Source organism: Falco punctatus, assembly GCF_963210335.1.
Source record: "Falco punctatus genome assembly, contig: scaffold_193, whole genome shotgun sequence".
In the NCBI taxonomy this organism is placed as follows: Eukaryota; Metazoa; Chordata; class Aves; order Falconiformes; family Falconidae; genus Falco; species Falco punctatus.
The window spans coordinates 27,434-88,876 of NW_027660332.1; the positions used below are offsets into that span (position 1 = coordinate 27,434).

A 61,443-nucleotide genomic window follows, 5' to 3' on the forward strand; every position below is an offset into this window, starting at 1 on the left:
CCAAACATGGCTTGGGTGGGGGCTTTGCCTCTTGGTTTCTCCTCTATGTGTCACAGTGGGGGTGGGAATTTTGTCTCCTCTCAATCATTGCGTGGGACCAGGGTGCAACATGTGGCCTTTAGGGCTGGAAAAATCTAATTTTTAGTTGATTCACCTTTTTTGGGGGGGTGAATTTTACAGGTTTTGATACATTTCTCCACCCTGGTTGAACTCACCCCATAACATGATGGTCCAGACCCACAGCAGAGCAGCAGTTTTTCCCCAGCCTGGGCCAACGCCCATGGTGCTTTAGCTGCAGAAGGTAAGAAAAAAAATTATTTCTCTGATTTTTTAAAAAAAATTCCACTCGGTTTTGCCTGGGGCCCAAAATTCCGAGGCTTATCGCACTTGCACTTGCACTTGGCCCAAAATTTGACATGTGGTTGCACTGAGACTCATACGCATCCTCCAAAATCCGTAAAAAAAAGGTAAAACCCCCTGCACTCATCCACAAAACACGTTTTTATTGCATTTGCCCCCAAAACACTCACACTTCCAAAAAACCCGGTTTGTAGGGTCTTTTTTCACTCATACTCATCCCCAAAGCCACTATTTTATTGCACTCACGCCTGTCCCCAAAAATCTACATTTTCTTGCACTTGCACCTGACCCCAAAATCTGCTTTTTTATTATTTTGGGGGGCATTTACACGTGCCCTCCGCCACATCCAAGCCCCCACCCCACCCCCCAGCACTTCATATCCTCATGGAAACAGACCCAGATTTGAGTCCCTCCAAAATTTTACAAAATTCAAACTCTCCTCTGAGCATATTTGCTTTATTCCATTTCCCCTCCTCTTTTTTTCCCCCTTTTTTCACTTTTTTCCTTCCCCACCCCTTTTTTTCCCTTTTCCTTTTTTCATTTTTTCTTCTTTTTTCTTTCTTTCCCCCCATTTCCCTTGTTTATTTTGCCCCAATTTCCCCTTTTTCCCTCCCCCCCCCAATCCCCTTTTTTTTCTCCTTTTTCCTTTCCCTCATTTTTTTCCTTTTCCCATTGTTTTTTCCTTTTCCACCACTTTGGTCCCTTTTCCCCCCTCCCCAAAATCCCCTCAGAAACAGAAAAATTATTCCACTACCAAGAACAAACCCAGCGCTGGGGGGGATGGATGAGAAATTTCCAGATGTGCTTTCCCATTCTGGGCTCTTTGCTAAAAAAAAAATAATAAAAATAATAATAAAAAATGTATCTGTATGAATTTAACCTTACCTGCCTCTGTTTTTTATCCAATCCCAAAAAGCTCCGTTTTGTCCTCAGATCCTTGATGCAAACAGCGAGAGCAACCCCAGGGCAGCCAGCTCCCGCTCCTCCCTTTATTATATTTTTCATGGGGAAAAAAAAAAAAAAAGTGGGAGAAAAAATGACAAATACAGACGATCCCAGGGGACCGACCCACCCAGTGCTTTGACATCATTTTTGGCGAGAAAAAAGGGTGAAAACAGGGAGAAAAACATTGTTTTGATGAAAGCCACGCCAGGAGTTGATGCAAATGGCAAAAAAAAAAAAAAAAAAAATCTGAATGACTAAATTGGGATTTTAGGGGTTTTTTTTTGCTGGTGGGGAGGAAATTGCCCCAAAATGACAGGCAGGGGCGAGGGGTGCGAGATGGGGGGGGGGTGGTTATGCAGAAATAGGGTGTGTTAATGGGTCAAAATAAGGGAAAAAAAGAAAAAAAAAGGAAAAAGGTAGGGGGAGGAGGAGGGAGGGGGTTTTCCAAAAAAATCCTTTTGGGGGGATGATGAATAGGGCTAAACTTGGGGGGGGGGGGAAGGGACGTTGCATGGCGTCATGTGTGTTGTGTGTTTGTACGCGGTAGTGTGTGTTGCGTGCACAGCTTGGGGGGGGCGGGGGTGTTGCTGGGGCGGTGGGTGCACGCCTGCATTGCACACGTGTGCACAGTGGTGTTGAGCATTGCCTTGCATGCCTGCATTGCACACGTGTACACAGCAGTGTTGAGCATTGCCTTGCACACCTGCATTGCACGCGTGTGCACACCAGCACATCGCACACCACGGTGCATTCCGCGTGTCGCATGCACACAGGTTGGGCAGCACACACATGCCGAGCGTGTCATGGGCAGCGTGTGCGACACTCCCATGCGTCTCAGGTGTTGTGCACACCTTGTGTGTCCATGCTGGTTCCCATGTGCAGAACCACTTTGTCTTCAGGGAGGAAAATTCCCACTTCATGGGGGTTTTGAGGTGATTCCTTTTCCCCTAAAATTTAATTTTTTCCCCAAAAAATTGGTCACGTGGAATTTTGGCATGATCCTGACCTCATATTCCTGTTGGAAAATGCCCATCAATGGGAAAAATCCAGGATTATAAGACATAAAATGAGCCCTGAACATTTGGAAATAATTTTGGGGGGCATTTTCTAAAAAAAAAAAGGGCGAAAAAATTATAAATTCATGATTACAAGAAATCGTTAATACATGTGCTGAGCGCAAAAAAAATCCTGCACACTGACAAAAAAAATAATAATCATTCCTGCACGTAGAGTGCAAAAAATCATAAATCTGTGCTTGTAGAGGGCAAAAAAAAAGATGATTTTTTAAACACAGAGGGCAAAATTTATAAATTGATGTGTGAGGTGCAAACAAATCAGGAATTTGTCCCCACAGAGGGTGAAAACTCATAAATTCATGCAAATGGAAAAAATATTTCAAATATTTGCATATAGAATGTGACAAATTCAAATTCATGCCTACAGACAAACAAAAAAAATAATGAATTTGTGCAGAGAGAGGGCGATAAATCACCGATTTGTGTATATGGACACAAAAACCCCCAGAAAATTGTGTATGCAGAGGGCAAAAATTTGTGAATTCATGCACCTAGAGTGAAAAAAAAATACACCCAAAAAACCCCAAACTCTAAATTAATGCACCAAGAGGCAAAAAAATTGCTGAATTTTTTGAATTTTTTCACATCGAGTCCAAAACCTGCTGAACATCCGCGGACACCTGCGAGAAATGAAGAAGACACGGGAGTTGCAGTGTCTCGGCTGCCATTTTATTGCTCTGGTAGAGGTTGACGCGTCCCGCCATGCGGCCTTGCCCTCCGCGTGCAACGCAGGAGATAACAATGGGGACAATGGGGATGATGGGGACAATGGGGATGGTCCCTCTGCCCCAGGCACCTTGATTTATCTGTGAGAAGAACCTAAGAGGAGGAAACAGTTTCCCAAGCAATTCTCAAATTTCCCTTTTTTCTTGGTTCTCTCCCCAAAAATAACCTTCAACTTACAACCAGCAGCTGTTGCTGCTGGCAGCCTTGGGTGCCTCTGTGGGGACTCCCGTCACCTTAAAGTCATCCACCTGGAAGACCCAACGCCCTGGCACGTTGACATTGGAGGTCATGGTGATGTTGATGATGGCTTCGGTCTGGGAGCCAGGGATGTTGTAGTAGTTGGTTTCATCTCCACTGTTGAAGCCAGCCTGGAGAAAGGTCCAAAATGGAGGGCTCAGACCCCACCCAAGGGGTTGACAGCATGGGACAGCCTCCTGCTGGTGGTGGTGATGTCCTCAAAAAACACGATGGGCCAACCTTCAGTCTTCGGGGAAGCTCGTGGTGTCTCCCCCCAAATGTTATGGGCTAACCTCTGACCTTTGTCATCTTTGTCCCCAGAAGACGACGTGGGACCGCCTTCTACCATGAGCAAGTGCAGTGCTTTCCCCCTCCAAAATGTTGTGGGCCGACCTCCAACCCTCATCATCATTGGCCCCAGAAGGTGGCCTCCTACCGTGAGTGAACCTTTTGTTTTCCCCTCAAAATGTTGTGAGCCACCATCCTACTGATGGCATTGCTCTCCCCCCCAAAATGGCATGGGCCACCTTCCAGCCTTGGATGAACCTGGTGTTGTCCCCCCAAAATGTTATGGGCCAACCTGTCTTTGGCATTGTCTTCTACCAAAAAAAATGTTGTGCCAAAGTCCCACCTTCACTGTTGTTTTCCCCAAAAAACATTGTGGGCCAAAGTCCTACCTTCACCTAACCTGCTTTTGTCACCAAAAACCATGACTGGTCAAAACCCTCCCACGTTCCTCCCCCCTCCCCATCCCATTTCCCTCTGCTTTTCCTTCAGCCTCACGTACGTGGGCTGGAGTGCCTCCAAGACCTGTTTCAGGGTCACCGTCGCTTGCCGACCCTGTAGTCCATTGGATATCCCAGTAGTTGAGGATGATGAAGGACACCTTGGTGTTGGTGGTCAAGACAGCTTGGAAGGTGTTTCCCTGCAAAGAGGAAGGAGGAGTTGAAACCACCAGTGGTGGGCTGAGCAGGGATGGATGGGATTGAGCCCTGAAGCTACAGGCAGGTGTAGACTGCTCGCCCAGAGCTGGGCAAGGAAGCTGTCACGGTGAGGTGTGGTCCATCTGGGTTGGTTTTTGGGTGTCTACCTTCAGATGAGTACTTTTGGTGTTCTGCCACAGCCTTTTTCTCTGCTCAGGGTGGGCAGAGGAGCAGCCTAGTAGAAAAGCTGGCTTTCAAACACAGAGAAAACCCTTTCTTTTAATTAATTTACTTAAATGTATAGATTTATTTCATTATTTAAAATAAACCCCAATTTCAATTGACTGGGGAGTTGCCAGATCCACGTGGTGGCACCTAGCGATAGTCAAGGAGGTCCACGGGGTTTTGCGTGTCCATCCATGGCTGGCAGGTAGGATCGAGGGGCTGGAGGACACGTGCTCACCTCAAATGTCATGAAGGTAATGGAATGGGTGCCAAAGACCAATGGATGGGTCATGAAGGCTGACGAATGGGTTGTGAAGGCCGACGAATGGGTTGTGAAGGCCAGGAATGGAAGGCGATGGCCAAGGAAGAGGTCGCAAAGGCCATCAAAGAGATTGTAAGGCCAAGAAATGGGTTGTGAGACCAACGCATCAGTTGCCAAGGTCAGTGAGTGGGTTTTGAAGACCAATGAATGGAATTCAAGGCCAACACAAGGGTTGCAGGTCCCAGAAATGGGTCATAAGGACAAGTGGGTCACGAGAGCCGATGAGTGGGTTGGAAGGCCAGCGCATGGGTTGGAAGGCCCGCACACGGGTCGCGCAAACGAATGAAGGGGTTGCGAAGGCTCGCAAATGGCGCAACCGCAGTGGGGCTCTGGTTTTGGTGGGCCTCAATCCTCAGTCATCTGCTCAATGACAGATTTGAGGCCATGATTTCGCTCCGCTCTCCAGAACGCGTCTGCCTGTGGCTCACCTCCATGCCAAGTCAGGGTGGTATAAAGGAATCTGGAGGCGTGTGGCCTTCAATCCATGAGTGTGGACCTTACCTTACTGCTGGTAGAGCCGTAGTAGGCCACGTGGTCCCAGGTGGCCACAAAAACCCACGTGGCAGTGTAGGGGATCTCGGGGAAGTATTGGTTGATGTCCTTGGTGGCACGTGCCAGCAGTGCCGGGTCGGTGCTCTCCCTGTAGTAGATATCTCCTCCCCTCACGTTGTCAACATCCGCCCAGTATGGGGTCACGAAGGGACGCCCGTCGGCCAGGGGGAAGGGGTCGGGAGTGTATTGCTTGACTTTGGAGTCAAAGGAGATGACGCCATTGTTGTTCACCTGCAGAAGACACCAAGTCAACCGCAACACGGCAGCAACCTCTGCCACGGGGTCAACGCCTTGACTTAGTTGTGGGTAACCTGGAGATGGACGCAGGATCCAGATGTGGTCTCACCACTGCCTTCTATGACCATCTTGGAGCTGTTTAGGTCACTACTGCATCTACAGCTCTATCAAAATGAGGGTGGTGACCTCAACTTGGCAGTGGACCTCTCCTCCACTGATCCAGGAGGGTGTAGGGCTCCTCCCCAGACCCACCAACCCTATGAGGATGCACCTTTGGTGCTTTGATGCACCAGAAAGTGGAATTTTGGCTCACATACGTAAAGTCTTTGGTACTCTTTGCCATAGAAGGTGAAGGGCACGGTGAGGAAGACCTTCTCCGATGTCCCATCGTCAAGTTTGGGGTTCTTCTGGTCATTCTCACCCGGACCATAGGGGTATAGCAGGAATGCTGCAGGAAGGCAGAAGCTGAGGTATCAGGACCCCCCACCGCCCCCCCCCCCGGGGACGCACCACCACCACCAAACCCTCCCAGCCTCATTGCATTTTGGGGTGAAACCCACCAGCTTTGGGATTCCTGACTCGAAATGGAGCCTGTGCTCCACGTGACCTAAAAATGGGGTGTCTGACGGGTGGGGGGATGGACCTGGGGCCGAAGGGAATTGCCCGGTGGGAATTGCAGGGGGTACAGGTGGATTTGGGGACAAACAGCATGAAAATCAAGCATCTGGTTTCAGCGTAGCTGGGAGGAAGCTTTGCTCCCTTCCTGCCTCCCAAAGCAGAGCAGAAACAACCCCATTTTGGGTGGAAATCTCATATTTTAGGGCAAGAACCTGCAAGGTGAATATCCACCTTTGTCTTCCTTCGGTTGGACGATCATCACGGCTCCTGGAAAAGAGATGGGGGAGGGGGGAATTAACCCAGGAGCACCCACCACCCATGACTTCTTCATCTAGCAGCAACCTCAGGAGGAAAATCCATCTTTTTTTTTTTTACCTACCTGACAGCAGGAGCAGGAAAGTGAAGGAAGGCTTCATCCCAGCTCCTGCAAAATCGCAAAAAATGTGGAAAAAATTTCAAAAATAACCAATGAGAAACTGATGAAGCAGCCCAAAAGTGCTCTGGAAGGGGAAGGTTTCTCATTAAAATCCAAACCGTCCTATTTTCACGGCGTTTTTTGCCCCACGGCGTGGTGGGGATGGATTACTTTGACCATTTTTGAAATGAATTTGAAATCCATTTGGACCGATTTTTAAATGAATTTGAAATGAATTTGGATCAATTTTGAAATGAATTTCAAATTCATTTTGATCGATTTTGAAATTAAATGGAAATTCATGTTGACCAATTTTGAAATGAAATTGAAATTCGTGTTGACCAGTTTTGAAATGAATTTGAAATCCATTTGGACCGTTTTTGAAATGAATTTGAAATTCACTTGGACCAAGTTTGAAATTAATTTGAAATTTATTTTTGACAAATTTTTAAACTGCATGGCTGGGAAAGTATCTTTTTTTATGGGAGCTGAGGACAGCCCGATTCCCCGAGGGTATTTTAACCCTTTACTCGCCCCACATTGCCCCCACCGGGGGTCTTGCCCCCGGGAATTGCCCCCTGCAGCCTAGTTGGGCATAATCAGTGGGGGAGGGGGTGAAAAACTAAACCCCCCCAGGTGTTTTCCTGGCTGGAAAAAGAGAAACTGGGGCAAGACAGAGGATGTGTGACATGGATGTGAGGAGCCCCCACTCACCAGACTTGGCATTTTGGCAGAATGGTGCAAAATTTTGTGGGTTTTGCACAATCAACTTCTGAGCCGGAGCAGCACCGAGTCGGGGGGGGGGGGGGGGGGGGCGCTTTGGTTTGGTGTGATTCATAAGCCAGACGCAGTGAGAGCAATGTCTCAAAGCCACGCGATGCAAGCAATATCTACACACAGTGAGAGCAATCTCTCAAAGCCGCGCAGTGCAAGCAATATCCACGCGCAGTGAGAGCAACAGCTCAAAGCCACGCAATGCAAGCAATATCCACGCACAGGGCGAGCAACGGCTCAAAGCCGCGCGGTGCAAGCAATATCCACGTGCAGTGAGAGCAATGGCTCAAAGCCACGCAGTGCAAGCAATATCCACACGCAGTGAGAGTGATGGCTCAAAGCCACGCAGTCCAAGTGATATCCACGTGCAGTGAGAGCAATGTCTCAAAGCCATGCAGTGCAAGCAATATCCCTAAGGGGGCGAGGGACACTGGCAATGGAAATAAAATCTCTTACCTTGGTACCTCCCTGCGTCCCGATTTCCCCAGGAAAAGGTGAGGCGAGGAGGCACCGCCACGAGCTCAGGCATGAAGAAAATGAGTTTATGTCACATCCTCCCCCTTCTTTTAACATGTAGCCCTCTTGGCCCCCCTCCACCGTGTAAAAAAAACCCAACGTGGATCCGCGCTCAGGCAGCCGCGGTCTCCGGAGGGTCAGATTTTGGGGCCATGGAGACCTTTGGCTCTGCCCGATGTTTTTTGACCCCTAGATAAGGATTTGGCCAGGAGACACGGGGGGGTGAGGGGGTGGGGGGTGCGCTTGCAGTTCCCAGGAATTCCCAGAAGGCATTTCTGCAACTCATGTCAGAAAAAAACACTGTTGTCCCCACACCCCCACACCCCCTCCAGCAGCAAACGAGGCTGGGCAAAATGTGCTGAGTGCATAGTTTCCAGAAGTTTCCTGGGGTCCTGGGGGGGTCACAGCAGTGGGGGGAAGAGTGGAAACCTGGAAGGAGGCTGGGAGGCAGCTGGGGGATCGATTCATGCAACAGTATTTGCAATAGCGAAGAAACAGTAAATGATATTAGCAGGGATGGCTGCTGGTCCTGCACCCATTGCAATGTCTTCTGTGGGTTCTGCACCTGCTGCAACGACCCCTGTGGGTCCTGCACCCATTGCAACATCCCCTGAGGGTCCTGCACCTATTGTGATGTCCCCTGAGGGTCCTGCACCCATTGTGATGTCCCCTGAGGGTTCTGCACCCATTGCAACTTCCCCTGTGGGTCCTGCACCCATTGCAATGTCTCCTGTGGGTCCTGCACCCATCAAAACGTCCTCTGTGGATTCTACGCCCATCACATTGTCCCCTGTGGGTCCTGCACCCATTGCAACATCCTCTGTGGGTTCTGCACCCATTTCAACATCCCCTGTGGGTCCTGCACCCATCACAATATCCCTTGCATGTCCTGCACCCATTGCAATGTCCGCTGTAGGTCCTGCACCTGTTGCAACATCCTATGCGGGTCCTGCACCCATTGCAACATCCCCTGTGGGTCCTGCACCCATTGCAATGTCCGCTGTAGGTCCTGCACCTGTTGCAACATCCTCTGAGGGTCCTGCACCCATTGCAATGCCCCCTGTGGGTTCTGCACCCATCACAATGTCCTCTGCATGTCCTGCACCCATTGCACACATCTCCGGTGTGTGCTGCACCCATTGCAACATTCTCTGCAGGTCCTGCACCCATCACAATATCTCCTGTAGCTCCTGCACCCATTGCAATATTCCCCACGGGTCCTGCACCCATTGCAACATCCTCTGTGGGTCCTGCACCCATCAAAACATCCTCTGTGGGTTCTACACCCATTTCAACATTCCCTGTGGGTCCTGCACCCATCACAATATCCCCTGTGGGTTCTGCACCCATTGCAATGTCCCCTGCATGTCCTGCACCCATTGCAATGTCTCCTGCAGCTCCTGCACCCATCACAACATCCCCTGCGGGTCCCTCACCAGTCACCACGTCCTCAGTGGCCCCGTCGCAGGTGATGGCTGTGCAGTGACACGTCCAGGCTGCCCCAAGGTGCCCCAGCAGCTCCAGTTCCCGGGAAGCCGGGGGCAGGTTCATGACCTGACCTCCCCAGGCCGTGCCAGGACCTGCAGCACCGTGTCCATTCCTCCCCTTTCGCAAGATCCCTCTGACCCCGCACCCCCCCGCCCTTTTTGGAGCCGATTCCTGCTGGGATGGACTGGGGGGAGCGAGAGCACCAGGAGCGGGGGCAGGGACGTGGTGATAAGCTCGATCCAGTTATAAAAAGGAAGGTTTTGGGATTGACCCACCACGATTTTTCCACCCACCCCTGGATGTCCATGGGCGTCGGAGGGAACGAGGAGGGAAACTGAGGCAGAGAGGAGCCTGCTGGTAGGTGGGGGTGGGGGGTGGGGTGGGGGGTGGGATCTGGTTTTACTCATTTTCCTTCATTTTTCTTCATCCTCATGAGCCCAGGTGTATCCCACCTGAGCAGAACAAGGTGTGGGTGACACCTTCACACACACCCCCCCAAGCAGGAGGCCCAGGTGGGGCAAATTGACCCTAAAACTATATAAAAACGGGGTTTTTTCTCCCTCTTAAACTCTTGGAGATGGTTTTGGTGACACCCAGTGCCGTAAATCCCAGTTGGGTGCGTTGGTTAACCCCGAGAAATGTTGAGTGGTGGGACCACCGATAGCACACGGTGGGCAACCAGAAGCTCTGAGAACCTTCCAGAAGGTGGAAGTGAGGCTTGTCCTCGCCCCCTTTTTGACCCAAATTTTGGTGATTTGGGGTGGGGGGAGAAGGTTCCTGGGGGGGGTTGATGGCACGAGGGGGAGGGGTGAGTCTCAGGTGGCATCAAGGAAGGGTTAGGGGGATGGTTGGGTTGGACGCAACTGGGAAAACTGGGGGGGGGGGGTCGTTGGGTAGAGGGGGTTGAGCAGAATTAAGCCTCCAAGTTAAGTTTCCATGGGGGTGGGGGAAGGGAAAAAGTGTTTGGGGACAATGTCAGGCCAAGAGGGGGGGAAGGGACACCTGGGTCCCTTCTGGGCTCCTGCTTGTCCCTGGACGGCTTTTTCCAACCCTCCAAAAAAATAAAATATTCATATTTTTGATCTTTTTTTCCCCCCAGTGATGGGCAGGATGGTGCTGCTCCCCACCTGGCTGGCTCTTTTCTGTGGTAAGCAATGACCCCACCCCCTTCCCCTCAAAAATATTGAATTTCCCAGGCTTTGAGAGGGATTTTCACTTCAGGTTTTGGCACCGAAAATTCCTCATTCCCCATCTCTTCATGTGGCAGAAATTCCCCTTATCCCCTCAGTTCTCTCCAGCGAAAAAAAAATATTTTGTTTTTAACTCTTCACCAAAAATCTCCATCCCCCAAATTATTTTTGCACCGAAAAAGCCTCTTATTGGTTTAAGGAAGAAAAGAAAAAAAAAAAAAAAAGCCTTGATTTCCTCGTTTCTCGTTTTTTAAAAGAGAAAACAAGTTTCCTGCTTTGTAATGTCCCCTGTGTTTATTTCAGGTAAAAAAAAAAAAATTAAAAATTACCTATTTGGTGTTTTTTTCCCAGAAAAATAAGATCTTATATACTGGGACTTTCTTTTAGGAAGGGGAGAGGAAGCTCTTATTGCATTATCATTATTATCATTATTAACATTATTATCATTACTATCATCATCATCATCATTATTACTTTTTTATTATTATTGTCTTAAAAATTTTATTTAAAAAATTAAAATTTAATTTTTATAGTATTTTTAATCTTATTAATATTTTTTAATTTTATTTTTTGTTTAGGGAAAAGCCCTTGTATTTCTTTTTATTTTAAGAAAAAAGTAATTATTATTTACCTATTTATTTTTTTCCCCTTAGGAAAAAAGCCCTTTCTGGTTTGGCTACCCACCCCACCCCACCAAAAAAAAAAGGCTTTATTCCATGTATTTTCCCAGAAAAAAAGCCTTTATCACATTTTCTTTACCAGAAAAAAAGCCTTATGGCAGTATTTTTAAGTCAATAAATTCCTGGGTTTTTTTCACAAAAATCCACCATCACCTGTTTGATTTTCAGCCAAAACCAGTTATTAGCTTTTTTTCTTTCAGAAAATAAACATTTTATTCTTTTTTTTTAAAAAAGCCCTTATTACCTGTTTTGACTGTAGCCAGACATTGTTATTCCCTATTTTTCACCAAAACACCCTTATTTTTTGTTTTCTTTGGGAAGAAATGTGCAAATTAACTTTTTTACCAAAAAAAACCCCTTACTACCTGTTTGGGTTTTTTTGGGGGGGGCAGGGAAATATAGTATCAGCTGCTTTTAATTTTTTTTTTTTTTTTAATCAAAGAGCCTTTATCACCTTTTTGGTTTTGTTTCTAGCAAAAGCCCCAATTTCCTGGTTTTTTCTACCCAAAACTCCATGTTACCTGTTCAACTTTGAGCACAAAATTCTTACTCCCAGGTTTGTTGTTTTGTTTTTTTTTAAGAAAAAAAACCACAAAGCAATTTTCCCTGTAGGTTTTTTTTTAACTTTTTTTTTTTTTTGAACAATACTTTTCACCTATTCATTAGTCTCAGTTTTGGTGGCGGTTTTAATAATAAAATATATAAATTTATAAAAAAATCCAAACATTTTGCTTGTGGGTTTTTTGTTTATTTTTTCCTTAAGATGATAAACAGATATTTTTAACCCGGTTTGGTTTTTTTTTGGTTTTTTTTTAGGAAAAAGCTCTTCATTTCTCGTGTTTTAATAGCATTAAAAAATTTGAGGGTTTCTTTTTTTTTTTTTTTTCCCAGAAAAAACAAACAAACAAACAAACCACCACTTTATTATGAGTTTATCAGAGGGGAAAAAGAAAAATCTCCATCTCCTGTTCTTTTTTTCATTTAAAAAAAAAATCCTATCACTTCTCTTACCAAAACCATCTTACCTGGGGTTTCTCCTTTTTTTCTTTCAGAAAAAAACCCTATTATATGTATTTTTAATGAAAAAAATACTTAAATTTGGGGTTTTTTTAGGAAACGGTCACTGACCTAGGTGTGTTTTTTCTTTAAAAATATTTTTTTAAGTGTTGCTTCATTTTTTTATTGGATTTCTTTGCTTTTTTAAAGAAAAAAACCCTTCTGCCTCCTAGTTTTTCATCAAAAAGCCCTTAAAACCTGTTTTGTTTTAATCAAAAATCCTTTACGGCTCATTTTCTTTTAAGAAAAAGCCCACATTTCCCTTTTTATTTTCTTTTCCCCCAGCAAAAGACACTTACTTTTATAACCCTCAGCAAAAAAACCCTTCGTTTTATAAGACTTTTTACCAGGAGTTTCTGCAGCAAAAATAATATTTCTTTCTGAAATATTTCTGAAAAGTGGAGCTTTTTCAGGACTTTCTGCTGCAATTTCTGCATCTAAAAAAAAAAACCCAAACAATTTTCATTTTTTCCCTTTGGAGCTTTCTGCTGGTTTTCTCTGCAAAATGCCCTTAGTCCTGACTTTTTTTTTTTTTAGATTTTTTTTTTTTGGCCTTTCTATTACAATTTCTGTAATAAAACCCCTTTGTGCATTTTAGCAACAGCAAAAAAACCCAAAATAACCAAAACCAACCCAGAACGCAGCCACACACACAAAAAACCCAAACCAAAAGAAACCGCCAAACCCACACTCACTTTCCATGGCCATTTCTGCTGCAAAAAGCTTTTATTCCCCATTTTTATTTTTCAAGACATCTCAACTGTCCGTATCTGCCAGGGCAAAAGCCACCCTCATTCCTTAATTCCTTGTTCTCAGAAACTCTCATCGCCAATTTCTGCCGCAAAATCCATTTCCACCCTTCTGAAACCTCCACAGAAAAAAAAAAAATCCTTATTTTTATTTCTTTCAGAAGATCCTACAGCAATGTTTTTTTTCAGCCAAAACCCTCTCGTTCCTTGGGGTTTTTTTTGCACGACCTCCTGTTGCCAGTTTCTGTGGCAAAAAAAAGCGGCAGCCTTATCTCTTGATTTGGGTTATTTGGTTTTATTTTATTTTTTGTGCAAGAAATTTCTCCTATCATCTCTGCGTCCCAACCCCCTCAAAAAACAACCACCCCCCCAAACAAACCTAAAACCCCAAACCAAATCAAAAGCTAATAAAACAAACCCCCAACCCCCAAAACAAAAAAACAACCAACCCAAAAACAAAACAACCCCCCACCCCCAAAAGAAAGCAAAAAAACCCCAAAAAACCAACCAAAACAAAACCACACAAAAAAAACAAAACCAAAAAAAAGCCAACCCCCCCAAACCAACACCAAAAAATCAAGCCCCAAAAAACAACCCCAAAACAAAACAACCCCCTCAAAAAAAACCCCAAAACACCCCAAAACAAAAAAAAACTAAAAAAAAAACCCAAAAAAACAAACCAAACCAAAATCCAAACAAACAACCCCCCCAAAAAACAAAACCCAAAACAAAATCCTAAAAAAGCCCCCCAAAAACAAAAAAAATCCCCCAAACCCCAAACCAAACAAAAAACATGAAAAAACAAACCCCCAAAACAAAAAAAAAACAAAAAACCAAACCCCCAAACCCAAACCTAACCCAACCTAAACCAAAAAAATCCCCAAAATACCCCAAACCCCCCAAAATCCAAAAAAACCCCCCAAAAAACCCAAACCCCAAACCAAAGCAAAACCCCAAGAAAAACACCCAACCCCACAAAAAAACAAAAAAGACAATCCCAAAAAACCAAACCAAAGCAAAACGCAAAAAAAGAACCCAACCCCCCCCCAAAAAACCCGAAAAACCAAACCCCCAAAACCGAAACCAAACCAAAATCCCCAAAACAAACCCAAAAAACCAAACCCCAAAACCCCAAAATGAACCCCCAAAAACCAAACCCAAAATCCAAACAAAATCAAAACCCCAAACCCCCAAAAACAAACAAAAAAACCTAAAAAAAACCAAACCCAAAACCCAAACCAAAGCCCCCCCAAATAAAAAATACCTAAAAAAACAAACCCCCAAACCCAAACCAAACCAAAACCAGAAAAAACAAACCCAAAAACCCAAACCTCCAAAAAACCAAAATAAACCCCAAAAAACGAAATGCAAATAAAACCAAAAAAGAACCCTGTAAAACCAAAGCCCAAAACCAAAAGAAAATCAAAACCCAAAACCCCAAACCCCCAAAACCTCAAAAAAACAAAAAAACCACCCACCCCCCCAAAAAAAACCAAACCAAACCAAAACCCCAAAACCCAAACCCTCAACCCCCCAAAAAATACCTAAAAAACCCAAACCCCCAAAACCAAACAAAACCAAAACTCAAAAAAACAAACCCAAAAAAACAAAGCCCCAAAGAATCAAAATGAACCCTGAAACACCAAACCCCAAAACCCAAACAAAAACAAAATCCAAAACCCCCCAACCCCCAAAAAAACTAAAAAAGCAAACCCCAAACCAAACCAAAACCCAAAAAAACAAACCCCCAAAAAAGTCATGCAAAAAACCAAAAATGACCCCCAAGTAACCAAACCCCAAAACCCAAACAAAATCAAACCCCAAAAACCCCAAACCCCCAAAACCCCCCAAACCCAAAACCCCCCAAAAAAAACCCAAACCCCAAAATCCAAACCAAACCAAAACCCCCCAAAACAAACCCCCAAAACCCAACCAAATCAAAACCCAAAACCCAAACCCCAAAAAACCAAAATGAACCTCAAAACACCAAAACCCAAACAAAAAAAACACCCCAAAAACAAACCCCCAAAACCCCCCAAAATCAAAAAACCCTAAAAAACCCAAACCAAACCAAAACCCAAAAAACCCCAAAAAACCCAAAATGAACCCCAAAACACCAAACCTCAAAACCCAAACAAAAACAAAACCCAAAAAACCAAACCCCCAAACCCCCCAAAACCTCCCCCCAAAAAAACTCAAGAAAAAAACCCAAAACTTGCCCAAAAAAACCCAAAACTTGCCCCAAAAACCCAAAATTTGCCCCCCAAACCCCAAAACTTGCCCCAAAAAACCCAAAACTTGCCCCCAAAACCCAAAACTTTCCCAAAAAACCCCAAAACTTTCCCCAAAACCCCCAAAACTTTCCAAAAAAACCCCAAAATTTGCTCAAAAAAACCCAAAACTTGCCAAAAAAACCTCAGAACTTGCCCCCCAAACCCCAAAACATGTTCAAAAACCCCAAAACTTGCCCCCAAAACCCCAAAACTTGCCGCCAAACCCCAAAACTTACCCCAAAACTTGCCCCCAAAACCCCAAAACTTGCCCAAAAAACCCCAAAACTTGCTCAAAAAAAACCCCAAAATTGCCCCCAAACCTCAAAACATGCCCCAAAAAACCAAAACTTTCCCGAAAACCCCAAAACTTGCCCCAAAACCTATTTTCCCTGCTTCTCCCAGGCCTGTCCACTGCCACTTTCCGCGGCAGGGAGTTCCTGGCCGTCATCCCGCAGAATGACGATGAAGGCTCCAGCGCCTCCATCCAGCTCCTCCTCACCGCTTACGCCGACTCCACCACGGTGACGGTGACGACGCCACGTGGCACCTTCGCTGGCACCGTCACCCTCAGCCGAGACAAGACCTTCTCCCTCCGTGTCCCAAGCACCATGGAGCTTGTCGGCAGCCGCCTCTCCGATAAAGCCATCCTCATCCAGTCCACCAAGGACATCTCCGTCGTCACCCTCAACGCCAAGGCCCAGACTGCCGGCGCCACCGCCATCTTGCCGGTGGATAAACTGGGCAACAGGTATTACGTGGTGACACCGGTGGGAACCCGCAGCAGTGGCTTGAAGGAATTTGCTGTGGTGGCCGGGAAGACTCCAACCTCCATTTCCATGAAGGTCACAGGCACCTTCTACTACAGAGGGAGGAATTACTCCCCCGGCACCGTCCTCCACATACCCTTGAGCCCCTACCAAAGCCTCCAACTGCAAAGCACCCAAGATTTATCCGGCTCCGAGATCACGTCTGACCAGGCCATTGCGGCCTTCAGTGGACACTGCTGCGTCCAGACGTCCAGGAACTGCGATTATGTGGTTGAGCAACTTCTGCCCGTCCAGGCCTGGGGGACGGCCTACGTTGTCCCCCCCAACCCCTTGCAGAAGAAAGTAGACTTCGCCTATGTTGTGGCGGCCAAGAGAACCTCCATCACCTACAACAGGGGGAACGTGGCTTCCACTGAGAACATGGAGGCGGGGGGCATCCGCGTCTTCGAGGTCAACGAAAACTCACCGCTCTATGTCAGTGCCTCGGCCCCAATCCAGGTGCTTTTCTTCTTCACTGGCAACAAGAAAGGCTCCTATGTGCAAGACTCCTTCCTGGTCACCATCCCACCCATCTCCGCTCACTGCACGTCCTACCGCCTCAGCAGCCTGGATGAGTACAGTAACCACGCGGTCCTCGTTGCCCCTAACGCAGATGCCAGGACCATCACCCTCAACCAGAAGGTGAACAGGGCCATGTCCTGGACGGCCATTCCTGGCACAGACTTCTCCTGGGCCACCATCGCCATGAGCACCAGGATGAAAATCCAGAGTGCTGAGCACCAGCAGACACCCTTTGGGCTCCTGGTCTTCGGCTTCCGGCCCTACACCGGTTACGGTTTCACCGGTCTTTGCGCCACACGTAAGTCGGGCCAACGCATGGTTCCATCTTGCCAACGGCCAGGTCTTCTCAGTGGTCACCATTTCCCCCCCCCCCCCCCTCTTTTTTTCTGCAGCTTCTGCCATGTCTTCCTGTCAAGACTGGGGCTCCAGGGACGAGTGCACGTTGGTGGATGGGCAACACACTTGCCACCAAGAAACCTTCTCGACCTGCTGGGTCACTGGTGATCCCCACTACCAAACCTTTGATGGGAAAAGCTTTGATATCACGGGCACGTGCACCTACACCTTGACCAAGACCTGCGATTCGGATCCCACCCTGCCTGTCTTCAACATCGAGGCAAAAAACGAACACAGAGGCGTCCCGAAAGTCTCCTGTATCAGCTCCATGACCATCCGTGTCTATGACGTGACCATCACCGCGGTCAGGTCCGAGAATGGGATTGTGAGGGTATGTATGGAAATCTTCGAATCCAAGGCAATATTATGGTGTTTCACTGGAATAACGCGTTTCAGGATGATCTGAAGGGTCTTGTCCAACCAAAATGATTCTGTGATTTGCCGTGGGTCGGTGGGTGACGCTACTGCATGGTCGCCTCTTGCAGGAAGACACCTCAAAGCTTAAAGACCTCCATTTCTTGCCCCATGTTTGATGTTATCTGTGGTTGGTTGGGGTTTTTTTTGCCTCCTCCAGGTGAACAACCATCAGTCCCACCTTCCCATCTCCCTGGCCGAAGGGAGACTCCACCTGCAGCAGAAGGGCAAGTCCCTGCTGATCCAAACTGACTTTGGCCTGAAGATCCTCTACAACTGGGATGACCGCATGGTGATGAAGCTGCCCAGCAGGCTCGCTGGCAAAGTGTGCGGCATGTGCGGCAACAGCAACGGTGACCCCAGTGATGACTCCCTCATGCCCGATGGCAACTTGGCACAGGATGCCACGGAGCTGGCCCGCAGCTGGAGGGTGGCCAAGGAGAGCCACCACTGCTGGGACAGCTGCAGCGGGCAGTGCAGGCATTGCCCATGGGACAAGAAGGTGAAGTACCAGGGCGAGACATTATGCGGGTTGCTCACCCAGAGCGTGGGGCCCTTCAGGAACTGCCATACCACCGTCAGCCCCACCATCTACCTGAAAAACTGCATCTCGGACCTCTGCATGACTGATGGGCTCCACGTCACGTTGTGCCGAGCCCTCGAAGCCTACGCAGCCGACTGCCAGGAGGAGGGGATCACCATCCCTGACTGGAGGATGCTGGCGCGTTGTCGTGAGTAGCTCCCGGTTGGCAGGAAATCCTCCCCCCGGGTGGGCAGGGTGCTACAACCATAATTAAGGTGGGTGTCATCAAGGAGGGATGGGAATGAGCAGAAGACACAGGCATAAAAGGGAGATGGCATCAATAGGGATGTTTGTGTCTCCGCAAAGCTCTTGATCTCCCAAGCAAGGTGGGACCACCAGGGTCTTTTGAATTAGGCTGCACAAAGCTGGACCTGAAAAGGGCTGTGGGTCCCAAGCTTGCAGACTCATGGGCTGGAAAAGGTTGTTGCAACAAGTCCAAGCAGGAATCCCAGAAAGTCCAGGCAGACTCCAGAAAACCTATGTAGAAAGTCCAGAAGGTCCATATAGAAAGTCTGTGTAGAAACTCCAGAAGGTCCAAATCCCAAAGGTCTCAGTAGGAAGTCCATGAAGTCAGTGCAGACTCCCAAAAGTCTTTGCTGTAAGTCCAGAAAGTCCATGCAGAAGGTCCAGAAAGTTCTTTGAGACTTGGAAAATTCTCTGCTGAATGTCCAGCAAGTCCATTCAGAAGGCCCAGAAGCATGCCCATGCAGAAGGCCCAGGGAGTCTCTAGTGACTCCCAAAAATCTGCATAGATAGCCCAGGGAGTCCATGCAGACTTCAGGAACTGTGTCCAGGAGGTCCATGTGGAGGGTCCTGAAAGTCCACGCAGGCTCCACAAAGTACACATAAAATTCCAGGAGCTCCAAGCTCTTGGTGGTCTGCCACACCTTACGGCCAAGGAGTATTACCCCCACCCTGACCACAATGTCTCATCCCACCATGACCATGCAGTCCCATCCCACCATGACCACGCAGTCCCATCCCACCATGACCACGCTGTCCCATCCCACCATGACCGTGGTGTCCTGTCCCTTTGACAGCTCTCTCCTGCCCAAAGAACAGCAATTACACCACGTGTGGCCCTGCCTGCCCCACCACCTGCAATGCCGCCGCAGTGCCCACCGAGTGCAACACCTTGGCTTGCGTGGAGACCTGTGAGTGTCACGAGGGCTTCGTGTTGGATGGCAACGAGTGCGTCCCCCAGAGCGAATGCGGCTGTGTCTTTGAGGGTCTCCTCCACAGCCTCCACGAGGAGTTTTGGGCAGACAACACCTGCACCAAACGTTGCATCTGCGACGAGCAACACCAGAAGGCCATATGCCACCAGGCCAGCTGCCACGCTGAGGAAGAGTGCCGGGTGGAGGATGGCATCCGGGGTTGCTACCCCAAGAGATATGGGACCTGTGCCGCAGTCGGTGCCACCCACTACAAAAGCTTTGACGGTGCCGAGTTCATCTTCCAGGGCACATGCATGTACCAGCTGACAGGGTTGTGCAAGAAGACCCAAGGTCTGGTGGACTTCCAGGTGCTGGTGCAGAATGGCCGCCATGATGCCCAACTTCTGGGCTCCATCACTCTCGTCTTGGTCAAAGTCTATGGCAAAAACATTGAGATCAGCCAGGAACACCCCGGCAAAATCATGGTGCGTTTAGCAAATATTTATCTAAATTTCCATGTTCTTCCCTTTGCTCCTCACCTCAAACCTCCTCATCCAATTTCTCCTCTTCCACCCCCTGTTTTGTAATCTAATTTCCATGTTCTTCCCTTTCTGCTCCTCATCCCAAACCTCCTCATCCCATTTCTCCTCTTCCTCCCTTTTTTTATCTAATTTCCATGTTCTTCCCTTTCTGCTCCTCATCCCAAACCTCCTCATCCCATTTCTCCTCTTCCACCCCGTTTTTTATCTAATTTCCATCTTCTTCACTTTCTGCTCCTCACCCCAACCTCCTCGTCCCATTTCTCCTGTTCCACCCTCACTCCTCTTTTTTTTAAATCTAATTTCTACATTCTTCCCTTTCTGCTCCTCACCCCAAACCTCCTCATCCCATTTCTACTGGTCCACCCCTCGTTTTTTATCTAATTTCCACGTTCTTCACTTTCTGCTCCTCACCCCACACCTCCTCATCCCATTTCTCCTCTTCCACCCCCTGTTTTTTTCTAATTTCCATCTTCTTCACTTTCTGCTCCTCACCCTAACTTCCTCATCTCATTTCTCCTCTTCCACCCTCACTCCTCTGTTTTTTAGCTAAATTTCCACGTTCTTCACTTTCTGCTCCTCACCCCATTTCTTCTCTTCCACAATCACCCCTCTGTTTTTTTCTCGATGTTGAGTAACGCTGAGTATTTTCCTCCAACCACACCACTGAGATGATCCAGAGCTCCCAGATCTGTTTGCCCCACCAAGATGAGATTTAATTGACTAAACGTAAGGATCTCTACCTGAAGCTGGAGATCGCTGCATGATCGAACCTCCAGAGCCTCGGGCACCGTTCACCTCGAGGCTGGTGGCCAAAGGGTGTATTTGGGGCAGATGATTAAAACTGAAAAGGTTTCGTCTCCATAATTTATGTGCTTTGGTTGGAACAATTTTGGCAGTTGTGGCAGGAGACCAAGTTGCAGGTGGTGTGGAAACGTAATTTACCTTTACTATTAAGATATCAAATTTTAATTTTAATATTTTTTATTATTTTTTTTCTTTTGTCCCCAGATCAATGACCAGTTGGTCAACCTACCGTATCGCCACAAAGACTGGAAGATCTCCATCTACAGAGGTGGGCAGGAAGCGGTAGTAGAGACGGACTTTGGCCTCACCGTCACCTACGACTGGCAAAGCCAAGTCACCGTGTCAGTGCCGGGCATTTACGGAAACGCCCTGTGTGGCCTCTGCGGGAACTACAACGGGGAGGTGGGTGATGATATGATGACGAAGAACAACCAAGTGATATCAAACCCGGACGCCTTCGGGCACAGCTGGAAGGTGACCGACAAACAGGGTTGCGTCGAGCTGTCGAAGGTGACGTGTCCTACCGCCACAGCAGGGACGAGTTGTGAGATCATCATGGAAGCGGATGGACCCTTCAGAGCTTGTCACGCTCAGGTGGACGCCATCACATACTTCCAAGCCTGCACTCATGATTCCTGCCTCTTCCCGGACCAGGAAGATGTGATATGCCAGATTATCACCCGCTACACCGCTGCCTGCCAGGCTGCTGGCGTCACTGTCGAGAAATGGAGGACAGATGGTTTCTGCAGTAAGTTGGGCTAATTGGAGGAGGGGGGGGTGGCCTCCTGAGGGGTCACAAGCATCCAAGGGAACCCTAATCCTCAGCTAAACCCACGTAGGGACAAACCGGCAGTGGGAATCATCTCACTTCACGGTGCCTTATCCCACCCGAAGCCTTGGTCAGTCCCATCCTCTCTGTTCATGGCCAAGGCCCACAAACCCTTCCAAGGAACGAGATGTCTCATCCAGCTACGATGGGTCGAATAATTTAGCCCCATTAAGCATCGATTTCTTCTCATCGGCTCAAAACAAGAGGGCCAATCACCTGGATCACTCACAGGGCGAAACACACGAGATGCACCAAAAAAGTTCTAAATGGAGAGGAACCCTGCCTGAACCTTGATGAGGGACCAAACACGGGAGAGATTCTGTTGCTTGAGGGAACGTCCTCATGGTGGGATGGTCACCTGCATATGGTGAACCTCATCGCTGGGCACAATTGTGCCCCTTAATGGCAGGAAAATTGCAGGATGCAGCTCGTAATGTCCTTGCTCCTAACGACTCCCCTTGTCTCGCGGCAGGTATTTCATGTCCTGCCCACAGCCACTACGAGATCTGCGCCCAGGACTGCAGCGCGACTTGCAGCAGTGTCTACGCCCCCATGAAGTGCTCACAGCAGTGCAGGGAGGGCTGCGTGTGCGAGAAGGAGTTCGTCTTCAGTGGCGATGAGTGCATCCCCATGTCCCAGTGTGGCTGCCTGCATCAGGGCTTCTACTACAAGGTGGAGGAGACCTTCTTCCCCACCAAGCAGGAGAAATGCCACTGCCGGGTTGGTGGCACCGTGGAATGCGAGGAAGTTTCTTGCCCTGGCAGTGCTGAAGGCAAAGTTGTTGATGGTGTCTTACAATGCCCATCGGCTGAGCTCGGGGTCTGCGTGGCCACCGGTGACCACAACTATCTCTCCTTCGATGGGGTGGCTTTCAACATCTCAGGCACCTGCTCCTACATCCTCACAGAGACCTGCGGTGCAGACGATATTGAACCGTTTGTTGTGAAAATCAAGAAGGATGCCCGGCAGAAGAGGAAGGTCTCTGGCATCCAAGCGTTGTCCCTTGAAGTCTATGGGCTCACACTGACCTTGACGAAAGGCAAGACGGGAGCTGTCATGGTAAGGCTTCATGGTCCACCTCTTTCTGGGTGCAAGCACGCCAGTGGCAAAGTCTACAGGCTCATGTTGACTTTGCCATGAGGTCAGAGGGACGTGGTCGCGGCAGGTCCACACGTGGTGGCCCACCTCTTCTAGGGTGCAACCATGCTGATGTCAAAGTCTACAGGCTCATGTTGACTTTGCCATGAGGTGAGAGGGACACGGTCTCAGCAGGTCCATGCATGGTGGCCCACCTCTTCTAGGGTGCAATCATGCTGATGTCAAGAGTCTATGGGCTCCTGTTGACCTTGACACAAGGCGAGGTGGGAACCACCACAGCCAATCTGTGCTTTGGGGTCCATCTCTTGGAGTGCAAACGTTTTGGTGATGCCTACAGGCTCGCATTGACCTTGGTGTGAGGCAACAAGGGACCTGTTGTGGTGGGTCATGAGCCACAGCTGGACCCCTTTGTGGTGGCAAGTGTGCCAGTGTCAAGGTCTACAGGCTCATGTTGACTTGGGTGTGAAGCAAGAGCTGCACGGTCACAGTCATGTTTTGTGGTCCACCTCTTTGCGGTTGCAAGCACAGCATCCCAAAAAATTATTTTCCTGGGTGGAGGGGAGACCTCACCCCTGTCTCCAAGACAAAGCCATGCTCATCCCCACTTTGCCTTCCAGTTTCAAAGTGGGAGCCATAAATTCATTAACAGGTCTCTTGGAAGGTGTTTCCCCCCCGTGTTTTTTGCTCCTACCTCCTTAGCCTTCTCCTCCTGGCATCCCTGAGGCTCATTGGAGGATTTCTTTCTCCCTGTCCCAGGTGAACTCCATATCCTACCACCTCCCGGCCATCCTGAACGAGGGGCAGGTCCAGGTGCACCAACACGGGACAGGCGTCCTGCTTCAGACTGACTTCGGCCTCGTCCTACGCTATGACTTCCACCACCACGTGACTGTCACAGTCCCTCAGGGCTACCAGGGCTACCTTTGCGGGCTCTGTGGCAACTACAACGGGCAACTCAATGATGATTTCCTCCTCCCCAGTGGCCAAAATGCCCCTGACATGAAAGCCTTTGGCTCTGCCTGGAAAATGCCTGATGTGCCTTGCAGCGATGACTGCTCCAGGGATGACTGCCCTGCCTGCACGGTGCAGAAGCAGGTGGTCCTCCAGAAACCAAACTACTGCGGCATCCTCACGGTCCCAAAGGGCCCCTTCGACTCCTGCCACAATATCATTGACCCAACCCTCTATTTCCAAGCCTGCCTCCACGACCTCTGCCTCACTGAAGGGGACACCCATGTCCTCTCCCAGAGCATCCAGAGCTATGCCACCGCTTGCCAAGACGCCGGCGTCATCATTGACACTTGGAGAAGACCGCCTTTCCGTCGTAAGTGGGGGTTGCGGGTGGGGAACCTCCTCTTTGGCTGGGAAGTTGCACCTCGTTAGAATTAATTAGGGAAAATAGGCCAGGCTTTAGAATTTATTTGGAAGGGGCGTTGGGGCCAGGTGTCTGCGGTGACCACCTTCTGTGCAAAGGGTGATGAAAACACTGCTGTGGGGTGGGGAGGGCGATGGTGGCGTGCAAATAATCGCAACCAGGAAAAGCCAACGCAAGGAGGCGTGTTTTTGGTGGTGTTGGGGGATAAAGGAGGAAAGCCAACGCAAGCGCCAAGTGGGTGTGTTGTCATCAGTGTTTTGGACAAGCAGAAGACAATGCCGGTGTCAACCACAGGAGCCTTTTTGATCGCATTTGCAGCGAGTGGGAAAAGTCAACAGAAGCACCAACCAGGCGCATGTTTATTGGTGTGGGGTGTGGGCGGGAAGAGCTGGCACAAAGGAAAATTCATCTCGTTGACACCTGATTTGGCTGGTCCCACTCCTTCTCCAACCTTGCGCTGGCACCGCTTTTCCACCCAACGTTCAGCCTTGGGTTTCTTGTCCTTTTCATTCCAGCCCTCAGCTGTCCGGCCAACAGCAGCTACTCCCTCTGCTCCAACCTCTGCATCAACAGCTGCGCAGGGCTGGTAGATGCCTCCAAATGCCCCAAAACCTGCGTCGAAGGCTGCCGCTGCGATGAAGGGCTCGTCTTTGACGGGCAAAGCTGCGTTTCTGAGGACAAATGTGGAGGTTTTGTGGATGGGAGATACTACAAGGTAACGATCTCCTGAGCTTAGTTTAGGTTTATTGGGTTTTTTTAAATATTTTCCTCCTGCCTGCCCTTCAGCACATCGCTCTAAAGGGTATGCATCTGCAGCCCAAAGCTCCTTGCAGAAACAAAACAAAAATTCCCCTCTGCCGAGAGATTCTGGGGTTACCTACGAAGAAATTTGGGGCATTTCCATCTCTCTTATCACTTGACGTAACAGTGCTAGCGCCGATGAGGATGCTCAGATAGTAGCCATGCTTTCCACAGCTGAAGGTGCTAAATAACAACATAATTTTCCTTCAGAGGAGGTGGAAGAGGGCAAAGGGATGGTTGGGGGTTTTTTTCCTGCATTTTTTTTTCATGCAACAAAAGCAACAAATTCCTCAATATGCCATTTGCTTTTTCTCCCCTTCCACAATTTTTTACGGATTTACATGCCACACAGTTTGCTCTTCCCACTGTAATGCTTCGCAACCTCTTGCCCCGCAGCCCTATGAAACGGTCTTGAAGGACAACTGCCAGCAGCGCTGCATGTTTGTCCCCAGCAAAGGCTTGTCCTGCAGCAGCCATAGCTGCACCAACGACGAATCTTGTGAAATCCGGGATGGGATCTTGGGTTGCTTCAATCAAAGTAAGGAAAGATGGGGTTGCTTGAGCGGAAAAAAAAGAAATCAAAAGGGATCTTGAAGCCAGAGCAGATCCTGCAGCTGGGCGGGGTGTTTAATTTTGAGGTGCAAACCCTCCAGCAAGGGGAGACAGAGGTGAGAGATCCCTCCTCCAACCCTGAGAAGGGGCCAGGGATGTGGTGGGAAAAATTTGGAGGAGCAAAGTGCTTCAGAAAAGCCACCTCTTGGCTTTGCATTCACTCACGTGTCCTGGTTGAACCATGGTGGTATCTGGTTCTTGAAGGATGCATGGGAGCTAGGGTAAGGATGAACCCAACCTCAAGATGTTTTTCCAAGGAATGGAGAGGGAAAAGACAGCTGAAAAGGGGAAAATTGGATTCAGTGATGGATTATTGTTGCTCTGATTTATGTCTTGGAGCCACCAATCTCCTGCCAAAGCCCAAGGGGGAGCAGAGGACACTTGGTGGAACCTCAGCCCTGGTGAAGATGCTTGGCTTGCAGGGATGGCATGGGATGTGCCCCTCACCAGGACACCTCCCATGGTTTCTCCCATAGTTTCTCCTCTTTCCAGACCCCTGCAAAGCCCTTCAGTGCCGGCCCAAGGAGAGGTGTAAGGTGAAGGACGGCCAAGTCAAGTGTGTCCCATCCCAGGTCAACACTTGCTGGGCTTGGGGTGACCCCCACTACCGCACCTTCGATGGGCTCGATTTTGACTTCCAAGGCACCTGCACCTACACCATGGCTGAATCCTGCGGGAACGACACCACACTGGTGCCCTTCAAGGTGGAGGGCAAGAATAACATCCGTGGTGGGGTGAAATCCGTCTCCTATGTCAGCTTGGCCAACATCAAGGTCTACGGCCAAGAGATCTCCATCCGCCAGAAGGAAGTTGGCAAAGTCAGGGTGAGTTGGCCCAAAATGGAGGGGAAATTGGTCTTTTCCCACCTCTTTTCTCACCCATCTCTTCCCTACCTCCTTTTTTATCCCTCTCCTCTGCCACGTCCAACACCTCTTCCTGCTCCGTCAGGGCCACCAGTAGTTTTGGCTGAATCGGTCAAACTGGAACGTGGATTTTGGAAGTGCTGGGATACGCTGGGAATATGCTGCCTTGCATGGGGCTACCTGAGGTGGTTTTCTGCCTCTTGGGGAAGCCCAAACCGCCAAAGGTGGCTGCAGTAGATCTCCAAGAAACCTCAAAGTGGGTGGGACCACCCCCCTGGGAGGTTTGTGGTGGCAGCCAGTGCAGGCGAGGTGGGTAAGGCAAAAGCAAAGCCTGATGCAGGCAGTGATGTTGACGCAGGCAGTGATGTTGACGCAGGCAGTGATGTCGATACAGGCAGTGATATCATGAAACTGGGGAGGTTTTGACACACAGAAGCTCCTGACAAGGGTTGTCCCCAAGTGTGGATCTTGCCCAGAGAGCGCAGAGCTCATGGTTGCATGCTGCGATGGTGGCAGCTCCCTGCAGTGGGTGATTGCACATTGTAGCAGTGCCGCAGCAGCAACTGCCTGCTGCAGCGGGTGACTGCGTGCTGTGGTAGTGCTGCAAGACTTACTGCACACCCTAGTGAATGGTTGCATGCTGCAGAAGTTGCTTGCACGCTGCAGCAGATGGTTGCATGCTGCAGCAGGCAGTTATGCTCCTTGACACCGCTTGCACACCATGGCGGGCTGGGACACTATCGCATTGCACCCTGCAGCATGCACGTAAGCAGGGATTCCATGTCCCCAGCCTTGCTGCAGCAGGTTGCAGGCTGCAGTAGAAATTGCACACTGCAGCATTGCTGGGGGGGGGGGGGAGTTACGTGCCACTGTATCACTGCAATGGGGCATTGTGTGCCGTAGTGGGCAGCTGCGGAAAGACATTGCACGCCGCTGTGAAGTGGTTGCATGCCGCTGTGTCCCCACGGCAAGGCAGCTGTGTGCTGCAGCACCCCACTAGCGATTGACTGCTGCAGCGAGCGACTGCACGCCACAGCAAAGGGGTGGCACACAGCAGGGAGCAGCGGCTGCAGAGGCAATTGCATGCCGCAGCGAGGGGGTTGTGTGCGGCAGTGAGCAGTGGCAGCAGAAGTGGTTGCACACTGCAGCAACGGTATGGCACACAGCAGCAAACAGTGGCTGCAGAAGTGATTGCATGCCACAGCGAGGGGGTTGTGCATGGCAGGGAGCAATGACAGCAGAAGCAGTTGCACACTGCAGCAACGGGATGGCACACAGCAGTGAGCAGTGGCTGCAGATGTGATTGCACGCCACAGCAAGGGGGTTGTGCATGGCAGTGAGCAATGGCAGCAGAAGCGATTGCACGCTGCAGTGACGGGATGGCAGGCAGCAGCAAGCAATGGCAGCAGAAGCGGTTGCATGCCGCAGTGAGGGTGTTGCAGACCCCGAGACCACATGGGTGCACGTGCTCAGCGCTCACATTCGCTGCTCCCCACTGGCAGGTGAATGGAGTGGTGACGCTGCTCCCAGTGGTCCTGGAGAACGAGAAGGTGCGGGTCTTCCAGAGTGGGCTCAGCGCGGTGCTGGATACGGACTTTGGGCTCCGGGTGACGTACGACTGGAACTGGCACCTAATCATTGACCTCCCCAGCAGCTACTACAAACATACCTGCGGCCTCTGCGGCAACTACAACCTCAAGCCTGAGGATGACGTCCCCCAGGGTGGCGGTGACCTCACCGCCGTGCTGGCCTGGGCTGAAGGCTGGAAAGTTCCAGACGATGACGATCCGTTTTGCTGGGATTATTGTGAAGGCACCTGCCCGGTGTGCGAGGAGGAGAAGAGGGAGCTGTATGGCGGCAACCAGTACTGCGGACTCATCAAAAAAACCTTCCAGGGGCCCTTCCAGGCTTGCCATGACATCGTCAAGCCCAAAGATTTCTACCGCAACTGCCTCTATGACGTGTGCATGAGTGACGGGGCGAAGCAAATCCTCTGCCAGGTGCTGGAGGCTTACGCATCCACCTGCAAGAAGCACGGGGTTGTCGTGCATGACTGGAGGACACCCTCAGGCTGCCGTAAGCGATGGGTTTCCTTCTCGCTCTGCGTGGTGGGGCGTTTTCTTTGGCAGAGAAAGGGAACATCTAGAACAGGATCAGGCATGGGAAGCGCTTGGGGTTATTTGCACAGAGGAGCGTCCAGCTCCAGGGTGTTGCACGTCGATTTACTCGGTGCGTTAACATGGTGCAACATCCAACTGGGGGGGGGTGGGGGGTGTTGCATGCAAAGCACTTGGTGCGTTCACACAGTGCTATATCCATCTCCCAGACACTGCACACCATGCGTTCAATGCTCTTCTCTCCATGCAAGACCCAGTCCCCGCGGTGTTGCATGCCAAGCACCCAGCACTTTCGCGCAGTGCAAATTCCATCCCTGGTGCGTGAGCTCTTCGTAGCACCCACGTGCTGCTGCTGCTGCTGCATTTCCCCCTCTAATTCGCCCCATTGCCTCCCCACAGCATTACCCTGCCCCCAAAACAGCCACTACGAAGCCTGTGGCAATGCCTGCCCAGCCACGTGCGCCAACCGAGACGCGCCTACCAACTGCATCCAACCCTGTGTAGAGACATGTGCCTGCAACGAGGGCTACGTCCTCAGTGGTGGCCAGTGTGTGGCCATGGCCAGCTGCGGCTGCACCCGTGATGGCCGCTACTACCGCCCCGGTGAAGAGTTTTGGGGTGATGAGTCCTGCCATTCTTGGTGCAAGTGTGACCCAGATTTGGGCATGGTGGTGTGCAAGGAAACCAGGTGCAAGGCAGACGAGACATGCACCGTGGTGAATGGCGTGCGGCGGTGTGTGGCCAAGACCCGCTCAATCTGCGTGGCCACTGGTGACCCCCATTACACCACCTTCGACGGGCGGCGCTATGATTTCATGGGCACCTGCATCTACCAGTTGGCTGCTCTCTGCTCTGACGACCCCACCCTTGTCCCCTTCACTGTCACTGTACAGAACAACAACCGGGGCAGCCACGTGGTCTCCTACACCAAGGAGGTCACCTTGAATGTCTACAACATGACCCTCAGCCTCAGCCAGATGCACCCCCAGAAGCTCCAGGTAGGGGAAGGTGAGGGGCTGGTGAGTTGCAAGGTCATTGCAAGGCATCTGGGTGGGCTGCATGGTCCTCGTATGGTGTTTGGGTGGGTGACAAGGTCATGCATGGCAGCAGGTTGGGTTGCAAGGGGATCGCGTGGCATCCTGGTGAGTGGCAAGGTCGTTGCAAGGCATCTGGGCGAGTTGCAAAGTTGTTGCATGGTGTCTGGATGGGCTGCACAGTTGTGGCGTGACATTTGGGTGGGCTGCAAGCACTTTGCATGGAGCCAGGGTAGGTTGCAAGCTCGTAATGTGATGTTCAGGTGGGCTGCAAGCTGATGGCCTGATGCCTGGTTGGTTTGCGAGGTCATTGCTTGGCATTTGGGTGGATTTCGAGGTTGTTTGGCATACAGCTGAGTTGCAAGCTGGGTGCATGACCTCTTGGTGTGCTTCAAAGTCCTTGTGAGGTGTGTTTGTGGGTTTCAAAGTCCTTGTGTGGTGTCTTGGTGGGCTTCAAAGTCCTTGCATGACATCACACAACCTGTGATTCCCTTCCAGCTCAACGGGATCCTGATGGACCTGCCCTTCAGCCATGGCAATAAGCTCCACGCCTACCTCAGAGGCGTCCACGGCTTCATCAAGACCGACTTTGATGTCATCGTCACCTTCGACTGGTACAGCTACGCCAGGGTCATCCTCCCCAGCACCTACTCTCAGGCTGTCTGTGGCCTCTGCGGCAACGCCAACGGCGACCCCCAGGATGACTTCGTGTTGCCCAGCGGGCAGCTGGCTGCCGACGAAATCCAATTTGCCGACTCCTGGAAAGTGGCCGACGTCCCCGGTTGCCAGGCCGGTTGCACCGAGAATTGCGAAGTTTGCACCGAAGCGCAGAAACGCACCTACCAGGGTGACAAACACTGCGGGATCCTGATAAAGAAGTGGGGACCCCTCGCTGCCTGCCACGACGCCATCAACCCAGCCCCCTACTTCAATGATTGTCTCTTTGACGCTTGCATCTACAAGGGGCATCAGGACATTGTCTGCCAGGCCATCAGCGCCTACGTCACCGCCTGCCAGAGCCAGGGCATCCGCATCAAGCAGTGGCGCACTGCCATCTTCTGCAGTACGCAGGGTTCAGGGCGGGGGGGGCGGCTGAGGGTTGCAGGTGCTGGTGCGGGCAGTGTATTGCATGCATGGAGGTGTTTGCAGTATTGCACGCACAGAGGTGTTTGCTGTATTGCATGCGCGTAGGCAGTTGGTGTATTGCACACACAGAGGCAGTCGGTGTATTGCATGTACTGAGGCACTCGGTGTATTGCATGCACAGAGGCGGTCAGGGTATTGCACACATGGAGGCAGTGAGTGTATTGCATGCACAGCAGTGGTGTATTGCATGCACAGAGGCAATCAGGGTATTGCACACATGGAGGCATTTGCTGTATTGCATGTGCATAGGCAGTTGGTGTATGGCACGTACTGAGGTGGTCGGTGTATTGCACGCGCAGAGGCGTTTGCTGTATTGCATGTGCAGAGGTATTTGCTGTATTGCACACGCAGAGGCAACCGGAGTGTATTGCACGCGTGGAGGCATTTGCTGTATTGCACGCATGGAGGCAGTCAGGGTATTGCCCGCATGACACTTCTGCAGCCCTCAGACCCTGATTTCTCTTCTCCCTAGGTCCCATCTGCCCCCCGAACCAGCACTACGAGCTCTGCGGCCCCCCCTGCCCCGCCACCTGCCGCGGGCAGCGAGAGGCAGAAGAATGCGACGACCCCCACCGTTGCACTGAAGGCTGCTTCTGCGACGAGGGCTCCTTCCTCAGTGGTGACACCTGCGTCACCTTGCCCCACTGCGGCTGCTTGCACCAGGGGCGCTACTACAAGGCGGGTGAGGAGTTTTACTCCTGCCCCAACTGCAGCGAGCGTTGCACTTGCAAAGCCAATGGGGCGGTGGAATGCCGACCGCAGGGCTGTGCAGCCGGCGAGGTGTGTGCGGTGCAGGATGGGGTGCAGGGCTGCTACTCCCACGAGTGCGGCCTCTGCCAAGTGCTGGGGGCCGTTTCCTACCGCACCTTCGACGGGCATTCACTGAGTTTCGCCGGCACCTGCACCTACACACTGGCAGCCGTTGAGGCTACCGGCCCCAGCGACGCACTGATGCCCTTCAAGGTGGAGGTGGAGAAGGAGAGCGGCCAGGGGGCACCCGTCATCCGCCAGCTGCTGGTCACCGTGCGTGGTGTCACCGTGGGCATGGCCAGGGGCACCTCGTGGGAGGTGACGGTGAGTGGGGCTGCTTCAGGGGGCAAAAACCATTGGGGAGGGGGGCAAAAACCACATGGGGGTGCAAAGCAGGGCATGCAAACGCATCTTTAGCTTGCAGATGGTCTCCTGGGGTGCACAGCAAGGGGTGCGAGCCCTGCTTTGGGGTGCAAAAACCTCTTTGGGGTGCAAGCTCTGCCTTGGGGTGTAAACCTTTACTTTGGGGTGCAAAATCTTTACTTTGAGGTGCAAAAATCTTTAATGTGGGGTACAAAAATCTTTACTTTGGGGTGCAAAAATCTTTACTTTTGGGTGCAAGCCTTTCTTTGGGGTGCAAAACCCACTTCGGGGTGCAAAGCAGGGCATGCAAACACCTCTTTAGTTTGCAGATGCTCTCCTGGGGTGCACAGCGAGGGGTGCAAGCCTTGCTTTGGGGTGCAAAAACCTCTTTAGGGTGCAAACCTTTCCTTTGGGGTGCAAAAATCCTTTGCTGTGCAAAAATCTTTGCTTTGGGGTGCAAAAACCTTTCCCTTGGGGTGCAAGCCCTGCTTTGGGGTGCAAATCTTTCCTTTGGGGTGCAAACCTTTACTTTAGGGTGCAAAACCTTAACTTCAGGGTGCAAAACCCACTTCGGGGTGCAAAGCAGGGCATGCAAACATCTCTTTAGCTTGCAGATGCTCTCCTGGGGTGCACAGTGAGGGGTGCAAGCCTTGCTTTGGGGTGCAAAAACCTCTTTAGGGTGCAAACCTTTCCTTTGGGGTGCAAAAATCCTTCGCTGTGCAAAAATCTTTGCTTTGGGGTACAAAAACCTTTCCCTTGGGGTGCAAGCCCTGCTTTGGGGTGCAAAACCCACTTTTGGTTGCAAAGTGGGGCGTGCAGACCCTGCTTGGGGGCACACACACACACCCGCTTCCCCCTGAATGTATTGAATAATTAATCAGTTCATCCCCCCTCCCCCCCTGCAGGTGGACGGCGAGCAGCACCTTCTGCCACTGACGCTGGCCGAGGGCGCTGTGACGGTGTCCCAGGAGGGCGCCCACCGGGTGCTGCGGGTGCGCGACGGCCTCAAGCTCCTCTACGACGGTGATGCCTATGCACTGCTCACCATCCCCGATGCCTACCGCCAGCGCACCACTGGCCTCTGCGGCAACTTCAACAGCGATGCCAGCGATGACCTCAGTGCCCCCCAAGAGCTGGGGGATGCCTGGGGCACCCTCACAGACACCTGCACCCACGGCTCCCCTCCCCCCACCTGCCCTTCTGACCTCCTGGGACCCTGCGCCTTGCTGACGGAGCCGACGGGACCCTTTGCTGGGTGCCACGCGGTGGTGACACCGCAGGAGTACCTGGAGGGCTGCAAGCAGGAGCAGTGCACACAAGGCACCAAGGCACTGTGCCACAGCCTGCAGGCCTACGCCGCTGCTTGCCAGGCCGCCGGCGGGCAGCTGCAAGAGTGGCGGGAGGCTGCCAACTGCCGTGAGTTGCGGGGGGAGCAGGGGGGGGCATGTGCCGCGTTGGCAGTTCAGCAAGGGAAAACTGGCTGCATGCGGTGGGTTGGCAGTTCTGCAAAAAGAAAGAGATTGCATGCACCACATTTGCATTCCCACAAGGAAAAAGTGGTTGCATGCAGCCACTGCAGCGGTTGCATGCAGTGGGTTTGCAGTTCTGCAAGGAAAAGCAATTGCATGCAGCAGGTTTGAATTTCCACAAGGAAAAAGCAGTTGCATGCAGTGGGCTTGCAGTTCTGCACGGGAGCAGTGCTTGCATGTGGTGGGTTTGCAGTTCTGCAAAAAGAAAGCAGTTGTATGCAAAAGGTTTGCACTCCCACAAGGAAAAAGTAGCTGCATGCAGTGGGTTTGCAGTTCTGCAAGGGAAAAGCATCTGCATGCGGTGGGTTTGCAGTTTTGCAAGAGAAAAAGCAGTTGCATGCAGCAGGTTTGCATTCCCACAAGGCAAAAGCAGTTACATGCAGCAGGTTTGCAGTTCTGCAAGAGAAAAAGTAGTTCCATGCACCAGGGTTGCATTCTCACAAGGAAAAAGTGGTTGCATGCAGCAGGGTTGCATTTCTACAAGGGAAAGCAGCAGCTGCATGCAGCGAGTTTGCATTTCTTCAAGGAAAAGTGATTGCATGCAGCAGGTTTGCAGTTCTGCAAGGGGAAAAAAAGCGGTTGCATGCACCTGGTTTGCATTTCCGCAAAGGAAAAGTGGTTGCATGTAGCACGTTTGCATTTCTGCCAGGAAAAGCAGTTGCATGCAGCTGCTTTGCATTTTTGCAAGGGAAAAGCAGTTGCATGCAGCGGGTTTGCAGTCCTGCAAAGGAGCCACAGATGCCTGCAGCTGCTCTTTACTTTTGCAGACTTGGAAGGTGGAAAAGCAGCTGTGCGCAGCTGTGCCTTGATTTTCAGTTCTCGGCCTGGTTCTGCAAATTTTAACCGGGGGGGGGCATCCCCTGCATGCAAAACGTTGCATTTTTTTGCAAGAAGCAAGAGTTTCACCGGTTCGATGGGCGCATTTTTTGCAAGGGGAGGCACTTTGCATGCAGCACCTGCCCCAGGGCGCTATTCCCTCTTGCCACGAGTCCTGCTGAGGGCTTTTTCCTGGGAAAAGGAGAAACTAAAGGAATAAACCTGCTGTTTTACCCCCCCCCGCAGCCCTCTCCTGCCCGCCCAACAGCCACTATGAGCTCTGCACCCGCAGCTGTGACCATGCCTGCGCCAGCGTCTTGGGCAGTGCCCCATGCACTGCCAAGTGCTTCGAAGGCTGCCAGTGTGACAGCGGCTTCCTCTTCAACGGCAACGAGTGTGTCGTGCCCGAGGCCTGCGGCTGCATGCACCATGGCCGCTACTTCAAGGTGGGTGCTGCGGGGGAGGGTTGCACCCGTGAGGTGTGAGCACGGCACCCTTGCACGCCCCGCAGGTGCTTGCACCCTTGCAAGGGGAGTGTTGCACTCTTGCACACTCTGTGGGTGTTTGCACCCTTGCAAAAAGGGAGTGTTACAACCTTGCACACTCTGTGGGTGCTTGCACCCTTGAGAAAGGGGAGTGTTGCACCCTTGCATGCCCCAGGGTGCTTGCACCCTTGCAAAATGGGAGTGTTGCACCTTTGCATGCCCCACAGGTGTTTGCACCCTTGCAAAAAGGGAGTGTTGCACCCTAGCACACCCCAGGGTGCTTGCACCCTTGCAAGGGGAGTGTTGCACCCTTGCATGCCCCATGGGTGTTTGCACCCTTGCAGGGCAAGTGTTGCACCCTTGCACACCCCAGGGTGCTTGCACCCTTGCATGCCCCATGGGTGCTTTCACCCTTGTGAGAGGAGCATTGCATTCTTGCACACGCAGCATTTCTGCACGCATGCAATGCTTGCAAGGTGCACATGGGTTGCACGCAGCATTTCTACACATTTGCAAGGAGCACACAAGTTGCACGCAGCCTTTCTGCTTGCGATGCTTGCAATGCTTGCAAGGAGCACACAGGTTGCATGCGGTGGTTCTTCCCAGATTTTGCCATCTTTGCACGGGGACACCGGTCGCAGATGCTGTCCCTGCCTGTCTCGCCTCACAGATCGCCCAGACCGTCCTCTCCCCTGACTGCAGCAAGCGCTGCAGATGCCAGGCGGCAGGTGGCATGCAGTGCCAGGAGGCCGGTTGCCCCTTTGGCAAAGTCTGTGGCATGAGGAACGGTGTCCGCACCTGCGTGGAGCAACTGGGACGTTGCCTTTTGGCCCCCGCCACCCACTTCGTCTCCTTCGATGGAGCCACCGGCACCACCGTGGCCACCGGCATCTACGTGGCATCCACCTTGTGTGACCCTCACGATGCCGCTTGGTTCCGGCTCTTGGCAGATGTTGGGGAGAAGGGGGAGCGGCCAGCTGTGGCGGCCCTGCATCTCTTCAGCTCCAAGGCCTTCGTCACCATCAAGAGGGACCAGAAGGTCTGGGTAGGTCACCCCCATCCTGCTGCCACCCAGAATGTCCCCCCTGCCCTTTGCGCTCACCAACATCCACGTGGTTTCCACCAAAATCCACAAGGTTGCCACCAAAATCCATGTGGTTTCCACCAAAATCCACAAGGTTTCCACCAAAATCCAGGTGGTTTCCACCAAAATCCAAGTGGTTTCCACCAAAATCCATGGTTGCCACCAAAATCCACGCATTTTCCACCAACATCCATGTGGTTTCCACCAAAATCCATGTGGTTTCCACCAAAATCCACAAGGTTTCCACCAAAATCCAAGTGGTTGCCACCAAAATCCATGGTTGCCACCAAAATCCACGCATTTGCCACCAAAATCCACGCATTTGCCACCAACATCCATGCGGTTTCCACAAAAATCTACATGGTTTCCACCAACATCCACGTGGTTTCCACCAATATGTTGCAAGGTCCATGGGTGGGGCTGTCCTCCTTGCCATCATCACCAGCTGGCCAAAACCCTTGGCCCGTCCCTTCATTTGGACTCAATTTGCCCTTTTCCCACCAATTTCCCACAAGGGAAGGACCTGCCTGCGTTGTCCCTCCTCCCACCGTCCCCTCCACATCTCCCCGCAACCACCCGACCCTTCGTTTTCCTTCAAATGGCCTTTTTTTCCCAAAAAATTCCACCTAAGCAAAGGCTACGAAGATGCCACCTTCATCCCAATGTCAGCACAAGATCTCCCGTTGACCCATCCCTTCATTTTAACCCAGCTCCCTGTTTTTCCCCGCAATTCCTTCCATGGGGAGCATCCACCTCTGCTTTTCTTCATCCCATCCCCAAACCATCTCCACTCATCGAGCCTTTCCTTCATTTGGACCAAACCAGCCCTTTTTTCCAGCTGTGGGCCACCCATGGGTGCTGTCCTCCATCCCACCCTCACCAAGAGATGTTGGCGCATCTCCTCAGCCATTTAAATTGACCCAAATTTCCTCTTTTCCTGGGTAATTTCACCTCAAGGAAGCACCCATGGGTGCCTACCTTCACACAAGACCCCCTCTCCCACCTCCACATGGGGATCCCAAATGGCCAGATCCCCATCCTGATCCCCAGCAGGATGGAATCCCACCGGATCAACCCTGGCTGCCCATCTCCATCCCACCTTCTGCCCTTTCAGGGCGCTTCGCCCCATCCTTACGATGGTGGGACTTCACCCCATGTTGGGTTCCACCACCCTGGAGAAGGACAGTGGTGGAGAAATGACCCAGGTCCTGGCGGTTTCATCCTGATTTATATTTTATTTTGATATTATTTATTTATTGAAATATTTGTTGCGTTGTATAGAGGCAGAATCACCCTCTTGGTGTCTTCTCCAGGTCAACGGGGTCCCAGCCAACCTCCCTGTTGACATCCCCACCATGGTGACCATCACCGAGAACGAAGGCACCATCTGGGTCACCCTCCAACCCAAAGTCATCATCGGCCTCAGCCCCGATGGCGAGATGATGATGAAGGTGGGGCAGAACCTGAGCAAACGCCTTTGTGGCCTCTGCGGTGACTATGACAGGGACGCAGCCAACGACCTCCGAGGACCCGACGGGAAATTGCTGAGGGACGTGGTGGCAGTGGCCAAGGCTTGGAGAGCACCCGACTTCACCAACGTGAGTGTCACCAGGTCTTCGCTGGGGGGATAGTTGGCATCTTTCATCTCCTCCCTCCGTCTTGGTTGTATCCCCCGTGGTCCTTGGTGCCACCACCGTGAAGAATCCTCCATCAGTTGGTCCCATCCCTTGGTATGACCCAAAATTTCCTCCCCTTTCCCCCCCCCCAGTAATTTCATCCAAGGGGTGTCCTTCACCCCCATCAGCAGACCTTCACCCATCACCCCATCCCATCCGATGAACCCAAATCCCCCTTTTTTCCCCCCGTTTCATACCAGAGAAGCCCCCTAGGTGCCACCTTCATCCCCAAGAGCTCCTCATTTTCATCACTTGCCCAAAAAAAGGGGAGGGGGGAGGGGGAAGCTGGGAAAAGGGGGGATTAACCTTCACTTTCCCCTTTTTCCACCCAGTGATGCAGAAAAATGGGATGATCTGGAGATCATCACAGGGAAAATGAAGGAGACAGCTGGAAAAAAAGGGAGATTTGGGGTTTTTTTCCCAAAATTTGAGGGGTTTCCCCCCAAAAAAAAATCACAAAAAAAAATAAAGAAGCCACCACGGGGTTTATTTTGCAATAAAATCGTTGGCACCAAGGAAAGGTGTCGTGGAGGCGTGAGGGTGGGGGTGTCCCGGATGCCTGGGGGCGTGGGGGTGGGGGTGGGGGAGGGGTGTTTCCCGGACGCCTGCGTCCCCTGCCAGCCCTGCCCTGCCGCAGGCGGGTGGTTTTTTGTCCCCCCCCTGACCCGTTTCAGTCAATATTTCCCGTCACGGCTCTGCCCATCCACACCTGGGTCCCCCTGGGGGGGGGGGGGGAGTGGAGTGGAGGGGGGGAGGGGGGGCACCCGGATGTCTTGGTGCTGGGGGCGGGGGTGGGGAGGGGGGGTGGAGCGGAGGAGGATCCCGGGGGGGAGGGGGGCTCCTCTGAGGAGGGGGGGGGAGGGTGGCGTTCCTGGAAACCTGGGTTCCCAGTCCTTCCCAGTACACCCCACTTCCCCCCCCTCAAAAAAAAAAAAATTCCAGTCTCCTCCAGTTTATCCCAATCCCCTCCATATGCCCCCTCCAGTGCATCCCAGCCCCCTCCATGTCTTCCCCCATATGTCCCCATGTCCCCACTCCCCCCAGTATGTCCCACTCCCCCCAAATGTGTCCCCCAGTTCATTCCATGGTCTCACCAGTTTCCCCCAGCATGCCCCCCCTCCATTGTCCCCACTCCCTCCCAGTGCATTCCAGTCCTCCCCTAGTCTGCCCCGCAGTGTCCCCCATCCCTCCCAGTGCATTCCAGTTCACTCCAAGGTCTCTCCAGTCTCCTCCAGTATGCCCCCGCCCAGTGTCCGCAGTCCATCCCAGTGCATTCCAGTCTCCCCCAGTATGCCCTCCTCCCTCAGTGTCCGCAGTCCATCCCAGTGCATTCCAGTTCACTCCAGGGTCTCTCCAGTCTCCCCCAGTATGCCCTCCTCCTCCAGTGTCTGCAGTCCATCCCAGTGCATTTCAGTTCACAGTCTCTCCAGTCTCCCCCAATATGCCCTCCCAGTGTCCCAAATCCCTCCCAGTGCATTCCAGTCCTCCCTCAGTATCCCCCCAAGTGTTCCAAATCCCTCCCAGTTTGTCCCAATGCATCCCAGTGTCCCCCCCAGCATGCCCAAGTACCCCTCAGTGTCCCCCTACAAGAGCCCATGGTCCATTCCAGTCCCCCAGTGGACAGAGGAGGAAGCACCCGAGGCCTGGGGAGGTGCCACCTGGGGGGGAGGGGTCACCCCCCCACCCCCCCCACCCCCCCAGGCCTGTCCCCTCCCTGGAGATAAAACGGCTCTGGCCACATCCCAGACACTGACCGGCACCATGGGACCCTGGTGAGGGGGGACACTGAGGACAGGAGGGGGGACATGGGGGCATGGAGCTACATGGAGGGACATGTGGATATAGGGGGACATGAGAAGGAGCTGGGGACATGGGGGCGTGGTAGGACATGGGGACATTGAGGAGTGGGGACATGAGAAGGAGATGGGGACATGGTAGGACATGGGGACATTGAGGAATAGGGACATGGTAGGACATGGTAGGACATGGGGGGCATTGAGGGATGGGGACGTGAGAAGAAGCTGGGGATATGGGGACGTGGTAGGACATGTGGGGCGTTGAGGGGTGGGGATATGACAAGAAGCTGGGGACATGGGGACGTGGTAGGACATGGAGGGTGCTGAGGGGTGGGGACATGGGACATGGGGGGCATGGAAGATATTGGGGGATATGGGGAACACCTGGACACATGGGTATGGGGGACATTGAGGGACATGGCGGTCATGGGGACATGGAGGGGCATGGGGACATTTGGACAGGGACATGCAAGGGATGCACAGGGACATGCACAGGGAGAGGGGACATGCAGGGGACACAACGAGAGACACCCATAGGGAGGGGTGGGCATGGGGACAGCGGCACCCGTGGGGACAGGAATGGGCATGGGACGTCTGGAGGGGACAGGGACGCAGAGGAGACCCATGTATGGGGACATGGAGGGGTGGAGGCACAAATGGATGGGTGAAGGATGGGTGAGTGGGTGAAAGACGGAAGGATGGGTGAAGGATGGAAGGATGGGTGAAGAATGGGTGGGTGAAGGACAGAAGGATGGGTGAAGGATGGGTGGGTGCAGGACAGATGGACAGGTGAAGGACGGAAGGATGGGTGAAGGACAGAGAGATGAGTGAAGGATGGGTGGGTGAAGGATGGCTGGATGAATGAAGCACGCCTCCCCCCCTCTCTCCCCCAGGCCTGGGCAGACGAAGGCTCTCCCCATCCTCCTCCTTCTCCTCCTCCTCCTGGGCCACACAGGTGAGCGGGGCCCCCTGGGGACATGGGGGACACCCATAAGATCCTCGGGTGACTCAGGGATCCATGGGGTCATGGTGAGGGGGGGAGGTGCACCCATGGGACCCCTGGGTGACTTGGGGACACTATGGGGACGCTCATGTGAGTGGGGACATGGGGAAGGCACCATGGGTGTCACCTGTCTCCTCGTCACCCAGCGCACCCCTCAGCCCCATGAGGGCCATCACGGGGGGCAGCTGGGGGGCGGGGGGTGGGGCGTGGAGGAAGAAGGGGCTCAGACCTGGTTTAGGGGGGTCCTAGGCCCATACTGGGAGGTTCTGAGGTGACAATGGGAGATCCCAGGCCCCTACTGGGAGGTCCTATGCCCATACTGGGAGGTTCTGAGGTGACACTGGGAGGTCCCAGGCCACTGCTGGGGGTCCTACACCCATACTGGGAGGTTCTGAGGTGATAACTGGAGTCCCATGTCCCTACTGGGAGGTCCTAGGCCCATACTCAGAGGTTCTCGGGTGACACTGGGAGGTCCCAGTCCCACCCCAGGATATCCCTGGCACATACTGGGAGATCCCAGGCCCCTACTGGGAGGTCCTGTATCCATACTGGAAGGCTCTGGGTGATACTGGAGTCCCAGGCCCCTACTGGCACGTCCTAGGCCCATACTGGGAGGTTCTGGGGTGATACTGGGAGATCCCAGTCCCATACTGGGAGGTTCTGAGGTGACACTGGGAGGTCCCGGGCCACTACTGGGGGTCCTGCACCCATACTAGGAGGTTTTGAGGTGATAACTGGAGTCCCAGGCCCATAATGGGAGGTCCTAGGCCCATACTGGGGGGTTCTAGGCCCATACTGGGAGATTCTGAGGCGACACTGGGAGGTCCCAGTCCCATCCCAGGATATCCCTGGCACATACTAGGAGATCCCAGGCCCCTACTGGGAGGTCCTAGGCCCATACTGGAAGGTTCTGAGGTGACACTGGGACGTCCCAGGCCCCTACTGGGGGTCCTGCACCCATACTAGGAGGTTCTGAGGTGACACTGGGAGGTCTCAGGCCCCTACTGGTGTGTCCTAGGCCCATACTGGGAGGTTCTGGGATGATACTGGAGTCCCAGTCCCCTACTGGTGGGTCCTGGGCCCATACTCGGAGGTTCTGAGGTGACACTGGGAGGTCCCTGTCCCACCCCAGGATATCCCTGGCACATGCTGGGAGATCCCAGGCCCCTACTGGAAGGTCCTGCACCCATACTGGGAGGTTCTGGGGTGATACTGGAGTCCCAGGCCCCTACTGCTGCGTCCTAGGCCCCTAATGGGAGATCCCAGGGTGACACTGGGGGTCCTAAGCCCATACTGGAAGGTCCCCCCAGCTTTATACTGGAAGGTCACCCCCAGGACCACCATACTGGAAGGTCCCCCCAAGGTCCATACTGGAAGGTCCCCCAGATCCATACTGGAAGGTCACACCCAGGACCACCATACTAGAAGGTCCCCCCAGTTCCATACTGGAAGGTCCCCCAGGTCCACCATACTGGAAGGTCCCCTGCAAGGTCCATACTGGCAGGTACCCAAGGTCCATACTGGAAGGTTCCCCAGTTCCATACTGGAAGGTCCCCCCCAGGACCACCATACTAGAAGGTCCCCCCAGTTCCATACTGGAAGGTCCCCCAGGTCCACCATACTGGAAGGTCCCCTGCAAGGTCCATACTGGCAGGTACCCAAGGTCCATACTGGAAGGTTCCCCAGTTCCATACTGGAAGGTCCCCCCCAGGACCACCATACTGGAAGGTCCCCAGGGGTCCATACTGGAAGGTCCCCAGAGGTCCATACTGGAAGGTTCCCCCCAGGATCACCATACTGGAAGGTTCCTCAGGTCCATACTGGAAGGTCCCCCAGATCCATACGGGAAGGTCCACCAGTGTCATGGGGGAGGTTCTAGGCCACCATGCGGGTCCCAGACCCTCCGCGTGGGGGTCCCAACCCCCCCGCCATGGCTCCTTGGTGGCCACCCCTAGGTGGGCTGCTCTACCCCTTCGGGCCAGCGGCTGGGGACGAGGCCACCCCCCGGGAAGACGATGGGATGAGCCCTGAGATCCAGCTCTGGCAGCCCTTCTCCTTCTACGGACGCTCCCACCACTCGCTCTATGTGGGTGCTGGGCCCCATGGCGGGCGGGGGGGAGGGGATGATGTGGGTGGGGGTCCTCAGGGTGCTATGGGGTGTGGACACCATGGGGGGGGAACCTGAGTTGGGGATGTCATGGGTTGGGGACACCATGAGTTTGGGCCACTGTAGTTGAAGACATAATGTGTTGGAAGTACCATGGTTGGGGAGCACCGTGGGGTTGGGGCCACCATGGGTTTGGGGCCACCACGGGTTGGGCCCACCACAGGTTTGGTGCCACCATGGGTTTGGGGCCACCATGGGTTAGGTGCCACCATGGGTTTGGGGTCACCATGAGTTTGGGGCCACCACAGGTTGGGGGCCACCACGGGGTTGGGGCTACTATGGGGTTGGAGCCACTATAGGTTGAGGTACCGTGGTTGGGGGCCACCATGGGTTTGGGGCCACCATGGGTTTGGGGCCACCACAGTTATGGGGCCACCATGGGGTTGGGGCCACGACGGGTTTGGGACCACCATGTGTTGGACCCACTATAGGTGGAGGTACCCTGGCTGGGGGTGACCACAGGTTTGGGGACACCATGGGTTTGGGGCCATTATAGGTGGAGGGACACTGGCTGGGGGGCACCACAGGTTTGGGTCCTCCATGGGTTTGGGTCCTCCATGGGTTTGGGGCCACCATGGGTTTGGGGCCACCACAGTTGGGGGTCAGCATGGTTGAGGTCATCATGGTTGGCGATGCCATGACTATGCTCACCATGGTTGAAGACACATCCCTGGTTGGAGGCCATCACTGTTGGTGCCACCCTGGATGAAGGCCACCCCAGGTGGTGGCCATGTACCACGGGTGGGTCACCATGGGGGGGTGGTTCCTTCCTCCAGGTGAACAACAACGGAGTCGTGTCCTTCGGGACCGGAGTCCCGGAATTCACTCCGGAGCCCTTCCCGCTACCAGGCCACCGCCCCTTCGTGGCTCCGTACTGGGCCGACGTGGACACCAGACTGGGAGGAGATGTCTTCTACCGGCAAAGCCAGGAGCCGGAGCTGCTGGCCCGCTTGGCTCGTGACCTCACCCCAGCTGTGACCTCCTCTGAGCCCACCCCCAAGCCCACCTGGGCTTTCGTGGCCACCTGGTACCGTGTCTCCTTCTTCGGAGCTGCCTCCAAGAAGGTAGGAGGAGGAGGACCACAGCAATGGGTCACGGTGACGCGGTGACACCGTGGTGACATTCCCCCTTCCCCTCTCCCACCCACCCCCCAGGTGAACACCTTCCAGGCTGTGTTGGCCACTGATGGGGCCACATCCTTTGTCATGCTGAACTACGGGGACCTCCAGTGGACCACGGGACTGGCCAACGACGGCAACGCCTACAGCGGCCTGGGGGGCACGCCAGCACAGGTGGGCACTGGGGACACTGGGGGGACTGAGGGCACTGGAAATACTGGGGGCACTGAGGACACTGGGGGCATGCCAGAACAGGTGTGCGCTGGGGGGCACTGGGGGAACTGGGGGCACTGGGGGTGCTGGCGATACCGGGGGCGCTGGGGGGCACACCTGGACAGATGGGCACTGGGAGTGCTGGGGGTACAGGTGGGTGCTGGGGATTCTGGGGATATTGGGGGTGTTGGGGGCACTGGGGGCACAAATGGGCACTGGGGATACTGGGGATACTGGGGGCACTGAGGACACTGGGGGCATGCCGGAACAGGTGTGCGCTGGGGGTGCTGGGGGAACTGGTGGGCACTGGGAGTGCTGGGGACACTGGGGTCCCCACCACAGGACTGGGGCCACCCACCTGGGTGGGAGGAGTTCAGGAGATTTGAGGGGGAACTGGGGGAATTGGAGAGAACTGGGGAGGATTTGGGGGGGAATTGGGGGGATTTGGTGGGGGGATATTCATGGATTTGGGGGGAATTAAGGGGATTTGGGGTGAAATTAAGGGGATTTGGGGCAGAATTATGGGGATTTGTGCAGAATTAAGGGATTTGTGTTGAAATTTAGGGGATTTGGGGCAGAATTAGGAGAATTTGGGCAGAATTGCGGGGATTTGGGGTGGAATTAAGGTATTTGGGCAGAATTAAGGGATTTGGGGTGGAATTTAGAGGATTTGTGCTGGAATTAAGGGAATTTGTGGCAGAATTACAAGAATTTGGGCAGATTTAAGGGGATTTGAGGTGGAATTAAGGGGGTTTGGGGGTAAAATTAAGGGGATTTGTGGCAGAATTAAGGGATTTGGGGTGGAATTAAGGGGATTTGGGGCAGAATTAAGGTATTTGTGTTGAAATTTAGGGGATTTGGGGTGAAATTAAGGGATTTGGCGTGGAATTAAGGGGATTTGGGACAGAATTATGGGTATTTGGGGCAGAATTAAGGGGATTTGGGACAGAATTGTGGGTATTTGGGGCAGAATTAAGGGGATTTGGGGTGAAATTAAGGGATTTGGGGTGGAATTATGGGGATCTGGGGCAGAATTAAGATAATTTTGGGCAGAATTAAGGGGATTTGGGGTGGAATTAAGAGAATTGGGGCAGAACTGGGGGGATTTGGGGCAGAGCCATGCTTCCCCAGCCCCCAGTAGCTCCTGTCACCCCCCGGGCGGACCCTCTCCCCCCCCCAGGCTGGGTTCAACAGCGGTGACGACCTGCACTACTACAACATCCCGGGGTCGCGCTCGCCCGCTGTCCTGCGCGTGGGGCACCGGAGCAACGTGGGGGTCCCGGGGCGCTGGATATTCCGCGTGGACGTGTTCACTGCCACCGAGGGCCCCCCTGCCCCCCCCGAGACCCCCACCCCCTCGCCCTCACCATCCCCCACCCTGCGCCGGACCACCGAGGAGAGGGTGTACATCTGCGGGTCATGATAGGGACCTCTTGGGGGGTGGGGGAGGGGACACTGGCGTTCCCTCACGGGTTTGGGGGCCCGGGGTGGGGTCGGGGGGGAGATGTGGCAGTTGGGGACAGCTGGGTCCCCTAATGCCCCTCCCCCACCCACCCTGGAAGTACCATTAAAGCCTCGCCAAGCACTGCAGATGGGCAGCAACACGCGTGTCAGCTGTGTCACGCGTGTCCCCATCCCCCCCTGCAGCCCTGAAGGGGGGGGGACATGGGTGGCAAAGTTGGGGGGGGGCAACGGTTGCCAGCGTGGGGTGACACCGCCTGGCTCTGATGCCACCCAGGCCTGGTGCCAACGGGTGGAGAAGTGATGGGGGGGGGGGGGCACCCCCACCCTTTCCCTCCCCCCACCCGCGTGCACACCGGGACACCCAGTGACTTGGGGGACACCGACAGCTGGTGACACCCAGTGACCCCCCCAGGAACACCCAGGTCCCCTATGGGGGGGGGGGAGGGACACGCAGATGCCTGGGGAGGGAGGGGCACCCAGATGCCAGGGGGGGGTGGGGGGTGGGGGAGGTGGGTGGGCAGGGAGGGGCGGGGCAAAGCCAACAGCCAGCTGTCATCCCCGGTCTTTCTGTCCCTGTCTGTCTGTCCGTCCGTCCCGTCCCCTCCCCCCCCCCCCACCCGCTCAGGAATGTGTCACCCCTCCCCCCACCCAGAGGGGTCCCAGCAATCCGGGTGCCCCACCCCACCCCCCCCCACACACACACCCCGGACAAGCCTCAATGGGCCCCTTGTGGGGTGGCAGCTGGGGTCAAGTGGGGTCAAGGTCAAACGGGGGGCCCAGGCATGGGGGTGGGGAGGGGCACGAGGTGGGGGGGCTGGCGCGCGGAGGAGAACAAGGCTCCATTGAACCCATCCCCCATCCGAGGGGGGCGGGATCCAGGCGTCGGGGAGGGGGGGGGGGGAGGACACAGCCCCCATTGAGCACCCTGGGGGGGGGGAGGGGCACAGGTTCAGAGGGGGGAGGGGCAGGCATCCAGGCGGGGGGGGAGGGGGGGGGCACACAGGACCGGGGGGGGAGCACAGGGTCCGGGGGGGGGTGGTGGTCACAGGTGCAGAGGAGGGGGGGGTCAGGTCCGGGATGGGGGGGAGGGGAGGAATCCAGGTGGGGGCGGGCACGGGGGGACCCAGGCCTTCAGGTTGGGGGGGGGCTGGTATCCAGGCGGGGGGGGCACAGGGTCCATGGGGGGGGGAGGGGGTGTCACAGGTCTGGGGGGTTGTCATAGGGTCCGTGGTTAGGGGTCACAGGTTCTGCTGGGGGGGTCACAAGGTCCATAGAGGGGAGTGTCACAGGGTCCATGGGGGGGGTCACAGGTCAGGGGGGGGGTCACAGGTCTGGGGGGGTCACAGGGTCCGGGAGGGGGCCCCACCCCCACGGAGCACCCCAGGGACCAGGCAGGGTAAGGAGCAGGGGGGGGTGGGGGGCTGGGTGCGGCTCCTGGCACCTGTGGCACCTCCCCCCTCCCCGTAGCCCCGCCCCCACCTGGGCATGGCTCCCCTCCCCCCCCCCCCATTCCTGTTCTACCCGTTGCTGGTGCAGGGAGGTGAGATGGGCCCCCCCACCCCCCCCTTGTACACCTGGGTCCCCTGGGGGTGGCGGTGTCACCTGGGGGGGGGTCCCCTGGGTGTAGGGTCCCCTGGGGGGGAGAGGGGTCCCCTGGGGGAGGGGAGGGGCGTCCCTCCTTACAAGGGCAGGACTGGGGGGGAGGGACACACCCCGGCTCCGGGACCCCCATGTCCCCTGGGGTGACCCCCCACGTGTCCCCCCAGGGGACCCCCATGTCTTCTAGGGGTGACCCCGGCTCAGGGACCCCCATGTCCCCACCGGGGACCCCCATGTCCCCAAGGGTGACACCCCCCCATGTGCCCCAGGGTGACCCCAGCTCCGGGACCCCCATGTCCCCCCAGGGTGACCCCCCCCATGTCCCCCAGGGTGTCCCCAGCTCTGCAACCCCCATATCCCACCAGGGGGTCCCCCATATCCCCCCCCAGGGTGACCCCGTCTCCGGGACCCCCATGTGTGTGTGTGTCCCCATGTCCCCCAGGGGACCCCCATGTCCCTCCAAAGTGACCCCCATGTCCCCCCAGGGTGACCCCCATGTCCCCCCAGGGGTGACACCCCCCATGTCCCTTAGGGTGACCCCGGCTCCGGGACCCCCATGGCCCCCCAGGGGGTCCCCCCCAAGGGACCCCCACCCCTAAGGGTCCCCACCACCACCCCAAGGAAACCCCCCGAGGGCCCCCACCCCAAGACACCCCCCTAAGAGACCCTCCCCCCAAGGGACCCCCATGAGTGACACCCCCCCCCCCCCCCCCGCTAAGTGACCCCCACCCCTAGAGGGACCCCCCCCGAGGGACCTCCTCTACTCCCCCCGAGGGACCCCGCCCCCCCCAAGGGACCCTCCCCCAGAGGGACCCTCCCCCAGAAGGACCCTCCCCAAATGACACCCCCACCTCGGGGACCCCTCCCCCCCGGGCCCTCCCCCTAGGGCGCCCTCGCCTCCCACCAACGCCCCACTCCGGAATCCGCCCTGAGTCACCCACCCCTCCCCCACCCGGACGCTGCGCTCGTGGGGGCGGGGGGAGGGGGAGGGGAGGGGAGGGGGGGACCTGAATCCTCAAGGACCCCCTCCCCCCTTCCAGGGGTCAAAGTTCACAAGATGGTGTGGGGCACACTCAGGGTCCTGGTGCTGCTGGCAGGTGCTGGGAGGGAACTGGGAGTGACTGGGGGGGAACTGGGAGGGGGAACTGGGAATGACTGGGGGGAACTGAGAGGGAATTTGGGGGATCTGGGAGAGATCTGGGGGTAATTGCGAGGGAACTGGAAATGACTGGGAGGAGCTGGGAATGACTGGGGGAACTGGGAGGCAGAACTGGGGGAAGCTGGGAATGACTGGGGGGAACTGGGAGGGAATTTGGGGGATCTGGGAGAGATCTGGGGGTAATTGTGAGGGAACTGGGAATGACTGGGGGGAACTGGGTGGCAGAACTGGGGGGAATTGGAAGGGAACTGGGAATAACTGGGAGAACTGTGAGGCAGAGCTGGGGGTAATTGGGAGGGAACTGGGAGGCCGAACTGGGGGGAACTGGGAGGCCAAAATGGGGGGGAACTGGGAGGCCAAAATGGGGGGGAACTGGGAGGCCAAACTGGGGGGAACTGGGAGGCCAAAATGGGGGGGAACTGGGAGGCCAAACTGGGGGGAACTGGGAGTGACTGGGGTGAACTGGGAATTACTGGGAGGGAACTGGGAGGGAACTGGGAATAATTGGGGGGAACTTGGAGGCAGAACTGGGGGTAATTGGGAGGCAACTGGGAGGCTGAACTGGGGGGAACTGGGAGGGAACTGGGAGGCAGAACTGGGAGGGAACTGGGAAGAACTGGGGGTAATTGGCCGGGAACTGGGAATGACTGGGGTGAACTCGCAATAACTGGGAGGTAACTGGGAGGGAATTGGGAGGCAGAATTAGGGGCAATTGGGGTGACTGGGAGGGAAGCTGGGGGAACTGGGAGGGTACTGGGCCAGCTAAGCCTCTGCAACTGGTTTTTGCTCTCTCCCCAGTTCTGTCCCCAGTGAGAGGGAACATAGAGACCCCCGGTGAGTAACTGGGACAAACTGGGAGGGGGGCAGGGGCTGTACTGGGAATGGGAGGGGGATCATACTGGGGGGTATGTGATACTGGGAGGGGAGAGAAGCCATACTGGGGTGTGCGTGTCATACGGGGAGCGGGGACGAGCCATACTGGGAATGGGAGTGAGTGATACTGGGGGGGGTGTGGGTCATACTGGGAGTGGGGAGGAGCCATACTGGGGGCTGTGTGGTACTGGGAGGGGAGAGAAGCCATACTGGGGTGGGTGTGTGTCATACTGGGAGCAGGGAGGAGCCATACTGGGAATGGGAGTGGGTGATACTGGGAGGGGGTTGTCATACTGGGAGCGGGGAGGAGCCATACTGGGATTGGGAACGAGTGATACTGGGGGGGGTGGGGGGAGGTGTCATACTGGGAGCAGGGAGGAGCCATACTTGGAATGGGAGCGGGTGATACTGGGAGGGGGGTGTCATACTGGGAGCAGGGAGGAGCCATACTGGGGGGGTATGTGATACCGAGAGGGGAGAGAAGCCATACTGGGGGGTGTGTGTCATACTGGGAGCGGGGAGGAGCCATACTGGGAATGGGAGCGAGTGATACTGGGGGGGTGTAGGTCATACTGGGAGCGGGGAGGAGCCATACTGAGAATGGGAGCGAGTGGTACTGGGAGGGGGGTAGTCCATACTGGTGTCCCACCAGGGGACTGACCCCTCCCCCTCCCCACCAGATGCCACCAGTCCCTTCCAGTATGGTGAGTGGGACGGGGGTGACAGGGGTGTCCCCAAGGGAGGGGTGACAGGGGGGGCCCTGGGGGGGTGACAGGGGGGCCCCAAGGGGGGGGGTGATGGGGGGGGCCCTGGGGGGGGTAACAGGGGTGTCCCCAAGGGGGGGTGACAGGGGGGTCCCCACCGTGTCCACACCCCCCCAGACTGGCACCGCCTGCGGGTGACAGGGCTGGCGCTGGCCGCTGTCCTCTGTGTCATCGGCATCATCGTCCTCCTCAGTGAGTGTCACCTGGGGAGTGTCCCCGTGTCACCTGGGGGGGCCCCGTGTCGCTGGGGGAGGGTCCTCATGTCACTGGGGGGGGTCCCCATGTCACCATGTGGGTCTCTGTGCCACCTGGAGTGTCTCCGTGTCACTAGGGGGTGCCCCTGTGTCACCAGGGGGGTCCCTGTGCCACTAGAGGGTCCCTGTGTCACTTAGGGTGTCACGGTGTCACCTGGGGGGGGGGGTATGTCACCTGGGAGTCCCTATGTGTCACTAAGGGGAGTCCCCATGTTACCAGGGGTGTCCCCGTGTCACCAGGGCGGTCTCTGTGCCACCTGGAAGGTCCCAATGTCAATGGGGAAGATCACTTGGGGGGTCCCTCTGTCACCCGGGGGGTGGGGGTGGGGGATGTCACCTGGGAGTCCCCATGTGTCACTGGGGGGGTCCCCATGTCACTGGAGGGGAGTGTCCCCTTGTCACCAGGGGTGTCCCATGTCACCGGGGGGGCCCTGTGTCACTGGGGGTGTCCCCCATGTCACTAAGGGGTCCCTGTATCATTTGTGGGGGGTCCCCCTGTCACCTGGGGGGGGGAGTATGTCACCTGAGAGTCCCCATGTGTCACTGGGGGGGGGGGTCCCTGTGTCACTAGGGGGTCCCTGTGTCCCTTGGGGGGGAGTTCCATGTCACTAGGGGGGTCTCTGAGGAATCCCCTGGGTTCGATGTCCCCTGGAGGGGTGGCATGTCACCCCTCCCCCCCAGCTGTCCCCTCTGACGTCCCCTGCAGGTGGGAAGTGCAAGTGCCGGAGCAAAGCCAGGTGGGACAGGAGGGGACATGGGGGGGACATGGCGGGATGGGGGGGGGGGGGGGGCACAAGGGTGTCACCAGGGGAGGCGGCAGGGATGTCCCCAAGGGGGTGGCAGGGAGGTCCCCAAGGGGGAGGGCAGTGGTGTCCCTAAGGGGGTAACAGGGGTGTCCCCAAGGTGGGGTGGGACATGGCAGGGTCACAGCCCCCCTGCCTCCCTCCCCCACAGCCGCCGCCGTCCCCCCCCAGAGGCATCGCACCTGGTTGGCCCTGGTAAGCCCCCTCCACCCCGGGGGGGCGCAGGTGACGGGGGGGTGGGGGGTGGGGGGGGGTGGCGGAGGGATCCCAGACACCCGGGGGGGGGATCCCAGGTGACCAGGTGGGGGGTCCCGGGTGTCCTGGCTGGGGGGGGGGGGGGGGGGGGGGGCGGGTCCCGCGTGTCCGGGAGGGGGGGTCTCAGGCACCCGGGAGGGGGTCCCAGATGACCAGGTGGGGGGTCCCAGGTGGCTAGGGGGGTTCCTGGGTGACCTGTTAGGGGGGGTCCCAGGTGTCCTGGGGGGGGTGGTGTCCCAGGCATGTGGGTGGGGGGTCCCAGGTGTCCTGGGGGGGGTGGTGTCCCAGGCATGTGGGTGGGGGGTCCTGAGTGCTGAGTATCTGGGTGTCCCCTGACCCCTCACCTCTCCACAGGAGCTGCCACCACGTGCTGAGGCGTCCCCATGTGTCCCCAAGCCTGGGGGGGGGGGGGGGGAGGGGTGACCCCAGTGTCTGGGTGGCCCCAGTGACACCAGCAGGCAGAGTGGGGGAGGGGGAGGAGCGGGTTTATTTGGTGGTGAACCCCCTCCCCCCCCCAAAACAAACAAAAAAAACCCATGGAAAAGGGGAAATTGATTAATAAAAAAATGTTAAAAAATGTAAATTGGGTTAATTGTGGGGGAGGGGTTGTCCTTGGTGGTGGTGGTGGCATCACGGGGGACAAGGAGGGGACAGAGGAACAAGGAGCCACCAGTGGTGGCTGGGGACAAGGCGGGGTGGAAGGTGGCACCTGGAGGTGACAGGGTGTGATGAGGTTGATGGTGGCCTTGGAGACATCGGGGAGGTTGTGGCACCAGGAGGTGACAGGGCATCGTGAAGTTGATGGTGGCCTTGGGGACATCAGGGTGATGGTGGCACCAGGAGGTGACAGGGAGTCCCCATGTCCCCAGTGACATGACGGCCCATGTCCCTTTGCCACCCAGGTGGACAATGACCTGGAAACTGATGTACCTACGTCCTTCAGACACCCAGGCCCATGGCAAGGTGACACAATGGTTGGTGTCCCCATGTCCTCATGTCCCTCAGGTGAGATGGAGATGGGATGGCTGAAGGCCACGCCTCTCAGATGGCCAGGTCCACGATGGTTGACGTCCCCATGTCCATGATGAGGTGACAGCTGATGTCCCCATGTCCTTCAGGCCCCCAAGGCCCACAATGCCACCATGTCCCACAGGTGGCAGGTCCACCACGACATCCCAGTGAACGTCCCCAGATCCCCAGCTCCACACTGATGTCACACTTGATGTCCCCCGTGTCCCTCAGCCACCACTCTGCGCCACCTGCCGTCCCCTCAAGACCCCAAGTCAACGGTGACATGGCGGTAGATCTGGGTGGCCCCTTTGAAGCTGGAGGCCACCAGGAAATGGCGGTGGCCCAAGGAGAAGGGGGCAAAGGCGCGGGGGGTGGGGGCCAGCAGCTCCTGGGTGGCCTCCAGGTGGCCACCAGGACCAAGGCGGTAGACACGGCTGGGGGCGTAGTCGTTGCCCAAGATGACGTAGCGGTGGCCGGCCAAGGCCAAGGGTTGGAAGACCATGGAGCCGCGTGCCGGAACCTGCTGAACTTCCCGGAACATGGAGCCTTCCCAGCGCATCACCTGGGTGCGGAGAAACATGGGAAGAGGGGGAGGGGTGGGAAGCATGGGGAGGGTTCCCTCGATGGTGTTGGCCGCCCATGAACACGTGACGGTGATAGACCCCAATGGATGTGTGATGGACCCCATGGACCCACGGTGCTGGTGGCCCCCCATGAACATGTGATGATGATAGACTCCCATGAACACATGATGACCCCCATGGACTCATGATGCTGGTGGCCCCCCATGAACATGTGATGCTGATAGACCCCCATGGGCATGTGATGACCCCCATGGACACGTGATGCTGAGAGACCCCCATGGGCATGTGATGGTGATAGACTCCCATGGACGTGTGATGACCCCCATGGACTCATGACCCTGGTGGCCCCCCATGAGCACAGCATGCTGACGGACCCCCATGAACACGTGATGACCCCCATGGACTCATGACCCTGGTGGGCCCCCATGAGCCCATGCCCCCCCCTCACCTTGGCATCCCCCAGGAAGCGGGTCAGGCAGAGGAAGACGTGGCCCCGCAGGCGGAAGTGCTTCGCGGCATAGACGTCGGGCACGTGGGGGATGTCGGTGTGGGGGGCGAAGGACCCTCCACTCCACGGTAGACCAGCGGCCTCCGCGTCCCGCTGCAGACCACCAAGGCTGGCCGGCCCCCCAGCTCCAGGAACTCCAGGTGGGTGTCGCGGTGCCACGGCCGGAGGGCCTGGTGGGGGTAGAAGCCCCTCCCCCCCCAGCGGAATAGGGTGCTGGTCCCCCCCTTGGAGCTGTCGGCCACCCCAAGGTACCAGTGACCCCCAAGGCGGGCGCTGGCCACCGCGTGGGGACGTCGCAACCGACCACTGCCCAGCGCCTGCAGCCGGACGAAGGGGGCGCCGGGGCCACCAGCGCGGCGCCAGACGGCCGAGCCCCCCCCAAGTTGGGCCACCACCACCACCAGCGCCCCCCCCAGCTGCAGGGGGTGGCAGGCCACCGGTGAGGAACCTGCAGGGACAAGGACATGGGGGGGCGTGAGGATGGGGGAGGGGGGAGAGGAGGAGGGGGTGGGGGGATGGGGGCAGGGGGATGGGGATGGTGGGGATGGGGATGGTGGTGACCCCACAGGGATGTTGGGGTTGGAGTGGTGGTGGTGATGGTGATGGTGGTGACCCTATGGGGACATTGGGGTTGGGGTGATGGTGGTGACGCCATGGGGACGTTGGGTCAGGTGATGGTGGTGACCCCATGGAGACGTTGGGGTTGGGGTGATGGTGATGGTGGTGACCACATGGGAACATTGGGGTTGAGGTGGTGGTGATGGTGGTGACCCTACAAGGACAGTGGGGCGACCTCAGAGGTGACCTTGTTGTCCACAAGGGCATTTTGAGGTCCCTCAGACCATTTTTGAGGTTCCTTAGACCCTTCTTGGCCCCTTCCTTGAACTTTTTTGGGGTCGCCCTGGATCTTTTGGGATTCCTCCTAATCCAGGTGGGTTTTGGGATGTCGGGACTCACCATTGATGATGGTGGGAGCTCGGAAGCGCCCGGCCAACTGGTCCCACTCCAGGAGGGCGCAGGCGCCGGCAAAGGGCTGAGCCAAGACCACCCCTGGGTGCCCCCCCAGGGCGAAGGCCTCCACCGCCAGCGAGGAGAACGGCAGCGACTGGAAGGGGCGCAACTCTAGGAGAGCCCCCCCAAAAAATAATCCCATCAGCTCCTTCATGGGGGGGGGTCCCCCCTCACCATCACCCCCTCCCCCACCCAGGGGGGAGGACATGGGGACGTACCAGAGACATGGCAGTGGAAGTCGCGGGGTTGGAGCTGGGCCAGGGGGGTCCCCTGGCGGGGCGGGGGTCCCCGGCAGCGCCCCGTTTCGGTGGGGGGGGCGACACTGTTCAGCCAGGTCACCAGCCACCGCAGGTGACAGTCACACTGGAAGGGGTTGCCCCGCAGGTCCCTGCCCCCCACCCGTCAGACACATGCCTGGGGGGGGACACCCCCCCACCCCCACCCCCACCCCACCCCCAGATCCCCTGTGTCCCCTCCCAGTGCCTCCCAGTAACAGCCGGTGCACACCCTAGTGTCACCCACAGGACACGTCGCCCCTGTCCCTCCATGTCCCCCCGTTCCCTTGTGTGTCCCCATGTCCCACATCCCCCATGTCCCCCCTGTTCCCAAATGTCACCTTGTGTGTCCCTTCATGTCCCCCCTGTCCCCTTGTGCGTCCCTATGTCCCTCCATGTCCCCTGCATTGTCCCCTTGTGTGTCCCCATGTCCCCCCTGTTCCTATATGTCCCCTTGTGTGTCCCTCCATGTCCCCATATGTCCCCTTGCATCACCCCATGTCCCCCCTGTTCCCTTGTGTGTCCCCATGTTCCATGTCCCCATGTTCTCCATGTCCTCTTGCATGTCCCCATGTCCCCCCATGTCTCCTTGTGTGTCCCCATGTTCCATGTCCCCATGCCCCTCATGTCCCTCTGTGTCCCTTTGCATGTCCCCATGTCCCCCCATGTCTCCTTGTGTCCCCATGTCCCCTCCGTCCCTCCATGTCCCCATATGTCCCCTTGCGTGTCCCCATGTCCCCCGTGTCCCCTTGTGTGTCCCCATGTCCCATATCCCATCTCCTCCATGTCCCCCCGTGTGTCCCCATATCCCATGTCCCCCAGCCCACGTCCCAACGCCCCACATGTCCCACCATGTCCCCCCACCATGTCCCCTTGTGTGTCCCCATGTCCCCCATGTCCATCCATGTCCCCATGTGTCCCTATGTCCCCCATGTCCCCTTGTGTGTTCCCATGTCCCACCATGTACCCCCCACCATGTCCCCTTGTGTGTCCCCATATCCCATGTCCCCATGTCCCACAGCCCACGTCCCCATGCCCCTCACGTCCCTCCATGTCCCCCCCCACCATGTCCCCTTGTATGTCCCCCCTGTCCCTCCATGTCCCCGTGTGTCCTCATGCCCCCATGCCCCTCGTGTCCCCCCAAGCCCCCCCCCCACCCCCATGTCCCCATGTCACCCACAGCTGAGTCAGTGTCTCCAGCCCCTGGAAGAGCCCCCGGGGCAGCGTCTCCAGGCGATTGTTGGCCAGGCTCCTGCAGGGACACGGGGACAGGGGACATAAGGACAGGAGACATGGGAACACCCCGACACAGGGCAAGGGCAAGCCTTGGGGGGGGCAGGCTGTCCCCAGTGTCCCCAGGCTGTCCCCAGGGGTGCTCCAGGGTCTCCTCAGTGTCCCCAGCCCTCCCCAGTGTCCCATAGTATCCCCAGAGTATCCCCAATGTCCCCCCACCATGGGATATCCCTGGGGTGTCCCTAAGTGTGTCCCCAGGGTGTCCCCAAGGGCATCCCCACTGTTCCCAGTGTGTCCCTGTGTTGTTCCCAGTGTCCCCAGTGGGACAAGGTGTCCCTAGGGTTGTCCCCATGCTGTCCCTGGAGTGTTCCCGGTGTCACTAGGGTATTTCCAGTGTCCCCAGGGTGTCTCTAAGTGTGTCCCCAACGTGTCCCCAGTGTCCCTAGGATGTCCCCAGGGGCATCCCCAGTGTCCCTATGGTGTCCCCAGTGTTTCTGGGGTATTCCCAGTGTCCTCAGGCTGTCCCCAATGTCCACAGGGTGTCCCAAGGATGTCCCCAGTGTCCATAGGGTGTTCCCAGTGTCCCCGGAGTTCCCCAGGGTGTCCCCAAGGGCATCCCTAGTGTCCCTATGGTGTCCCTAGGGTGTTCCCAGTGTCCCCCGGGTGTCCCCAGGATGTCCCCAGTGTCCCCAGGGTTTCCCCAAGGGCATCCTCACTGTTCCCAGTGTGTCCCTGTGTCATTCCCAGTGTCCCCAGTGGATCAAGGTGTCCCTAGGATTGTCCCCATGCCACCCCTGGAGTGTCCCCAGTGTCCCCAAGGGCAGTATCCCTAGGGTGTCCCCAGTGTGTCCCTAATGTCCCCAGGATGTCCGCAAGGGCATCCCCACTGCTCCCAGTGTGTCCCTGCGTTGTTTCCAGTGTCTTCAGGGTGTCCCCAGAGTGTCCCTAAATGTGTCCCCAGGGTGTCCCCAAGAGCATCCCCAGTGTCTCTGGGTTGTCCCCAGGGTGTCCCCAAGGGCATCCCCAATGTCCCCAGGGTGTTCCTAAGTGTGTCCCCAGGGTGTCCCCAAGGGCATCCCCAGTGTCCCTGGGTTGTCCCCAGGGTGTCCCTAAGTGTGTCCCCAGGGTGTCCCCAAGGGCATCCCCAGTGTCCCCAGGGTGCCCCCAAGAGCATCCCCAGTGTCCTTGGGGTGTCCCTGGGGTGTCCCTAAGTGTGTCCCCAGGGTGTCCCCACGGGTACCCCCCGTGTCCCCACTGTGTCCCCAGGGTGTCCCAAATGTCACTCACAGGTAGAGCAGCCCCCGGAGACCCCGCAGCGCCGTGGGGGCGATTGTCCCCACGTCATTGTCCTCGATGAACCTGGGGACACCAGCACCGCTGGCACCCCCAGTGTCCCCCAGTACATCCCATGCCCTCCCCAGTTCCCCCCAATACCTCCATTGCCTCCCAGTCCCCTCCCAGTGCCTCCCAGTAAATCCTAGTGTCCTCTCCAATTGCCCCCTAGTGCCTCCCAATGCCCTCCAGTGCCACCCAGTGCCTCTCAGTGTCCTTCCCAGTGCCTCCCAGTCCCCTCCCAGTGCAACCCAGTGCCTCCCAGTAAATCCTAGTGTCCTAAATTGCTCCCCACTGCCTCCCAGCCCACTAGTGCCTACCAGTGCCCCCCAGTGCCTTCCAGTGTCCACCACAGTGCCTCCCAGTCCCCTCCCAGTGCAACCCAGTGCCTCCCAGTAAATCCTAGTGTCCTCTCCAATTGCTCCCCACTGCCTCCCAGCCCACCAGTGCCTCCCAGTCCCCTCCCAGTGCAACCCAGTGCCTCCCAATGTCCTCCAGTGCCTCCTAGTCCCTTTCCAGTGCAACCTAGTGCCTCCCAGTAAATCCTCGTGTCCTCTCCGATTGCTCCCCACTTCCTCCCAGCCCACCAGTGCCTCCCAGTGCCCCCCACAGTCCCCCCATAGTGCCTCCCAGTCCCCTCCCAGTGCAACCCAGTGCCTCCCAGTAAATCCTAGTGTCCCCTCCAATTGCTTCCCACTGCCTCCCAGCCCAGCAGTGCCCCACAGTGCCTCCCAGTCCCCTCCCAGGCAACCCAGTGCCTCCCAGCCCTTCCCAGTACCACTCACAAGTACTCCAGCAGCACCAGCCCTGCGAAGGCCCCATCTCCGATGGTCCCCAGGCGCCCAGCAGTGACCAACCTGTGGGGACACCCCAGTGCCAGCCCCGGGGACACCCTAGGGACACGCCACTGCCACCCCCTGGGTACCCTGGAGACTGTCAGGGGGACTCTGAGGGCACCTGAGGACCTTGGGGACCGCCTGGAGACCTTGGGGACACCCTTAAAGACACTTCAGGGCCCTTGGGGACACCTTGAGGAGACCACAGGGCCTTGGGGACATCCTTGGGGCCCTTGGGGACACCCTGAGGAGACTACAGGGCCCTTGGGGACATTCTTGGGGCCCTTGGGGACACCCTGAGGAGACCACAGGGCCCTTGGGGACATCCTCAGGGACCTTGAGGACATGTTGGGGACACCTTAGGGATGGTGTGGGGACCCCGGGGACATGTTGGAGGTGGCCTGGAGAGGTTGGAGACACCAATGGGACACCATGGGGACATGTTGGGACACGTTAGGGATGGTGTGAGGACCTTGGGGACATGGTGGGGGTGGTCTGGAGAGCTTGGGGATACTGGTGGGACACCATGGGGATCTTGGGGACACTGTGGGGTTGCATGGAGACCTTGGGGACACTGATGGGACACACTGGGGACAGTGTGGGGACCTTGGGTACACTGTGGGGCTGGCATGGAGACCCTGGGGACACTGGTGGGACACCATGTGCACATTTAGGACACATTGGGGATGGCGTGGGGACCTTGGGGACACCATGGAGACCTTGGGGACACTGTGGGGGTGGCCTGGCAAGCCTGGGGACACCTTGGGGACACCATGGGGACCTTACAGCAACTGCAGGGCTGGGGTGTCACGGAAGCTGCCCTCACCCAGGACATCGATGTGCCACCGCACCAGGGACCTGCACAAACAGGGCTAAACTGGGCCAAACTGGGGGGAGGACAGGTGTCATACTGGGACAGGAGGGTCCTGAACTGGGCTAAACTGGGAGAAAGGAGTGCCAAACTGAGCTGGACTGGGCCAGCTCAGTGCAAAACTGGGGCAAACTGGGGCAAATCAGCCCTGAACTGGGCTAAACTGGGAGAAACCAGGTTTGAATTGGGCCAGGCCAGTCCTGCACTGGGCTGAACTGGGCCAAACTGGGCTAAACCAGCCTCAAACTGGGCTAAACCAGCCTCAAACTGAGCTAAACTGGGAGAAACCAGGTTTGAACTGGGCCAGGCCAGTCCTGCACTGGGCTAAACTGGAGAAACAAGGGCTGAACTGGGCCAAACTGGGCTAAACCAGCCTCAAACTGGGCTAAACTGGGAGAAACCAGGTTTGAACTGGGCCAGGCCAGTCCTGCACTGGGCTAAACTGGAGAAACAAGGGCTGAACTGGGCCAAACTGGGCTAATCCAGTCTCAAACTAGGCTAAACCAGCCTCAAACTGGGCTAAACTGGGGAAAACCAGGTTTGAACCAAGGGCTGAACTGGGGCAAACTGGGAGAAACCAGGCTCAAACTGGGTTAAACAAGCCTCAAACTGGGCTGAACCAATCCTGAACTGACCTAAACTGGGAAAATCCAGACCCATCCCCCTTGTCTCAGCCCCTCCCCCACTCCCAGTCTGAACCCCACACTGGTCCCAGTTCCCTCCCACGTAGGGGGTGGAGCTTCCTGGCATGACGTCAGGAGTGCCCATGGGGGGGGTGGGTTCTCGGGGGTTGGGGTTCCCATGGGGGGGGTAAGAAGGGGTCACGAGGGGGGGGGGGGGGCATGGGGGGTCCCATGAGGGAGGGGGTCCCATGGGGGAGGGGGGTCCCATGGCAGTATCAAGGGGGGGGTGGGTCGCATGGAGGGGGGAGGGGCCATGGAGGTCCCAAAAAGGGGGGGGGGGGGTCCCATGGGATGGTCCCATGGGGGTATCAAGGGGGGGGTCCTATGGGGGGGGTCCCATGGGGATATCAAGGAGGGGGGGTGCATGGAGGGGGGGTCCCATAGAGGTTCCAAAAAGGGGGGGGGGTGTCCCATGGGGGTATCAAGGGGGGTCCCAGTTGGGGGGGGTCCCATGGAGGTCCCAAATCGGAGGGGGGGGCGGGGGCTGCGGGTGGTCCCAGGAGCAGACAGCAGGGAGGGGAAGGGGGGGGGTCCCAAGGGGGGGGTCCCCAGGGAGGGGGGGGTCCCGAGGGAGGGGGGGGTCCCTCGAGAGGGTAGGGTCCCCAAGGGGGGGGGGGGGGGCGGGGGGGGGGGATCCCAAGGGAGGGAGAGTCCCCAAAGCGGGGGGGTCACTCACAGCGTGGCCAGGCGGGGGGGCAGACCCCGGGGCAGCCCCGCCCCCCCCCGGCAGAGGGCGCTCTCCCGGTCGCACTCGCACCCCCCGGGGCAGCCCCCGCCCCCCCCCCCGGAGGGACCCCCCCTCCCCCCCGGGACCCCCCCCCCCAAAAGGAATGACCCCGCCCGCCCCCCCCCCGCCCCACCACCACCAGCAGCACCAGCAGCAGGAGGGGGGGCCCCCCCCCAACCCCCCGCCCCCATGGACTCTCCCGCGATTTCGACCCCCCTCCCCCCAAAAAAAGACCCCCCTGAACTTCCCCCCAGAGTTTACCCCCCCAAATTACCCCCCTAAAACTGCCCCCCCTAAAATGCCCCCCCAAAATAGACCCCCCTAAACCTGCCCCCCGAATCCCCCCCAAAAAAGCCCCCCTAATCCCCCCTAAAAATGCCCCCCCCAAATTCCCCCCCAAAACAGACCCCCTAAACCTGCCCCCCAATCCCCCCCAAAAGCCCCCCCAAATCCCCCTAAAACTGCCACCCAAAATCTTCCCCTCTCAAAATGCCCCCCAAAACTGCCCCCAAGCAGCCCCCCCCACGTACCCCCCCGATCTGCCCCCCCAATAACCCCCCCCCCCCAAAATCCCAGGTTTTCCCCCCCCCGCCCAAAAAAAAAAAAAAACAAGAGCCCCGGCTCTGGGCTGCGGCGCTCCCGATCGCGGCGTGGGGTGGGCGGGGCCGGTGGGCGGGGCCTGGGGTCTGGGTGTGGCCGCCCCTCCCCCACCCCTCGGCCCCACCCCCCACCCACCCCCCCGGACAATGGAGCCGCTGTTGGCCCCTGGCGCGAGGCCGAGGGAGGGACAAGGGGGACCTTGTCCGGGGGGTGGGAGTTACTGGGGGCACTGGGGAGTTACTGGGAGGTGATGGGGGGGCACTGGGGGGACACTGGGAGTGGTACTGGGGAGTTACTGGGAGGGACTGGGGTCAGGGCAGGACTGAGAAGGTGCTGGGGGGGCACTGGGGGGACACTGGGAAGCAACTGGGAGTGGTATTGGGGAGTTACTGGGAGGTGATGGGGGCACACTGGGGGGACACTGGGAGTGGTACTGGGGAGTTACTGGGAGAGACTGGGGGGGGGGGCAGGACCTAGGGGGTGCTGGGGGGATACTGGGAGGGGACTGGGAGGCAATGGGTGGCACTGGGAGTTACTGGGAAGCACTGGGGGGGGTGTAGGACTGAGGGGTTACTGGGGGGACTGGGAGGTAGCAGGGAGTTACTGGGAGGCAATGGGGGGCTACTGGGGGGGTACTGGGAGGCAACTGGGGGCACTGGGAGTTACTGGGAGTGGTACTGGGAGGCACTGGGGGAGGGCAGGACTGAGGGGGTGTTGGGGGGGCACTGGGAGGTGACTGGGGGCACTGGGAGTTACTGGGAGTGGTACTGGCTAGGTTACTGGGGGTTCACTGGGAGCTACTGGGAGTTAATGGTGAGCACTGGGAATTACTGGTGCAGGGCAGGGAGGGACTGGGAGGTCCTGGTGCCTTACTGGTGGAGCGGCTGGGGGTCACGTGGAGGCACTGGGGTTACTGGCAGGACAACTGGTGTTACTGGGGGGGGGTAGGGGACTCAGGCGCAGCCGCGTGCCACCCCGCTGACGCCACCGGGTATTTCGGCCGCTGGGACTGAGGGTAAAAATAACATGCGGGGGGGGGGGGGGGGTACAGCGAGGGGAGGGAGGGGGGCACACAGGCGTCCGAGGGACCCAGGCATCCGGGCAGCCAGGTATTGGGGGGAGGGGAGGGGGGGTTGGGGG

At 56.1% G+C, this 61,443-nt stretch overlaps 6 protein-coding genes across 9 annotated transcripts in view; 3 read left to right on the top strand and 3 right to left on the bottom strand.

The window, feature by feature from the left end:
- The window catches only part of LOC308057135 (IgGFc-binding protein-like), a 19,590-nt gene extending 17,795 nt beyond the window's left edge, over positions 1-1,795 (bottom strand). For 3 of the 4 annotated variants that reach the window (XM_080411285.1, XM_080411283.1, XM_080411286.1), the window contains exon 1: positions 216-1,795. In XM_080411285.1, coding sequence (XP_080267411.1) covers positions 216-282 — 67 coding nt within the window. In that variant the 5' untranslated portion in view covers positions 283-1,795. The remainder of the gene's footprint in view (positions 1-215) is intronic. The other variant, XM_080411284.1, reaches the window with a different exon arrangement.
- Positions 1,796-3,028: 1,233 nt separating this feature from the next.
- On the bottom strand, positions 3,029-10,333 carry LOC308057136 (sushi, nidogen and EGF-like domain-containing protein 1). Its single transcript, XM_080411287.1, has 7 exons — positions 7,867-10,333; positions 6,601-6,645; positions 6,453-6,488; positions 5,921-6,051; positions 5,316-5,597; positions 4,132-4,269; positions 3,029-3,475 (listed from the first exon to the last, which is right to left on the bottom strand). Exons 1-7 carry the CDS (start codon positions 7,937-7,939, stop codon positions 3,281-3,283), a joined length of 900 nt encoding a protein of 299 aa, XP_080267413.1. The 5' UTR covers positions 7,940-10,333; the 3' UTR covers positions 3,029-3,280.
- Positions 10,334-14,863: 4,530 nt separating this feature from the next.
- Positions 14,864-36,940, top strand: LOC308057138 (IgGFc-binding protein-like; the record flags this gene model as incomplete). The annotated part of the gene is made up of 18 exons (XM_080411289.1): positions 14,864-14,874; positions 15,793-16,947; positions 16,994-17,417; positions 17,661-18,231; positions 19,124-19,823; positions 20,775-21,343; positions 21,888-22,474; positions 23,213-23,837; positions 24,404-24,603; positions 25,086-25,227; positions 25,794-26,125; positions 27,667-28,240; positions 28,681-29,279; positions 29,814-30,378; positions 30,934-31,535; positions 32,480-32,990; positions 34,166-34,365; positions 35,075-36,940. 18 exons carry the CDS (start codon positions 14,864-14,866, stop codon positions 36,116-36,118), a joined length of 9,411 nt encoding a protein of 3,136 aa, XP_080267415.1. The 3' UTR covers positions 36,119-36,940.
- A 2,291-nt stretch (positions 36,941-39,231) lies between these two features.
- Positions 39,232-44,884, top strand: LOC308057139 (sushi, nidogen and EGF-like domain-containing protein 1; the record flags this gene model as incomplete). Its single annotated transcript, XM_080411290.1, has 5 exons — positions 39,232-40,620; positions 40,724-42,049; positions 42,907-43,194; positions 43,285-43,503; positions 44,642-44,884. Exons 2-5 carry the CDS (start codon positions 41,849-41,851, stop codon positions 44,882-44,884), a joined length of 951 nt encoding a protein of 316 aa, XP_080267416.1. The 5' UTR covers positions 39,232-40,620; positions 40,724-41,848.
- Positions 44,885-46,442: 1,558 nt separating this feature from the next.
- On the top strand, positions 46,443-51,298 carry LOC308057137 (FXYD domain-containing ion transport regulator 3-like). The gene is made up of 8 exons (XM_080411288.1): positions 46,443-46,465; positions 47,565-47,621; positions 48,482-48,517; positions 49,237-49,260; positions 49,438-49,512; positions 50,281-50,311; positions 50,529-50,572; positions 50,987-51,298. The coding sequence occupies exons 2-8, from the start codon at positions 47,582-47,584 to the stop codon at positions 51,004-51,006; spliced, it is 270 nt and encodes an 89-aa protein (XP_080267414.1). The 5' UTR covers positions 46,443-46,465; positions 47,565-47,581; the 3' UTR covers positions 51,007-51,298.
- Positions 51,184-59,894, bottom strand: LOC308057140 (leucine-rich repeat LGI family member 4-like; the record flags this gene model as incomplete). Its single annotated transcript, XM_080411291.1, is given in 10 exon segments — positions 51,184-52,205; positions 52,676-52,803; positions 52,806-53,183; positions 53,693-53,857; positions 53,965-54,134; positions 55,202-55,273; positions 56,542-56,613; positions 57,372-57,443; positions 58,209-58,280; positions 59,653-59,894. Coding segments are annotated over 10 exon segments (1,674 nt in total). The 3' UTR covers positions 51,184-51,902.
- Between the last annotated feature and the right edge of the window lie 1,549 nt (positions 59,895-61,443).

What these genes read in the sequence shown, in the direction of transcription:
- LOC308057136 (XM_080411287.1), bottom strand. Translation starts at nt 7,939, where the DNA reads ATGCCTGAGCTCGTGGCGGTGCCTCCTCGCCTCACCTTTTCCTGGGGA. An exon ending in CCAACCGAAGGAAGACAAAG is followed by an intron (nt 6,052 to 6,452) that starts GTGGATATTCAC and finishes GCCTTCCTGCAG; the next exon opens with CATTCCTGCTATACCCCTAT. An exon ending in ACGGCTCTACCAGCAGTAAG is followed by an intron (nt 4,270 to 5,315) that starts GTAAGGTCCACA and finishes TCCTCTTTGCAG; the next exon opens with GGAAACACCTTCCAAGCTGT.
- LOC308057137 (XM_080411288.1), top strand. Translation starts at nt 47,582, where the DNA reads ATGGTGTGGGGCACACTCAGGGTCCTGGTGCTGCTGGCAG. An exon ending in AGGGAACATAGAGACCCCCG is followed by an intron (nt 48,518 to 49,236) that starts GTGAGTAACTGG and finishes CCTCCCCACCAG; the next exon opens with ATGCCACCAGTCCCTTCCAG. An exon ending in ATCGCACCTGGTTGGCCCTG is followed by an intron (nt 50,573 to 50,986) that starts GTAAGCCCCCTC and finishes ACCTCTCCACAG; the next exon opens with GAGCTGCCACCACGTGCTGA.